Source organism: Equus asinus, chromosome X, assembly GCF_041296235.1.
Source record: "Equus asinus isolate D_3611 breed Donkey chromosome X, EquAss-T2T_v2, whole genome shotgun sequence".
Lineage (NCBI taxonomy): Eukaryota > Metazoa > Chordata > Mammalia > Perissodactyla > Equidae > Equus > Equus asinus.
Window position 1 is genome coordinate 78602654 of NC_091820.1, and position 72089 is coordinate 78674742.

At 36.2% G+C, this 72089-nt stretch overlaps 1 pseudogene; it reads left to right on the forward strand.

Moving 5' to 3' along the window:
* Nucleotides 1-30470: 30470 nt before the first annotated feature.
* On the forward strand, nucleotides 30471-31799 carry LOC139042753 (tubulin alpha-1C chain pseudogene; annotated as a pseudogene).
* The last annotated feature ends 40290 nt before the right edge of the window (nucleotides 31800-72089 follow it).

The window sequence follows — 72089 nt, forward strand, 5'->3', positions numbered from 1 at the left end:
CTGTACCATCACCATTTAGGAATTTTTTTTTTATGTAAGAAATTGTTCCAAGAAGGGATATGTTTAAGGTTTTGGATAAATTACAAAAACATTCTCCTGAAGAGTAATAATACCAATGTACAGTTCCACATTAGTCCATGATAATGTCTGATTGACCGCCTCATTGCCAAGATGAATATTATCTTGTAATTTAAGTAAAAAATGTTCATGCATATGGCTTATAGAAACAATTAACACACAAAGGACCATAATAAAAAGCAATAATCCTGTCTCAATCCTTCTCATCACCAGTGCCATTTCCGAGCAAAAAGAGCCACCTTAAATTGTTTCTGAATTTGGCTTTTCTAGTGGGTTATTCCATAACTCTAAAAAATATCTTAATACCAATAGTTCTTTATTTTAAGCATGACACATTTGATTCCTGTTATGATAGGTTAGCATTTAGTTCACATGCAAACCTCTACACTTCTTCAAAACCTACCTGCTCAAGAACATTAAATAATTAATCTTATTTCATTTATTCATAGCCTTTATGGTTTTATCTATCTATATTTCTATTTCTAGACTCGTTATTTCATAAGATAAATTTATCATCCCTACTCTTTCCCTTTTCTTTCTCACTTACCAGATTCTGCCTTCTGTACTTTTACAAATCATTAATAATGGCAAAAAAGATATTGAGTTATATTTTTTCCTGTGTACTGAAATTGTGACTAGAAATTGAGCCTAAAATGCATAAATATCTCTCACTTTAAGTTCAAAGTCCTATTAGAGAAGAATCAGCTGTAAATATGGTTTAGGACCAGCACTTCCCTACAAGGCTCACTCAGATTTCCATAACTAGCCTGCACTTCCCACTTACCACCTCTATATGAATAAGGCTCTGGTAAATTCGGTTTCCCTAGCGAAGCCTTTTTCCTTAGAAAATAGGTTTTTGTTATGGAGAACGATCTGATGCTCTTTCATAATCAATGTTTATTCTTTCCCTTTCCCTTCTCATCAATAAAGGTGTTTTTCTTGACCTTTCACCATAAGAATCTGTTGCAAATTCCTGTAAACTTTTTCATATTTTTGTACTTGTTCTTCCATCAAGTTGTTGGAGGTTTTCACGGTATATATATACACATACATATATATGTATATATACATACACACACATTTATGTTATAATTAGTCCTTTTTCTGTAATTTAAGTTGCAAATATTTTTTGGTGTTTCTTGTGTCTTTATACTTTGCTTATAGTTCTTTTATGCACATTTAAAAATGTTTTATGGTAGATCTATTCTTAATTTTCTGAGGAATCTCCATACTGCTTTCCATAGTGGTTCCACCAGTTTGCACTCCCACCAGCAGTGTACAGGGGTTCCCTTCTCTCCACATCCTCTCCAACACTTGGTGTTTCCTGTCTTGTTAATTATAGCCATTCTGACTGGAGTGAGGTGATATCTCATTGTAGTTTTGATTTGCATTTCTTTGATAGCTAATGATGTTGAGCGTATTTTCATATGCCTGTTGGACATCCATACATCTTCTTTGGAGAAACATCTGATCAGATCTTTTGCCCATTTTTTAATTGGGTTGTTAGTTTATTTGTTGTTGAGCTGTGTGAGTTCTTTGTATATCCAGCTATCCCACTGCTGGGTATTTATGCAAAGAAGTTGAAAACGCAAAGGCATAAAGATACTTGCACCCCTATGTTCATTGCAGCATTATACACAATAGCCAGGACTTGGAAGCAACCTAGGTGCCCAAGAAGGGATGAATCGATAAAGAGGATGTGGTATTTATACACAATGGAATACTACTCAGCCATAAGAAATGTTGAAATCCGGTCATTTGTGACAATATGGGTGGTCCTTGAGGGTATTATGCTCAGTCAAATTAGTCAGAGGGAAAAAGTCAAATACAGTATGATTCTCACTCATAAGTAGAAGATAAAAACAATGACAAAGAAATACATAGCAATGGAGAATGGATTGGTGGTTACCATAGGGGAAGGGGAGGAGGGCAAAAGGGGTGATTAGGCTGACATGTGAGGGGATGGACTATAACTAGTTTTCAGACGGTGAACATGATGTAATCTACACAGAATTCGAAATATATTATGATGTACATCCGAAAGCTAATATTATGGTATAACCCAATGTTACTGAAATTTAAAAAATAAAAAATAAATAAAATAAAAAAATAAAAATGTTTTAGTTGAATTTATCCATCTCTTCTCTTATTATTCTGGATTTTAAATTCAGAAAATATATTCATATTCTCGGGTTATAAAGGGATCTATATGTTTTTCCAGACTTGTGTGGTTTCAGGCATGCTGACTTTTGTTCTCTGATGTTTTGGAACTTTTTGTGATGTATGGTGTCAGGAATGGATCTAATTTTATCATATGACTACCCAATTGCCCCAACGTGACTTATTAAAAGACAATCTTTTTCTTCACTTACTTGAGATTTCACTTTTATAGTGACTAAATTTTCATGTATGCTGAGGTGTATTTCTGGCTTTTGCTATGCATTCACATTTGTATTGCAATAATACATGATATTTTACCTCTATCATTTTTATCAGTGTTTTAATATCTAGTCTTACAATCTACTTCCTCTTAGCTCTTCTTTTATAGAATTTTCCTCATTATTTCTACTTACTTATTCTTTTAAATGAACTTTACAATCATTGTCTCTAGCATTAAAAATTAGCGTTTTGCTTGGGATTGCATTATATTTATAAACTTATAAAGTTACTAGATTGATTCTTGAGAAAAACAAATATGTCTTTACAAACATTCAGTACTACTTTTGTGTTATTAAGGAACATTTCATAGTTTTACACATATAGGTTTTGTACATTTCTTCTTAAGTTTATGCCTAGTTATTTTCTGATATATTTTGCTTTGAGAAATGATGTCTAGTCCTTCATCATTTCTTTCTAGTTAGTTATTGTTTGTGTGTGTGAATGCTCTTGATTTTTGTATGCTAATTTTGTATTTACTTTTTGCATCATTCTTAAAGAAGAGTAGATAGCCAGGCACTACAAGATTTGTGAAGAAATCCTCAGATGTGAAAGAAAAATACTGTATGGTATCACTTATACGTGTTAAATAAAAAAGCCAAACTTGTAGAAACAGAGAGTAGAATTGTGATTACCAGGGGGTTGCAGAAATTGGGGAGATGTTGTTTAAGGGCAAAACTTGCAACTAGTAGATAAATAATTTCTGGAGATCTAATGCACAGCATGGTGACTATAGTCAACGATACTGTACTATAAACTTCAGAGTTGCTAAGAGACTAGATCTTAATTGTTTTCATCACAAAAAAGAAATGCTAATTATGTGATGTTAAAGAGGTGTTAGCTAAACATACAGTGGTAATCATATTGCAGTATATAAATGTACCAAATCAACACATTGCACACCTTAAACACAGACAGCGTTATATGTCAACTATATATATATATTTTAAACAAGAAGAAAACACAAAGACCAAAATAGAGAAGAGGAATTGAGGAGAAAAAGAGTTTAGCTGTGAAAAAGACTACTTGGCTCTTTCACAAATTAAAAAAACAAAACTTTTCATTCATATCCCAGAAGATGCAAGGCAAGATTGTATCCATAAAGTAAGAACAGGATGCAAAAATGAAAGGAACACTCAGAGGCCTAAAAGGAACTCTTGAGAATTTTTTAAATGTTAAAATTATAGAAATTTCTCAGGAAAGAAACAATAAAATAAAGAAATGAGAAATAAAAGAAAGGTCATAAAATTAGAGTTTCAGTCCAAGTTCCAGGAAATAACAAGAACGACAGAACAATAACAACAACAAAAGCTAAGTGGAAGAAATAATTCACAGAACGTTTCCTGAACTGAAGGCTATAAATTTGCAGGTAGAAGATGTTTATGGAGTACTCAGCTAATAGAGTATCAGTATAGCAATTATTGCAGCAATATAAATTATTGTAAAGTTTTAGAACACTAGGGAAAAGGACATCTTGTAAACTTCTGTAAAGACAAGGAAGAGGAAAAATATGGCAATGTATATTTTTAGCAGGAATCAAAATGATTTCAGATTTTTTAACACAAAACTGGAAGGTAGAAGACAGTCCAGTGATGCCTTCAAGATCTGAAAGCAAATGACTTCCAGATTTGGTTTTTGTATTCATCCAAATTAGTAGTCAAAGGTAAGAGTAAAATAAAAATGCTTTTGGATAAGCAAGTTCATAATAATTTGTCTGCCATGCAAATTAATGTTTTTCAGAAACTAATATTACCAGAACATTATTATTATTATGTCAGACAACCAAAGTTGCATCTTATAAAGGCTATGGCTCACATTTCCAAGGTACTGTAACAAATTTGGAGGGTTTCCAAGAAGATTTTTTTAAGAAATAGTTTTAGTATCAAAAAATAAAAATGATTATATATTTTGATGTGAGTCTTCACATCAGTAAGTGTTTTTCTGTGTGATCTTTTTACATTTATTCAATACATACTTTTTCCCCTACTAGTATAGTGATCCTATAGGGTATCAGCATTTCTGCAACTGTACAGAAAGAGGTCATAATTTTTTTTTTCTTAAGTTTCTGAGAATTCTTTTACCAGAAGTTAGGAAGACTTGTACTTTTAAAAACTAAACACTGAGATTTCATTATTTAGGATGAAGAGAAAACAATAGAACTTGAAAAGTCCAAAATTTACAATATATAAAGGAAATCAGAGAATAGATTTATTAAAAACAAATTAGTTAGCAATGGAAAATTAATCTTAGTATACTTTACTTACCAGCTGTTAATAACACCAATATAACTATAGGAATATAAATATATTGAGTACCTATTCAACCAAAATTACAATAGAAATATGATGGAGAAAGGAAGTATATGTATCTGTAGTTTGACAGGGTTGGGGGAGGGTGGTGTAAAAGTCAGCTGAATCTTCATCTTCTGTAATTAGTTAATAGCTAAGTCCTACATATGAAACACAAAGTGGTAGTAATATAAATATGGTGTTTAAATGTATTTTATTATATAGCCAAAGTATGACAAATAGGTGCCATGAGTAGTAGGAAATAGAGATGTGCATGTGGAAACTGTTGTTTTTCTTAAAATGCTTGGTGAACCTCTTGAATTTTAAAACTATGTGTACCTATAACTATTATTAGCAAAAAGCCCAATCATTTAAATTGTTATGCAAAAAATGATATATGGTTATAATAAAGAACTAAAACAATGCAATACATTTTCATCACTTAGAAATTACCCAAGCATCATTTTATGAATATGTTCAGCTAAAAAACACTGAGACAGCTAAATAGAAATTGTTTTAAATGCGATTATTATGAAGGTTCTTTTTTCAAAAAGTGTTTCATCTATTTTTATTAAAAAAATAGAAGCCCCATAAAATGAAGTGAAATTGAATGATTTGACTAATTTAATGTTATCATGGAATATATTATTCCTTAAGAGGCCCAGCTACAGTCGTGAAGATTATGACTAACAGTAAAATATTGGACTTATTATTTTCAATTATTTATTTTAATTTTAGGAACTGAAAATCGATTCTGAAAGGGTAGAAATACTCTCAAAAGCAGTATTTTTTCACAGCTTCTTCATTCCCAAAATCGTTTCTTGGTTGAGGCTTTTGAAACTAAGAATTTAATGTTTGGAAGCCTTATTCCTTTCCATGAAGCAAGTATAGACATTCTTTAATACGCAAAGACTTTAAACTGCATTTGATATCAGAGTAATTCATTTTAGCTATCAGTAACTAACTCTGAAATTCTTTGAATGACAATGTTGGAGGAGGAGCAAGTTACAGGGCAACTCTACTAAAGTTTCTTCAGTCTGCCTTTTCCATAAGATCTCCATTGATAAACTCTTGTGAATGAGACTTTAAAAATCCTGGATCTTTAGCACGAGCTTTGCATGGCATCTCTGTGTTGCCTATGAAATTGGCATAATTTTTCACTCACTCTCAGTTGATAGGTAGTTGTTATTGTGTGGGTCTTACTTATAGCAACCATGATCTTACAAAGAGTTACATGTAGAGCCATTCAAAGTTACTTGTGCTTATTTAGAAAAAAGTTCTTATGCTAGGTAATACCTTGATTTACAATGAATTTCCTTTTTCTTGTATATATTTTTCAGTGCATACTGAGTTCTTAAAAGAGGGTTGGAGGAAGAGGAGAGGGAATATAGCTGCTAATACCACAGCATTTGTTTTTCGAGTGTGATGAAAATTTTCTGCAATTAGATAGTAGTGATAGTGCACAATATTGTGAACATACTATCGATTATTCAATTGTGCACTTTAAGAGGATTATAAGTGAAATAAGCTAGTCACAGGAGAACAAGTAGTACATGATTCCACCGGCATGAAGTATCTAAAATAGTCAAACTCCTAAGCAGAGAGTAAAATGGTAGTTGCCAGGGGCCGGGGGGAGAGAGGAAATGAGGAGTTGCTATTCAACAGGTATAAAGTTTCAGTTATGCAAGGTGAATAAATTCTAGAGATCTGCTGTACAACATCATGCCTATGGTTAACAATATTGCAATATGCACGTAAAAATTTGTTAAAAAGGTAGATGTTTTGTTAAATTTTTTTGCTGCAATAAAAAAGGTGAATGTCATGGTATGTTATTTATTCCTCAATTTAAAAAAAATTCAAGAATTTTAGTCTAACAATAACTTTGAAGTATGATTTGCAGATATATTAATCTAGTTTCTTAAATTTAGAAAGATGGTGAGAAGTTCAAAAACTTCTTTTTAGAATTATAAATATATGTTTGAAATTTTGGATATTATTCATAAATACTAGTGATCAAAGAGAAATTGATGATTTTCATTCAGTAGAATAATTTATATATATTTTTTTCTTTTTTGTTTAACTGTTTATCAAATTTATTAGTACTAAATATTTATTTATCATATTTTAGTACTACGTATTAACTATTTATTTACCATATTTGTTAATACTACATACAGACAAAATACTCCAACTTCTAGGAGAGCTCAATGATCCCCTCCTCTCTCAAGTCATTTCAAAGGACAAAGTGTACGACATATGTCAAAGGCAAATGAAACATGAAAAGATATATTGTAATACTATGTGGAGGGTTTTACATGAGGAACAAAGGAGTCATAATTTGGTCATCTCATCTCTCTTTTCAATTACCCTCTAGTAAATCTTTTTCCATTTTAAATATTAACAAATTAAGGAAGTGAAGAAAAGAGAGCCACCACGAATATCTGAAGGCTTTACATGATCCTCTGATAGTATTTCTGCCAACAGAATAGGTTGAGTCCTTGGGCATCAAGGTTAGCTCACTAGGATAGTGGACCACATGGAATTGGGCCTGAATTTCATGCTTCATTTGTCTGGAGTATCACCTATAGATATATTACTTGAAAACCTTGTAAGGTCAGCAACAGATATCTAAGCAGCTGTTCAGGATTTATGCATCTTAGATGCATTTAATATGACACATTACTGGCTACATATAGAGTGGATTCCTTCTCTCTCATCATATATCCCAGAGAAGAGTAATACAACATTTTCTTAGAGAGCCTTAAAATATTTTATTTTCAATGAAACATAATTAATTTTACTACATTGATAAAAGCAATAGAATGTATAGAGTTATATGCTGGATATGTGCATTTGGGGGGGCAGTTAAGAGTTAGGAGATTCCTATTTTTCCACTAATCCAAAATGATCTCATGTGAAGAAATCAGAATATGAAATAGCACTTCATTTTTCTCTTTGAGTCAATTAATGCCTTACTTTTGGCACAGGTAACTTTTCTAAATTTTACAGCATAATTTTACTTTAATTTTATCAAGCACATTAGATATTCTTGATGGTATTTTATCTCTATAGAACGTCAACACCAGAGAAAAAAGGTAAGCCATGAATATGCATTAACAGTTAAGCAATCTATATTTTTATCAAAGTGATGGCAGTTTTAAATCACTTGCAAAAGGAGGGACGGAAAATACAAAAGCCTAGAGGCTAGAAATAACTATTAAACTGTTATCTCCTATTCAGATTTAGTTAAACATTTCTCCACAAAGCACAGGTCCCAGAGGAAATTGAACACAAGACTAGAAAGACTGTAAGAAGGAGAAAACTGTCCGGAAGTTCTGGCAGAAAAGCAGACAGATGCAGAACAGGGAAACCTCTGGACGTCTGACTACAAGCACCATAAAGAAATTGCACTCAAATGAAGTAAAAAAGGGAATATCAAGCATGGAAGACAGTTTTTACTAGAATTCTTTTTGGCCTACAGATTTACCAGTGTTTAATTATTGAATATTCTAAGCATAGTTCCTGAGAATGTGAAGGAGACTAACGTTTAGAATATTAGTTGCAGTTTTCAAAATCAAGATACTCACTGGTTTTATAAGGATTGGTGAATTTTAGTCCTAATTTTATCATTCTTTATATGAACGAGCTGCTCTATTGTATTTGAGATTTTTGCCTGTCAAAATTTAAGGTAATTTCTGTACTTGACAGTAAACTTTTCATTCTATTTCATTACCACATCATTAATAATGTGCAATATGTTTTATTTTATTTTTTTATTAAGGTTATAAAAGTTAACATCCTTGTGAAATTACAGTTGTACATTATTATTAGTCATGTTGTAGGTATACCACTTCACCCCTAGTGCCCTCCCCCCACACCCCTTTTCCCTGGCAACCACCGATCAGTTCTCTTTGTCCATATGTTAACTACCACATATGAGTGGAGTCATACACAGTTCGTCTTTCTCTGTCTGGCTCATTTCAATCAACATAATACTTTCAAGGTCTATCCATGTTGTTGTGAATGGGACAACTTTGTCCTTTTTTATGGCTGAGTAGTATTCCACTATATATATATACCACATCTTCTTTATCCAATCATCAGTAGCTGGGCACTTGGGTTCATTCCATGACTTGGCTATTGTGAATAATGCTGCAATGAAGATAGGGGTGCATGGAGCTTCTGAAATTGCTGATTTCAGGTTCTTAGGATATATACCCAGTAGTGGGATGGCTGGGTCACAAGGCATTTCTATTCTTAACTTTTTGAGGAATCTCCATACTGTTTTCCATAGTGGCTGCACCAGTTTGCATTCCCACCAACAGTGTATGAGGGTTCCCTTTTCTCCACAGCCTCTCCAACGTTTGTCAATCTTGGTTTTGGATATTTTTCCCATTCTAACAGGTGTAAGGTGATATCTTAGTGTAGTTTTCATTTGCATTTCTATGATGATTAGTGATGATGAGCATCTTTTCATGTGTCTATTGGTCATCCATATATCTTCTTTGGAGAAATGTCTGTTCATGTCCCCTGCCCGTTTTGTAATTGGGTTATTTGATTTTTTATTGTTGAGTTGTGTGAGTTCTTTGTATATTATGGAGATTAAGCCTTTGTCAGATAAATAACTTGTGAATATTTTTTCCCAATTAGTGGGCTGTTTTTTTGTTTCAATCCTGTTTTCCCTTGCCTTGAAGAAGCTCTTTAGTCTGATGAAATCCCATTTGTTTATTCTTTCTATTGTTTCCCTCATGTGAGGGGGTATGGTGACTGAAAACATTCTTTTGAAGCTGATGTCAAAGAGTGTGCTGCCGATATTCTCTTCTAGAAGACTTATTGTTTCAGGCCTAATCTGTAGGTCTTTGATCCATTCTGAGTTTATTTTAGTAAATGGTGAAAAAGAATGGTTGATTTTCATTCTTTGCCATGTGGCTGTCCAGTTTTCCCAGCACCATTTGTTGAAGAGACTTTCTTTCCTCCATTGTAGGCCCTCAGCTCCTTTGTCAAAGATTAGCTGTCCATAGATGTGTGGTTTTATTTCTGGGCTTTCAATTCTGTTCCATTGATCTGTGCATCTGTTTTTGTACCAGTACCATGCTGTTTTGATTACTGTGGCTTTGTAGTATGTTTTGAAGTCAGGGATTGTGATGCCTCCAGCTTTGTTCTTCTTTCTCAGGATTGCTTTAGCAATTTGGGGTCTTTTGTTGCCCCATATGAATTTTTGGATTCTTTGTTCAATTTCTGTAAAGAATGACATTGGAATTCTGATTGGGATAGCGTTGAATCTGTAGATTGCTTTAGGTAGTATGGACATTTTAACTATGTTTATTCTTCCAATCCATGTGCATGGAATGTCTTTCCATCTCTTTATGTCGTCGTCGATTTCTTTCAGAAGGTCTTGTAGTTTTTGTTGTATAGATCTTTCACCTCCTTGGTTAAATTTATCCCAAGGTATTTTATTCTTTTTGTTGTGATCGTGAATGGGATCGAGTTCTTGAGCTCTTTTTCTGTTAGCTCGTTGTTAGCATATAGAAATGCTACTGATTTATGTATGTTGATTTTATACCCTGCAACTTTGCTGTACTTGTTGATTGTTTCTACTAGTTTTTGTATGGATTCTTTGGGGTTTTCTATATATAAGATCATGTCGTCTGCAAACAGCAAGAGTTTTACTTCTTCGTTGCCTATTTGGATTCCTTTTATTTCATTTTCCTGCCGAATAGCTCTGTCAAAAGCCTCCAGTACTATGTTGAATAAGAGTGGTGAAAGTGGGCACCCTTGTCTTGTTCCTGTTCTGAGAGGGATGGGTTTCAGGTTTTGTCCATTGAGTATGATGTTGGCTGTGGGTTTGTCATATATGGCCTTTATTATGTTGAGGTACTTTCCTTCTATACCTATTTTATTGAGGGTTTTTAGCATAAATGGATGTTGGATCTTGTCGAATGGTTTCTCTGCATCTATTGAGATGATCATGTGGTTTTTGTTTCTCATTTTGTTAATGTAGTGAATCACGTTGATTGACTTTCGGATGTTGAACCATCCCTGTGTCCCTCGTGTAAGTCCCACTTGATCATGGTATATAATCTTTTTGATATATTGCTGTATTCGGTTTGCCAAAATTTTGTTGAGGATTTTTGCATCTATGTTCATCAGTGATATTGGCCTGTAGTTTTCCTTCTTTGTGTTGTCCTTGTCGGGTTTGGAGATGAGGGTGATGTTGGCTTCATAGAATGTATTAGGGAGTGCTCCATCTTCCTCTATTTTCTGGAACAGTTTGAGAAGCATAGGTATTAAATCTTCTTTGAATGTTTGGTAGAATTCTCCAGAGAAGTCATCTGGTCCTGGACTCTTATTTTTGGGGAGGTTTTTGATTACTGTTTCTATTTCTTTACTTGTGATTGGTCTATTCAGATTCTCTATTTCTTCCTGATTCAGCTTGGGGATGTTGTATGAGTCTAGGAATTTATCCATTTCGTCTAGGTTGTTCAATTTGTTGGCATATAGTTTTTCATAGTATTCTCTTATGATCCTTCGCATTTCTTCGGTATCTGTTGTGATTTCTCCTCTCTCGTTTCTAATTTTGTTTATTTGAGACTTCTCTCTTTTTTTTTTAGTGAGTCTGGCTAAGGGTTTGTCGATTTTCTTAATTTTTTCGAAGAACCAACTCTTTCTTTCATTGATCCTTTCTACTGTCTTTTTCATTTCAATATCATTTATTTCTGCTCTAATTCTTATCATTTCCCTCCTTCTACTGACTTTGGGCTTTGTTTGTTCTTCTTTTTCTAATTCTGTTAGGTGCCGTTTGAGGTTGTTTATGTAAGATTTTTCTTGCTTACTGAGGTGAGCCTGTATTGCAATGAATTTTCCTCTTAGGACTGCCTTTGCTGCATCCCAAATCATTTGGTATGGTGTGTTTTCGTTTTCATTTTTCTCCCCATAGTATTTGATTTCTTCTTTAATTTCTTTAATAATCCATTGTTTGTTCAGTAGCATGTTGTTTAGTCTCCACATTTTTGGCCCTTTCCCAGCTTTATTCTTGTAGTTGATTTCTAGTTTGATAGCATTATGATCAGAAAAGATGCTTGATATTATTTCAACCCTCTTGAGCTTATTGATGCTTGCTTTGTTTCCCAAGATATGGTCTATCCTTGAGAATGTTCCATGCGCACTTGAGAACAAGGTGTAACCTGCTCTTTTTGGATGAAGTGTCCTATATATATCCATCAGGTCCATCTGATCTAATTTTTCATTTAATTCTATAATTTCCTTGTTGATTGTCCGTCTGGATGATCTGTCACTTGGTGTTAATGGTGTGTTGAGGTCCTCTACTATTATTGTATTACTGTTGATGTCTCCTTTTAGTTTTGTTAACAGTTTCTTCACGAGTTTTGGTGCACCAGTGTTAGGTGCATATATATTTATGACTGTTATGTCATCTTGGTGGAGCGTCCCTTTTATCATTATATACTGCCCCTCTTTGTCTTTCTTTATCTGTTTTGCTTTGAAGTCTACTTTGTCTGATATAAGTATGGCAACACCTGCTTTCTTTTGTTCATTATTAGCTTGGAGTATTGTCGTCCATCCCTTCACTCTCAGTCTGTGTTTGTCTTTGGGGCTGAGGTGTGTTTCCTGGAGGCAGCATATTGTTGGATCTTGTTGTTTGATCCATCCTGCCACTCTGTGCCTTTTGATTGGAGAGTTCAATCCATTCACGTTTAGAGTGATTATTGAAACGTGGGGGCCTACTGTTGCAATTTTATCACTTGTTTTCCAGTTCTTTTTGCATTTTGTCCTGATGGAGAGCTATTACTTTGTGTTATTGTCCTTATGCTTATCTCCTTTGTTCGGGATTTTGTAACCCCTTTCCTTTTTTTGATTTTTCAGGAATGAGTTTCTTCCTGAGCAATTCTTGAAGAGGAAGTTTTGTGGTGATGAACTCCCTTAACTTTTGTTTATCTAGGAAAGCTTTTATTTCTCCATCATATTTGAAGGGTATTTTCGCTGGGTAGAGTATTCTTGGCTGCAGGTTTTTGTCCTTCAGAGTTTTGAATATTTCATTCCAGTCTCTTCTAGCCTGTAAGTTCTCTCCTGAGAAATCTGCTGATAGCCTTATGGGGTTTCCTTTGTAAGTTATTTTCTTCTGCCTGGCTGCCCTTAGTATTTTCTCTTTGTTGTTGACTTTTGCTAGTTTCACTACTATATGCCTTGGGGTTGGTGTTCTTGCGTTAATAAAGTTTGGAGATCTATTGGCTTCTGTGACATGAAGTTCCATCTCTCTTCCCAAGTTTGGAAAGTTCTCAGCTATTATTTCTTTGAACAGGCCTTCTGCCCCCTTCTCCTTCTCTTCTCCCTCTGGTATACCTGTAATCCTTATGTTGCATCTCCTAATTGACTCAGATAATTCTCGGAGAGTTTCTTCATTTCTTTTTAGTCTTAATTCTCTCTCCTCCACTGCCTGCAGCATTTCTATATTCCTATCCTCCAAATTGCTAATTCTGTCCTCCATATTATTGACCCTACTGTTCAGAGAGTCCAGATTTTTCTTCATCTCCTCCATTGTGTTCTTCATCTCCAGTATTTCTAATTGGTTCTTCTTTATGGTGTCAAGCTCTTTTGTGACATAGCTCCTGAACTCATTGAGTTGTCCATCTAAATTCTCTTTTAACTTGTTGAGTTTTTTCATAATGGCAGTTTTGAAATCATCGTCATTCAGGTTGTAGATTTCATTGTCTTTGGGATTGTTTTCTGGGTGCTTATCATTTTCCTTCTGTTCTGGAGATTTAATATATTTTTTCATACTTCTTGATGGCGTGGGTTTGTGCCTCCGCATAGAGTTAGAGTTTAGTCGCTGCTTCCACTTGTTGCAACTGGTGTGTGTCAGGGGCAGCTGTTTAGACTGCCCCAACCAGGAACCCTGTCAGATGTTACTGACTGGGTCTGGACGCCTCCTCATAGTCACAGTGGTCCTGTGGGGTCCTCGTTGGTTGTGGGGGAAATCGCACTGGGGCCTCAGGCTGCTGGTGCCTACTGATGCAGCCCACGTGGAGGCACTCCCTCCTTATGGTCTGCAGCAGTGTTGTGGGCTTTCCCATCAGCCAGGAGCAGGATCATCTATAATCTCCAATTTGTCCCTAACAGAGCCCACCAGATCACACTTGTCCACTATAGGTCCCAGCAGAGTGATGGGTATCTTCTGTAGTCTGTCATTAGCTCACTTAGCTGTGCTGCTTTTGCCCCAGAGTCTTCCTGCCTTGCTATTGCCAGTCGGGACCTCTCCACTAGTGCTGTGTAGAAGCTTTCGCTGAGGCTGCTGTAAGAAGCTGGAGTTCCCCCCTGTGCTATGTAGTCGTTTCACCGGAGCTCTACTCTGCCCCACTTTACTCTCACGGGATCTCTGGGAGCCCCTTGCCTTGTCTGGGACATGGCCAAAGTCCGTAGGCCTGGCAGTGGCTTTTAAGCTGCTGCCTTGTAGGAAATTCTGCTCTAGAGAGCTTCCTGGTGTTCTGAATGCTGTGCAGGGCTTCCCTGCCAATGGCGAGCAGAGGCCCTCCCTGCTGGGGGGGTGTGGGACCCTGGGCCAACACCCTGGTACACAGAGCCGGGTGTTGGAGCTCCACCCAGTCCCCAGACACCTCCATGGGAATTCCGGGCACCCCCTGCACCAACCCATGTGCAGGAGACCGTGAGCCCAGCAGCAGCTTACGGCCTGGAGCTACCCTGGGGGATCTGCCCACTGGGAGCTTTCTATTTTCCTGGATTCTGGGTGTGGCCTCCCTGCTAATGGCAAGCAGAGGCTTTCCCTGCCAGGGAGATGCAGAACCCCGGAGCCTTCCCCCACGCTGCAGAACCAGGCACTGGAGTTCCAACCATGTCCCCAAGCACGTCTACGGGAAGTCCAGGCATCCCCAGCACCGAGCCCTGTGCTGGGGACTGTGTGCCCAGTGGCAGCTTGCAGTCTGGAGCCGCCTCAGGGGATCCGCCCACCAGGAGCCTCCCTTTTTCCTGGATTCTGTGCATGGCCTCCCTGCTAATGGTGAGCAGAGGCTTTCCCTGCCAGGGAGGTGCAGGGCCCTGAAGCCTTCCCACACGCTGCAGAGCCTGGTGCTGGAGCTCCAAACGTGTCCCCAAGCACGTCTATGGGAAGTCAGGGTGCCCCCTGTACCGAGCCATGGCCGGAGACCATGAGCTCAGTGGCAGCTTGCAGTCTCGTGCCGTGCCGGGCCCGCCAGGAGCTTCTCTTTGTTATGGCTTCTGGGAAGGGCCTCCCTGCTAATGGTGAGCCGAGGCCTTCACTGCCCATGGGTGCAGGGCACTGGGGATTTCCCCCTGGGCTTAGGTGTGATTGCGGGGGGCTTGGGTAGCGGTGTTGTCACCTGTTTCCACTGTCGCTCCACTGGTGAGTGTACTCTCCTGCCCTTGGTGCATGGTGATGCTATGGTGGAGTCCGCTGGAAGAGAGCCTCCTGCAGGAACTAGGCTGTCCAGGGGTCGGGGGTCAGGGGTCAGAGAGTTTTCACCTATTTCCACCTCCTCCCGGGGGAAAGTCTGTCCACGTTCTGATGTGTAGTAGCACGAGACTTTTAGGCATCTTGAGATGCTATCTGGATATACTTTGTTAATCGGTGAATGTCCAATAAGTGGTAGATTCGACGGGGGAGAGACAAAGAAGAACTCTCACTCTGCCATCTTGGTCCCGCCCACCCGCAATATGTTTTATTTTTGTTGGCATAGTTTTTTCAAATGTTTCATTGCCAATCTCTCTCTATTCATAAAGAACAGGAAACAAGTAAATATGTAAATTTGTGATGGAAATAAGGGGAAAAACATTAGAATGTAACAGGGTAGAAGAGATATTTCATGTTTGCATTTGAAAAAGTATAACTCTGTAATTGAAAGCCATGGCTAAACCATCAGGGCAATTAACACAATTATAATTCTAATAGCAAGATTTTTTTCCCTAAATAAATCTTTTACTGGTGAAACAATCAAGAATGTATAATTCCATTGATTTATCACATTCTACATTATACTATGACAGCTGTCTTTTTAAATATTTATAGTTAAAAAATGTGCTATTAAAGATAGCCAAACCCTTACAAAATCTAATTCTATCTGTCTCTAAATTTACAATGAAGATTAAGGTTAATCCTATGAAGTTGAAAATGTTCCATTAAATTTCTGATGGCAGATGGCAGCATAGGAGGACAATGAACTCACCTCTTCCCATAGATACAAAAGTTTTGCAACTACCCTTGGAAAAATTAGTCCTGAGAAAAACTGGAAATTGAATTAAAAGAAACCCCACAACAAGAGACTGTGCTGACTGAGGTGGAAGAGACCACCCACATTCTAGCCACAGCACTTATTGGCCAGGAGCAATCTTAAGGCACATAGGGGAACCACCCCACCTTCCCAAACCTGAAACAATTGCTGACCCCACTCAGCCACAATCCTGAGAGAGCTGACAACAGCCTCACAGGCCAGAGACCTACAAAAATTGGGAGCCCCTGTGCCTAGCAACCAGCCATGCTGGGGGCATACTCACTTAACAGCAATATTACAGCAGGAATGTGCTATTGGACCTTGCAGCCAAATGTGCTGGGGCCTCCCTGCCCAATAAAGCCACTGACGGGATCATAGCATGTGCACTCAGCTGAGACTTACAGTCAGCCAGACAAGAGGAAGCCAATCCTCTCCATAAACCTGCAGTAAGAGCAACCAAATCACAACAGAAGGAGACATGTAGCCCACACAGGAGACAGTCCTGGAACATTTGGTACTGGTGATGAGAGGGAAGCATATTGTTGGGCTTCATAAAGCATCTCTTACATAAGGCCATTTCTTCAAGATTGGGAGACACAGCTGATCTACCTAATACATAGATATAAGCAAAAAAAAAGAGCAAAATTGAGGAGACAAGAGAATATGTGCCAAATAAAGGAACAGGACAAATCCTCAGAAAAATAAGTAAACAAAACAGAGATAAACAACTACCTGATAGAGAGTACAAACTAATAGTCATAAGGATGCTCACTGATCCTGGGAGAAGAATAGATGATCACATTGAGAACGTCAACAAAGAATTCAAAAATAGAAAAAAGAACCAAGCAGAACTGAAGAATACGATAATGGAAATGAAAAATTCACTAGAGGGAATCAATAGCAGAGTAGATGATATTGAAAAACAGATCAGCAAGCTGGATGAAAGACTAGAGGAAATCACCCAACTAAACAGCACAAAGAAAAGGAATTAAAAATACCAAGTACAGATTAAGGGACCTCTGGGGCAACATCAAGCATACTAACATCCATTTTATAAGTGTCTCAGAAGAAGAAGAAGAGGCAAAGGCACAAAGAATCTATTTGAAGAATAATAGCTGAAAATTTCCTTAACCTAAGGACGGAAACAGACATTCAGGTACAAGAAGCACAGAGAGCACCAATCAAGTTTAACCCAAAGAGGCCCATGCCAAGGCACATAATAACTAAAATGTCAGTAATTAAAGATAAAGAGATAATGATAGTAGCCACAAGAGAAAGGCAACAAGTTACATACAAAGGAAAACTCATAAGGCTATCAGCTGACTTCTCTGCAGAAACCTTAAAGCCTAGAAGGGAGTAGTATGATATATATAAAGTACTGAAAGTAAAAAATCTACAGGCAAGAATACTCTACCCAGTCAGGTTATCATTCAGAATGGAAGGAAAAATAAAGAGTTTTCCAGACAAGCAAAAACTAAAAGAGTTCATCACCAATAAACCAGCCTTACAAGAAATGTTAAAGGGACATATTTAAGTGAAAAAGAAAAGACCACAAATAAGAATGATAAAATCACCAAAATAAATAAATAAATAAAATCACTGGTAAAGGCAAATATACAGTAAAGGTAGCAGATCAACCACCTATGAAGCTAATATGAAGGTCAAAAAAAAAAGTAGTAAATTATCTATTTCCTTGATAAGAGGTTGGTGGATACATACACACACAAAAGAGGTTAAATATGATATCAAAAACATAAAATGTTGGGGGACGGGAGTAAAAGAGTACAGCTTTTAGCAAGACATCAAACTTAAGAGACCATCAACTTAATATAGATTACTATTTGCATATGTTATCATATGTGAACCCCATGGTAATCACAAACCAGACCCCTATAATAAATACACAAAAAATTAAGAGAAAGGAATCCAGAGTAGTTCCCTTCATCTCTGCCCCCTAAGTTACAACTAAACAGATATCCATTAACCAACAGAGCATTCCCTACAAAGCACAATAAGACGTCTGGGAGATCCATGCAACCGTATGTGTGAAGATGGGGAACTGGATCCCCAGGAGCAGTGGAAAGAGATGAGCAGATCCCACTTGCTCTCTGGTGACAGTGATCTACGTCTTGGGTCCTCAAACAGAAGCTTGCAGGTGATTGTAAGAAGAGACAGGGGTAGCCAGGCCTTCACATGAACACTTTCACTTTCAGAGTTGCAGCCCAGCTGTGGGAGAACCCATCAGGCCTCAGCAGTTCACCATGGGAATGCTATCCACTGAGTAGCATGGTTCAGCCCCAACAAAGAAGCCCTCACCAAGCACGGCAGCTCAGGTGAACCACCCATGTGTGTAGAGCCATCTCCTTCTTGTGAAAGAAAGCGCTCTACCTCTCCCGCCTAGCTCACCAGCTTGGCTGGTCCCCTGCCTAGGCAGCATGCATGTGCGACCCACCAAATCACTGCAGCCAGCAGGCAAAGACAGACAAGACCTACTGGCACAACTTTCAGCAGATGCAGCAGGGTCAGAAAACACAGCTCCTGCCCTCCCGAGATGTGGAAGGTGGGATGTGTAACCTGATACAACTGCAAATGCATCAGCACAGGATCAGTTCATCAAACACCATGGAAAACTACAGTAACACTTCAAAGCATAAGGAAAATGACAAGTCGTCAGAAACCAACACTCAAGTCAGAGAAATCAATCAATGTGATATACCACATTAACAAAATGAATAAAAATCACATGATCATCTCAATAAATGCAGAGAAAACATTTGACAAGATCTATCATCCATTTATGATAAAACTCTCAATAAAATGGGTATAGAAGGAAAGTGCCTCAACATAATAAAAGCCATATATGACAAACCCACAGCCAATATCATACTTAATGGTGAAAACCTGAAAGCCATCGCCCTGAGAGGAGGAAAATGATAAGGGTGCCCACTTTCACCACTCCTATTCAAAATATTCCTGGAGGTTTGGGCCAGAGGAATAAGGCAAGAAAAAATAAATAAAGGATATCTACATTGGAAAGGAAGAAGTGTCACTGTTTGCAGATGACACGATTCTATACATAGAAAACTCTAAAGAATCCAGCAGAAAGCTATTGGAAACAAACAATAGCTACAGCAATGTTGCAGGATACAAAATCTACTTACAAAAATCAGTTGTGTTTCTATACATGAACAACAAAGTAGCAGAAAGAGAAATTAAGAATACAATCTTATTTACAACCACAACAAAAAGAATAAAATACCCAGGAATAAATTTAACCTAGACGCTGAACACTATAAAACATTGTTGAAAGAAATTGAAGAAGATACAAAGGAATTGAAAGATATTCTGTGCTCTTAGATTGGAAGAATTAACACAGTTAAAATGTCCATACTTCCTAAAGCAATCTACAGGTTCAATGCAATCCAAATCTCAATGACATTTTTCACAGAAACAGAACACAAGACTCCTAAAATTTATATAGAATGATAAAGATTCTAAATAGCCAAAAGAATCCTGAGAAAATAGAACAAAGCTGGAGTTATCACACTTCCTGATTTCAAAATATACTACAAAGCCATTGTAATCAAAACAGCATGGCACTGGCACAAAAGAGACACACAGATCAATGGTACATAATTGAGAGCCCAGAAATAAACCCATATGTCTATGGACAGCTAATTTTCAATAAGGGAGCCAAGAACACACAACAGAGAAAAGAAAGTCTCTTCAGTAAACCATTTTGGAAAACCAGACAGCCAGGTGCAAAAGAATGAAAGTAGACTATTATCCTACACCACACACAAAACTTAACTCAAAATGGATTAAAGGCTTGAATGTAACACCTGAAACCATAGAACCTCTAGAAGAAAATATAGGCAGTACATTCTTTGACATTGATCATAGTAGTATATTTTCAAATACCATGTCTGACCAGGCAAGGGAAACTAAAGAAAAAATAAACTAGTGGTAATACATCAAACTAAAAATCTTGTTCCTAGCAAAGGAAACCATCTATAAAATGAAAAGACGACCTAACAATTGGGAGAAGATATTTGCAAACCGTATATCTGGTAAGGGGTTAATATACAAAATATGGAAAGAACTCATAAATCTCAACAACAACAAAAAACAACCCAACTAGAAAATGGGCAAAGAAGATATGCAGATGGCCAAGAGGCACATGAAAAGACGTTCAACATCACTAATTATTTGGGAAATGGAAATCAAAACTACAATGAGACATGACTTTACACCTGTCAGAATGGCTATAATTAACAAGACAAGTAATAACAAGTGCTGGACAGCATGTGGAGAAAAGAGAACCCCTGTATGCTGCTGCTGGGAATGCAAACTTGTGTAGCCACTATGGAAAGCAGTATGACTATTCCTCAAAAAATTAAGTATAGAGCTACCATATGATCCAGCTCTTCCACCTCTGGGTACTTATCCAAAGAACATGAAAACACAAATGTGTAAAGATATATGTACCCCTATGTTCACTGCAGCATTATTCATAATGGCTAAGACTTGGAAACAACCTAAGATCCCATCAAGGGAACAATGGATAAAGAAGACATGGTATATACACACAATGGAATACTACTCGGCTATAAAAAAAAAGGTGGAATCTTGTTATTGGCAACAACATGAATGAACCTTGAGGGTATTATGCTAAGTGAAATAAGTCAGATGGATAAAGTCAAATACTGTACGATCTCCCTCATAAATAGAAAATAAAAACAACAACAACAAGAAAACACATATATATAGAGGTTAGATTTGTGGTTACCAAAGTGGGGGAAGCGAGGGAGTAGGGCGAAAGGGGTGATGGGGTGTATGTGTATGGTGATGACGGTAGTCTTTGGGTGGTGAATATGATGCAGTCTGCACAGAGGGTGAAATATAATGATGTATGCCTGAAATTTATATAGGGTTATAAACCAATGTTATCTCAATAAAAAAAATGTAAAGGAAGAAAATTTCATTAAATTTCAAGAAAACATATATAATGAATTTTAGAAGTGGTACTGGTTATAAACTAAAAAGATTCTTAATGCAGCACCTTATGCATAATGTTACTCTTAGGCCTAAATATTATAAAACACTATAAATCTTTACACCAATCCTTATAACACTGAAGTCACTTATAGAAATCAGAAGAAAAATTTAAACAAGTAATAAAGTCATGCTTTTAATTTTATTCAGTGATGTTCTTTCATGTAGGTAAGAAAATAATAGAACTCACATATTTCCAAGAGCCCCATGCTGCCTTTCTAATGAAATGTTGCATGATTTTATGGGTAGTCTTGTCATGATGATCAAAAGGATAGACTGGGACTTTTATCAAGAATGTACCATTAGCTGCCTGAATTATGTCAATGGATTCAAAAATAAAACACTGGGGAAAAGGAGAAGAACAAAGGGAAGAGAGGAATGAACACAGATGAAGAGACTATCATAGAGCATGGCAGAATCAAGCAAGTGAAATATTGATCACACACACATTACTCCTCATCAGAGATTTTTTTTTAAGATGTTACTTTGGTAAAAATGAACAAAGAGCTTTTTCACTTACTTTTAATGCTTAAAGTCCAAACAAACAGCTTTAGACAGCCATAAGTTTCAAGTAAAATTCAAGATATCTAATCCTGTTAGAATTGCTGTTTTTATTGTTTAACTCAAGACTAAACAATAAGATTAATAAACAGATTACCTGGAAACTTCTGCTCTTTAAGAGATAAAATATTATTTGGATGTTGTGTATCTGGCTAGAGAAGTGGGAGAACACAACTCAGATATGAATGTCCTAGTCACGTCTTCCTTAAAGCCTGAGATTGTCCTTGAATAGATGGCATAATGTTCTTCATATTCTAGTATCTGGAAAGACTATAACTCTTAGAAGGCATGTAATTTTCTCAGAATGATAATTTCACTAAAAGAACATGACTATTTCCATTTTATATACAGACAACAAACAGTTCTTAAAAACAAACAAATGTTTTAAGAAAGATTTCTGTAGTTCATAGTATGCAGTGTTGGGATTTCAAATTAAGTAGTTATTAGAGACCCATAGAAAACTTCTTAAAATATTATACACACACAATTCTATATTTGCATACTTGCGTGTATGTGTATGTGTGTAATCATAAAAGTGAATACACTATAAACTCCATAGTATTGAATTTTACTACATTAGTAATTTCTAGTTATAATTATTTAGGGACTTTCACCTCTATGATTCACAAAATATGCAACTTATTACAGAATAAGTTAATAAGGCCAGGAAACAAACTAAATATTTCTGGGCTGGCCCAGTGGCGTTGCAGTTAAGTGCACACCTTCCACTTCGGTGTCCCGGGATTTGCCAGTTCGGATCCCGGGTGCGGACATGGCATGGCTTGGCAAGCCATGCTGTGGTAGGTGTCTCACGTACAAAGTAGAGGAAGATGGGCACGGATCCTGGCTCAGGGCCAGCCTTCCTCAGCAAAAAGTGGAGGATTGGCAGCAGTTAGCTCAGGGCTAATCTTCCTCAAAAAGAAAAACTAAATATTTCTCTCTGCCTCAAACTTTACCATGCAGATGTCAGTTTAACGTTTTATTATAAATGCACAATACTGATTGAATATACTAAATATACATATTTCACTTATAATATTCATTCATAAAGTTAATGATTGAAGGTAGAAAAACACAAAATTTATATTTTGTGACTAAATATAAATTTCTACCCTAATATTATCTTGCTTGAATCTGTACCTAGGAGTGGTATTGCTGAGCCATGGGGTATTTGTATGTTCAGTTTTACTGACTAATGCCAAACTACTGTATAAAATGGTCGACCATTTACACTCCCACTAGCAGTGTTCAAGAGTTCCCTTTTATCCTCATTCTTCCAATGCTTTGTATTGTCAATTTTTTTATTGTTGTGAATATAAATTATATAAAATATCATTATAATCCTGTTTGCTTCTCCTTTTTCTAATGAGCTTGAGTTTCTTATGTTCATTGGCAATTCATATTTTTTCTTCTATGGGATGCCTATTTATGCCCTTTTAATGTTAAATCAAGTGCCATTCTGATTGATTTGTGGCAGGATTTTTGTGCTGTTTTATACATATTCTGGATACTAATACTACATTTTTCCCTGTTGTATCTTCTCTCTATATGCTGGCTGTCTTTTCACCTTTTCAGGATGTCTTTTGATGCACAAAATTTCTTAATTATGTAGCACCCAAATTTTCTCATTTCTTTTCTAGTCAGTGATTTTTATTTGTTTAAGAAATTCTTCCCTCTCCTGAGAGTTTAAATAGATATCACTTTATATTTTATTTTGAGGTTTATAATTTTGTTTTTCACATTCAGGTCTTTAGTCTTTCTGGAACTGATGTGGTGGAGTAAAAATTCATACTTATTTTTTTTTCCATATAGATGACCAATTTTCTTAGCATAATCTTTTGACTAGTCCTTTCTTTCCTCTCTGTTCTTTACTGTCATTTCTGTCATATATAATGATCCATAAATGTGATTTTTTCTTTTTACTCTCTCTAGTCTTCTTGATTTTAAATGTATCCATACTTACACTAGTAATATTCTCATTTAATTACTATAGGTTTATAATAAGCCTTGACATTTGGTACAGTACATCACTTTATAGACAGCCCTGGTTGCCTAGTGGTTAAGATTCAATTCTTTCACCACCATGGCCTGGGTTTGTTTCCTGATCAGGGAACCACACTACCCATCTATTGGTTGTTGTACTGTGGTAGTGGCATGTTGCTGTGATGTTGAAAGCTATGCACCAGTAGGAGTCAGAAGTGATTCAATAGCACTCATAACAACAAAAACATCACTTTATATTATTATTGTATTTCAGTTGTTTCATAGTTGTTTTTGGCTTTTAGCACTTCCATACACATTGTATAATAATCTTAGGAGATTCCACAAAATCCCTGCAGTCATTTTCCCCCAGGTTTATTGAAGTATAATTGGTATAAAGATGCACATAGTTAATACATACAATTTTGTGAGTTTGGACATAGTATACAATCAAGTTGCCATCACCTACAATCAAGATAATAAATATACCTATCACTCACAAACTTTCTTGCATTTAGTTGTGTGTGTGGTAAGAACATTTAATATGAGATTTACTCTCAATAAATTTTCAGGTGCAGGCATACCTCATTTATTGCTGTTTGATTTATTGCACTTCTCAGATACTGTGTTTTTTACAAATTGAAGGTTCGTGGCAACCCTGCATTGAGCAAGGCTATTGGTGCCATTTTTCCAACAGCATTTGTTCACTTCATGTCTCTGTGTCACATTTTGGTAATTCTCACACTATTTTGAATTTTTTCATTATTATTATTGTTATGGTTATCTGTGATCAGTCATTTTTTATGTTAGTATTGTAATTGTTTTGGAGTGCCCTGAACTGAAATCATATAACAGCAAACTTAATTCATAAATGTTGGGAGTTTTATGACTGCTTCACTGACTGGATATTCACTGTCTTTCTCCCTCTCCTCAGGCCTCCCTATTCCCTGAGACACAATATTGAAACTAGACCAATTAATAATCTTACGATGGCCTCTAAGTGTTCAAGTGGAAGGAAGAGTTGCATGTCTCTCACTTTAAATCAAAAGCCAGAAATTATTAAGGTTAGTGAGAAAGGCATGTTGAAATCCAAGATAGGCTGAAAGCTAGACCTCTTATGCCAGTTAGCCAAGTTATGAATGCAAAAGAAAAATTCTTGAAGGAAATTAAAAGCGCTACTCCTGTGAAGACACAAATGATAAGAAAGCAAAATAGACATTGCTGATATGGAGAAAGTTTTGGTAGTTGGGACAGAAGATCAAACCAGCCACAACAGTCCCTTAAGCCAAAGTCTAATGCCCTAACTCTCTTCAATTCTATGAAGGCTGAGAGAGGTGAGGAAGCTGCAGAAGAAATGTTTGAAGCAGCTGTTGGTTCATGAGGTTTAAGGAAAGAAGCCATCTCCATAGGATAAAAGTACAAAATGAAGCAGAAAGTGCTGATGTATATAAACTGCAGCAAGTTATCCAGAAGATCTAGCTAAGATAATTAGTGAAAGTGACCATGCTAAGCCATAGATTTTCAATGTAGACAAAACAGCCTTATATAGGAAATAGATGTCACCTAGAACTTCCATAGCTAGAGAGGAGAAGTCAATGCCTGGCTTCAAAGCTATAAAGGACAGGTTAACTCTCTTGTTAGGGGCTAATATAGTTGGTGACTCTAAATTGAAGCCAATGCTTATTTACTGTTCTGAAAACCCTAGGGCCCTTAAAAATTATGCTAAATCTACTCTGCCTGTGCTCAATAAATGGAACAACAAAGCCTGGGTAATAGCAAATCGGTTTATAACATGGTTTACTGAATAGTTTATGCCCATTTTTGAGATCTACTGATAAAAAAATTAAAAGATTATTTAAAAAATATTACTTCGCATTGACAATGCACCTGGTCACCAAAGAGCTCTGATGAATATGCACAATGACATTAATATTGTTTTCATGCCTGTGAACACAACATCCATTATGCAGCCAATGGATCAAGGAGTAGTTTTGACCTTCGTCTTATTATTGAAGAAATACATTTCGTAAGGCTATAGCTGCAATAGATATTAATTCCTCTGATAGATCTTGGAAAAGTAAATGGAAAGCTTTCTGTAAAATATTCATCATTCTAGATTCCATTAAGAACATTTTTGATTCACGGAAAGAGGTCAAAATATCAATATTAACAAGAGTTTGAAAGAAGTTGATTGCAATCCTCATGGATGATTTTGAGGGGTTCAGGACATCATTCGAGGAAGTAACTGCAGATGTGATAGAAATTGCAAGATAACTAAAATGAGAAATGGAGCCTGAAGTTGTCATGAATTACTTCAATCTCATGATAGAACTTTAACAGATGAGGAGTTGCATCTTATGGATGAGAAAGAAAGTGGACTCTTAAGATGGAATGTACTCCTGTTGAAGATGGTGTGAAAATTGTTGAAATGACAGTAAAGAATTTATAATATTACATAAACTTCATTATAAAGCAGTGGCAGTGTTTAGAGGATTGACTCCAATTTTGGAAGAAGTTCTATTGTGGGTAAAATGTTCTCAAACAGCATTGCGCACTACAGAGAAATCGTCCATGGAAAGAAGAGTCTATCCATGTGGCAAAATTCATTGGTGTGTTATTCTAAGAAATTGCTACGGCCACCTTAACCTTGAGCAACCACCACTCTGATCAGTCAGCTGCTATCAACATCGAGGCAAGACCCTCTGCCAGCAAAAAGATTATGACTTGCTGAAGGCTCAAATGATGGTCAGCATTTTTTGGCAATGAAATGTTTTTAAATTAAGGTATGTACATTATTGTTTTAGACATAATGCTGTTGCACACTTCATAGACTACAGTATAATGTAAACATAACTTTTATACACACTGGGAAACCAACAGATTTGTATAAGTCACTTCATTGCAATATTCATCTTATTTGGTGGTCTGGAACCAAACCCACAGTATCTCCAAGGTATGTCTGTATTTTGTAGTTATCCATTGTATCAGTAAATATCTCATTAATGTATACTTACATAGTGTTGTATTTCATAAATATATTATAATTTATTTTCAAACAAGTGATTTGTTTCATATTTTTGCTATTCTAAAATGGTGATTTTGGAGGATAATGTTTTTTGCCAATATTCTTGATTATCCACCTTAAGAAAAACTTTTGTCACATTGACAAATCAAGAGGCATGCAATTATTTTGAGTTTTGTATAGGTAGCATGATAAAGAGTAGGATAGAGAAATAAGAAGTTCCAAGCACTTGTTCCCTAATAGAAACATTAAAAATAAACAATGACAACTAGAGATGAGCTAAAATAACTTTACAGACACTCTGACAAACAGTCAAAGTTCTCAAGAAACCAATTACACGCCCAATCAAGAAAAAGCCACATTAAAGCAGTAGGAAATCTAATGATGTATTTATTCACCCTTGCCCCAGCCCTTCCCTACCATGATGCAATGTGGTCAGGAGGAGGCAATGGCCCAATTTCCAATGGATTCCCTGAGAGACTGGTTTTTTTTTTTTTTTTTTGGCCTAACTCAGAGCTTAGATGGAAACAGCAGGATAGCTCAGTTCTTAGGTTGTGAAAAGCTGCTAGAAAGAGTAGAAATTGCCCACAAAAGTTAAGAGGGACTACAGACCTTCAGATGCCTGCAACAAGAGCTTACATACAGAGGAATACAGTAGAATATCTAAGTTACTGATAAGTAGCTAAGGTGAGACTATTCAGGTAATTAAGACATTCAAAAACAGCCATACATAAGGAAAAGAGAAAACACACATGCACGCACACACAGAGTACAGAAAAGATGCATGACCAGAAAAAACCTGAGAATATCTTTTTATACCTTAAGCCTTTATCCTGGGCTGATCTCAAGGCTCATGACATTCCCTGATGATTAATGAAGATCTTTTATGGCAAGGAACCAGAATGCAAAGACTGGGAGAGGTGGCTGTTTTTTTCAAATGCCCAATTTTCAACAAAATAGCACAAGGCGTTCAAAAAGAAAGGAAAATATGGCCCATTCAAAGGAAAATATAAAGTGGCAGAAAGCATCCATGGGGAAACAAAGGTGACAGACATACTAGACAAAGACTTAAAAAGAAACTGTCTCAAATATGCTCAAAGAGCTGGAGGAAAACATAGACAAAGAACTAAAGTAAGGAAATAAGGGAAATTATATGAACAAAATGAGAATATTGACAAAGAGATGAGAATGATAAAAATTAACTAAACAAATTCTGGAGATGAAAATTTAAATAACTGAATTGAAAAAAATCACTAGAAGTTTCAAAATCTGATGTAAGCAGGCAGGAAAAGATTCAGTGAACTAGAAGATCTGACATTTGAAATTGTCAAGTCTGAGGAAAAGAAAAAAATGAATAAAGGTAAACAGAGCCTATGGGTTTACGGGAAACCATCAAGTTGATTGATATACACACCATGAGGGTCCCAAAGAGAAAAAGGAGAGAATGGGGAAGAGAGACTATTTGAAGAAATTATGGCTAAAAAACTTACAAAATTTGAGGAAAGACATGGATACACAAGTTCAAGCTGCTCAACAGACTCCAGGTAAGATACACTCAAAAGACCCACAACAAGATACATTGTAATCATTGTGTCAAATGTCAAAGCCCACAACAGAATCTTGAAAATAGCAAGAGATTCATCATGTACAAGGGATGCCTAATAAGATTATCAAGGGATTCTTCAGCAGAAACCTTGGAAGTGAGAAGCAGTGGGATGGTATATTAAAGTGCTGAAAGAAAAAAAAGACTGTTAAGCAAGAATTTTATATCTGGCAAAAAATGTTCCTCAAAAATGAGAGAGAAATCAAGACATCCCCAGGTAAATGAAAGCTGAGGGCATACATTACCACCAGACTTGCTCTACAAGAAATGTTAAATGGAGTCCTTCAAGTTGAAATGAAACGATGCTAGGTAATAACTCATAGTCATAGAAAATATGAGTATCTCCAGTAAAGGTAAAACAATGGGCAAATATAAAAAACAATATTATTGGTTACCAGCTATACTTTTTTATTTTCTGCATGAATTAAAAAACACTTATAAAGAATAATTATAAATCTATGTTAACATGTATAATATATATAAAGATGTTATTTGTGACATAATATCTTAAAGTGGTGGTGGTAAGCTGTGAAGGAGGAGAACTTTGTGTGCTATTGAAGTTAAGATGTTATCAATTTAAAATAGATTGTTATAACTTTTGTATGTCATATGCAATTCACATGGTAATCACAAAGAGAATATAAATTATACACAAAAGGAAATGGGAAGGAAATTAAAAGATGTCACAACAGAAAAATAGCTGAATAAAAAGGAAGGCAGTGATGGAGTAAATGAGGGGGAAATGCTGCAAGATGTGCAGAAAATAAATAACAAAAAATAATAAAAATAACAAAAAAAATACAAAAGTACGTCCTTCCCTTTCAATACTTACTTTAAATGTTAATGGATTAAACTGCCTTATTAAAACATATAAATTGTCAGAATGGCTAAAAAAGAGGATCTAACAACAGGCTACAAGAGATCTACTTTAGATCTAAGAACACACATAGGTTGAAAGCGAAAGTACGGAAAAAGGAGATCCCATGCAAATATTAACCAAAAGAGCGCTGGAATGGTTACGCTAATATTAGACAAATTAGACTTTAAGTCAAAAATTTATATAAATGGCAAAAAGAACATTATATATTGACACAAGGGTCAATTCTCCTAGAAGGCAAAGTGATTATAAACATATATCCTTGAAAGGTCAGAGCTCTAAGAAAAAGGTAGTGCTAAGAGGGAAATTTATAGCTATAAATGTCAACACTAAGAACGAAGAAAGATCTCAAAGCAACAACCTAACATTTCACCTTAAGAACATAGAAAAAGGACATTCTTCAGATAGAGGATGCAGAGAGCCCTGGGAGACAGGCTTGCAGGAAATGCTTCATTAGCTGTAGCGCGCTGGTGCTGCTTAAATAGGACGTGCACTGGCTGTCATTAGGAAGTGTGGTATGGTTGCCATCACCCAACACAGAGAAAGGGCGATGGATTTTACTATGAGTATGCCAAGGACACCTCTAAACTTCCGTCATGCCAGGCAGATGAAGTTACTACTTTATTTCACCACTCTGCAGGTAACTGAAACTCAATTACCCCTGCGGCTCACTCTCACTCGCTTACATCCTCTTGAGTTCAGATAGCTCTGGTGCTTCTCAGATCTCCCCAGTCTGTTCTATTTGCTCTACCTCAAGGGTGAGCCTGTCATAGCCAGCCAACTACCCCCTCTTTCCAGAACTCACTTGAACATTTCAGCTCTACCTAGTAGACCATCTGCTTTGGTCTCTGGAGCCCTCATGCTGAGGCTTCTAATGAGGAACTGGCCTGAAGCATTTCTACACCTTCGTGTTTATTTTAATACTTTGGCTCTCTTGTTTTAGGGCTCTGTAAAAGATACATAATGAAATTTCTCCTGAAATGAATTACTGTGGTAGAAAAATTACACACATATATATTTTAAAATGAAATACCTCTATCTATATAAGCCTGCTTGAACAATTGGGTAAATATTTGCCTTTTTTAAAGCAATAATAAACTGGAATTTTTTCTTACTAAAACAAACAAAAAGAGACAAAAAGGAGACCAAGCCTGTCCGATGCCTGCCCTCCATAAACATGGCCCAGAAAGGGTTATATAGGGTGCCTCATGGCCAATAGGCCTCTCACTGCTTCTCTTCCAGACTCCGGCAGTGAGAGATCCTTGTTGTTCCTCACTTCCTCCAGCCTTGCAGAGTCCTACAATTCCAAGTTATGCATGAATGCACCTCCATTCACCTTGGGCAGGCTGGTGTCCAGATTGGCAATGCCTGCTTGGAGTTCTGCTGCCTGGAAAATGACATCCAGCCCAATGGTCAGATGCCAAATGACAAGATCATTGAGGCAGGAGATGACTCCTTCAACAGCTTCCTCAGTGGGACAGCTGCTGGCAAGCATGTGCCCAGGGTTGTGTTTGTAGACCTGAAATCCACAGTCATTGATGAAATTCACACTGCAACTTACCACCAGCTCTTCCACGCTGAGCAGCTCATCACAGACAAGGAAGATGCTAACAATAACTATGCCTTCAGGCACAACCATTAGTAAGATCAGTGACCTCCTCATGTACTGAATTCATAAGCTCATGACCAGTGCAAAAGTTTTCAGGGCTTCTAGGTTTTCCACAGCTTTGCAGGGCAACTGGTTCTTAGTCCACCTCCCTACAGATGGCACTTTTCTCTGTAGGTGATGCCAAGATGTCCAAACTGCAGTTCTCCATTTACCCAGCACCCCCAGGTTTCCACAGCTGTTGTTGAAGCCCATGACTCCATCCTCACCATCCATACCACCCTGGAGCACTCCGATTGTGCCTCTGTGGTAGAAAATGAGGCCATCTATGACCTCTATTATAGAAACCTCAATATTGAGCACCCAACCTATACTAACCTTAACCACCTTATTAGTCAGACTGTGTCCTCCGTCACTAACTGCTTCTTTCAGATTTGATGGAGCCCTGAATATTCATCTGACAGAATTCCAGGCCATCCTGGTGCCCTATTCCTGCATCCACCTCCCTCTGGTCACATATGCCCTTGTCATCTCTTCTAAGAAAGCTTACCATGAACAGCTTACTGTAGCAGAGATCAACAAGGTATACTTTGAGCCAGTCAACAAGACTGAGGCCCTCACCATGGTAAACACATGGCCTGCTTCTTCTTGTACCATAGTCACATGGTTCCCAAAGATGTCAGTGCTGCCATTGCCACCATCAAGACCATGCACACCATACAGTTTGTGAATTTATGTCCCACTAGCTTCTAATTTGGCACTCATTACTAGCCTCCTGCTGTGGTACCTGGTGGACACCTGGTCAAATATTTCAAATTGAGTAACAGCACAGCCATCGCTGAGGCCTGGGCTTTCCTGGGCCATAAGTTTGATCCAAGGTATACCAATTATGTCTTTGCTCACTGGGATGTGGATGAGGGCATGGAGGAAGGAGAGTTTTCTTAGCCCCCTGAGAAATGGCTGAAATTGAGAAGGATTATGAGGCAGTTGGAGTGGATAGTGCTAGAAGGAGAAGATGAGGCTGAAGAGCATTAACCTGTCTGCTGCAAATTTACACTCTGTTTTCTTGGGACTGTCTTATTTCTGTTTTTCTGTAAAGCTATCCATTATGGCCCTAACTTGTCAACATGTGATGTTTCCATTAAAAAAAGAAGAACAAACTAAACCTAAGGCTTGAAGAAGGAAAGAACTAGTAAATGTCAGAGTGGATATAAATAAAATATCAAGTAGAAAAACAATAGAGAATAATCAATGAAACTAAGATTGGTTCTTCAAAAAGATCAACAAAATTCAGAAATATTTAACTAGATCTACAAAGAAGAAAGAAAGAAGCCACAAATAACTAAAAGCAGAAATGAAAGTGGGAATATAACTACTGATTTTGCAAAAATGTATAGAATTATGAGAGAGTTCTATGAACAACTGCATGCCAACAAATTATATAATCTAGATGAATGGACAAATTCCTAGAAAAACAGAAGATTGAGTCATGAAAAAGTAGAAAATTGGAATAGCCTTTTACTAGTAAAGAGAGTGAATTGTCAAAAAAGAAACAAAGACAGACATTTTTCAAAGGTAGCATGACACATTTTATTCTGGATACTGTAGGAGAGCAAAGAGACTTCATTATTAATTGGGCTCAACTTTACTGAAACAAAAAGTAAGGAAGCTTTTTAATTGCTGAGATGTGCCAAAGGAAAAATACTGAAATACATTGATGGAGTGGTGGGGGCAAGTGAGGGTGGAGGGTTTGGCTCATGTGATTAGGCCTTCTGTGTTTGCTAATGGTACTTACTGAAATCAGGATCCTACTCTCCCACACAGACTGAGAGAGAAGGGCCCTGTTTTTTTTAATGATTACATTTTAAAGGGATGGCTCAGATCCCTGAAAAGAGCATTCCTGGGTTGTAGTAGATTTAGATCTTAAAAGGGCAGAGAAAGAATTTACAATTGCAAGTTTTCTAAAGTAAATATTCTACAAAATGGAAGTCAGGGCCTATAGTCAGGTTTTTGGCTGGAAAAATAGTAAATTATTTTAGCAGCATTGAACTTTGTCAGGCAGACTTTTTAAGAGGTCTGGGGTCATCCTAGGGACAAGGATTTGGGCTGATGGAAGCCATTTTTTATTTTGGTCAAGTCTTTGTGTGTGTGTGTGCGCATGTGTGTGTGTCTAGCGGGGACTAGATGGAGCCATTTGTGTGAAGTTATGCAGTACAAATAGGCAAAGATTGAGCCTAGTCAGGAAAAGGGCACATAGGAGCCTGACAAAAGCTTTGTCAATCAGAGAGAATTTTTGTGAATCAGTAATCAAAAATCTCTCAACAAACAAAGCCCAGGAACAAACAGCTTCACTAGTAAATTCTAGGAACATTTAAAGAAGAATTAACATTAATTCTTCTCAAACTCATCCAAAAACTAAAGAAGAAGAGGGGCCGGCCCTGTGGCCAAGTGGTTAATTTCACATGCTCTGCTTCTGCGGCCCAGGGTTTCACCAGTTGAGATCATGGGCATGGACATGGCATCGCTCATCAGGCCACACTGAGGTGGCATCACACATAGCAGAGCCAGAAGGACATACAACTACAAGATACAGCTATGTCCTGGGGGGCTTCGGGGAGAAGAAGGAAAAAAAAAACAGATTGGCAACAGATGTTAGCTCAGTTGCCAATCTTTAAAAAAAAAAAAATTAAAGAAAAAGAAAGAATACTTCCTAACTCACTCTATTAGGTCAGCATTACCCTCATACCAAATCTAGACAAATACTCAAAAGAAAAAAAATGTCAGTACCCCTTATAAACATTTATGCAAAAATCCTTAAGAAAATACTAGCCAAGCAAAATACAAAGCATGTTAAAAAGACTGTGCACCATAACCAATTGGAATTTATTCCCAGAGCGCAAGAATCTTTCAACGTATTAAAATCAAAGTAATACATCACATTAACAGAATGAAGGAAAATAACCACATGATCATCTCAATTGAAGCAGAAAATTCATTTTTACAAAATTCAACACTCTTTCATGATGAAAACATTCAACAAACTAGAAATACAAAGAAACTACATCAAAATAATAAACATTTGATATGTGAATGAGCTAACATAATACTCAATGGTGAAAGAATGAAAGCTTTCCCTCTGAGATCAAAAACAAGGATAGCCAATTTTACCACTTCTATTGAACGTGGTATTGGAATTTCTAGCTAGAGAAATTGGGCAAGGAAAAGATATAAAACACATCCAAATTGAAAAGAAAGAAATAAAATTATTCATTCAAGGATGACATGCATTAATACGTACAAAACAGTAAAGATTTCATAAATAAAATGTTTAGAGATAATGAAGGAACTCAGCAAGGTTGCTGGATACAAAATCAGCACACAAAGATAATTGCATTTTTATACACTAACAGTGAACGATCCAAAATGAAATGAAGAAAGCAATTTCACTTACAATACCTTCAAAAAGACTAACATACTTGAGAATAAACTTTATCAAGGAGGTGAAACTTGTATAATGAAAACTAAAACATATTGCTGAAAGAATTTAAAGAAGATACAAATAAATGGAAAGACATCCCGTGTTCTTGGATGGAAGACTTAATATCTACGGATATTAATCCACAGGGATCTACAAATTCAACGCAATCCGTATCAAAATGCCAATGACATGATTTGCAGAAATAGGAAAATTCATCCTAAAATTCATATGGAAGCGCAAGGAATTCTGAATATGTTAAACATGCTTGAAAATGAGGAATAAAGTTGAAGGTCTCACACTTCCCGATATCAAAATTTGCCACAACGCCACAGTAATCAACATAGTGTGGTACTGGCATACATAACATGCTTATAGACCAAAGAAATAGAATAGAAAGCCCAGAAATAAACACTCATATATATGGTCAAATGATATTTGACAATGGTGACAAGAAAATTCAATGGGTAAATGACAGTCTTTTCAAGAAATGGTGTTGGGAAAAATGAACATCTACATACAAAAGAATGAAGTTGAACCTCTGCCTTATACCATATAAAAAGACTAACTCAAATGGGTCAAGGACCTAAACGTGACCAAAACTACAACACGCAAAGGAAAACAAGAGGGAAATTTTCTTGACATTGCTTTGTCAATGATTTCTTGGAAATGACACCAAAAGTACAGGCATAAAAGAAAACATAGATCAGTTGGACTTCATGAAAAATAAAAACTTTTATGCTTTAAGGAACACTATCAATAGAGTGAAAGGGCAGTCCATTGACTGAGAGAAAATATTTACAAATTATATATCTGATAACAGTTTAATAACCAATATATATAAAGCACTCTTACAACTCAATAACAACAAAATAACCTTATTAAAAAATGAGCAAAGGACTTGAATAGACATTTCTCCACAGAAGATACACAAATGATCAGTAAGCGCAGGAAGAGATTCTCAACATCACTAATCATCAGGAAAATACAAATCAAAACCATGATATAACACTTTATGCCAGCTAGAATGGCTACTAATAAAAAAAGATTCTCAGAAAATAACAAGTGTTGGTGAGGATGTGGAGAAACTGGAATTCTTGCACACTGCTAGTGCTAAGCTAAGATAGTACAGCAGCTGTGGAAAACATTAATGGCAGTTCCTCAAATAATTAAGCATAGAATTACCATATGATCCAATATTTTCACTTCTGGTTATATATCGCCCAAAATTGAAAGCAGAGACCCAAACAGATTTGTGTACAGTCATGTTCATGGCAACATTATTCACGATAGCACAAAACTGGAAGCAACCCAAAAGTCCAATGATGGATAAATAGATAAATAAAATGTGGTGTATACATGCAATGGAATATTATTCAGCCTTAAAATGGAAATAAATTCTGACGTATGCTACAATATGGATGAAACTTGAAGGCATTAGGCAAGGTTAAATAAGGCAGACACAAAAAGACAAGTATTTTATGAATCCACTTATATGAGGCCCCTAGAGTAGTCAAATTCATGGAGACAGAAAGTAGAGTAGTGGTTGCGAAAGCCTGGTGAGAGGAGAGAATTGAGAGTTATTGTTTAATAAGTACAGAGTTTCAGTTTGGGAAGATGAAAAACTTCTTGAGATGGATGATCATTTTTGTACAAAAACTGCTAATATACTAGTGACACTGCAATAAGCACATAACATGGCTAAAATGGTAAATTTTATGTTATGTATATTTTACCTCACTCACACAAAAAAAGAATGAGAAAAAAATACACCCAGAGATTTCTCCATATCAAAGATGTACCAGAGCTGTATTCTGGCTGAGAGAAGGATATTAAGAAAATAGAAAAGGCTAATCTAATTAACAGTCCTACAGCTTGTATTGGAAGCATGCTATTTCTTGCATTCTCAACAATAGTAATATTGTTTGCAACAAAAAACGCTGAAAAAAACTTCCTACAAATTAAAGAGCAAAAATGATATTGTCTTAGATTTTTGTTTTTGAGTCATATAGTTAAATGTGTATTTTCAGAATGATATGGGCATGTTTATGAGTCATTGGTTTTTTTTTCTTTCATGAATTATCTAGTAACATAATTTAACAATTTATTTTTGGCTACATTCAGATTTCTGTTTGATTTTTAAGATATATCGTGAATAGTTTCTCTTTCAAATGTTATTAATTTTCTCTACATTATTATTTCCATTTAACTCTCTCTATGGTTTGTCTTTCCATTATGATTTTGCCTATAGTGTAGTGATCAAAATATCCTTCCTTTCCACTAGTATTATAGATCTGTATTCCTCATTGGTCATTTAGATGTTTTACAAGACCAATTAATTTTTAAATTGACATCACTAAACATTCCAGAAATTAATCTAGTTAATGCAAAAGTGATATTAAAAACACTTAAACATTAACGCATGGGAACTAATCAATAGAACTTCCCCTGACTGCTGTGTTTGAGCTGAATGTAAATCCTGGGTGTACAGGGTGAAGTAGAAACTAATTTTGTATTTTACTCCATGATTAAGCCAGGTATCTTAACACTGTGTATTGAAAACCTTCTTTGTCTATTAGTTAAGAGTGCCAGGTCTTCATATATTAAATTAGCAGGCGTACTTTAGTCTGTTTCAAGTTTATATTATTGATTATTATATTTTAATATTGGCTGGGGTTACTCTTCTTATTTATCGTCTGTCTTCTCTTTTTCCTGGTTTTTTGGTCCTCAGAAATTTTTCTTGCAGATTGACTTCAGAGTCTTTTTCTTGAGTTCTAAAATCCCATCGTGGTCCTTACTGGACTTACACTGAATTTATAGACTTACTTTAGGAGAGTTTGTCATCTTTTCAATATCAGATCTTCCCATCTAAAAATGTGGTATACCGCTCCAATTATTAAACCCTTATTTGATGTTCCTCAGCGAAAGGTATTGCTGTTATCATGTGAAAGATATACTCATTCTTTCTTAATATACTCATGAAACAATTCATATTGTATTAGTTTTATGAACTGCGTCTTTTATAATTAAAGTGTAAAATTAATTATTGCTGAAAAGTAGTTTTCATTAATTTGTTCATTCACTCATTTATGTTTTCATCCTCCTCACCTAAATTTAAGGCATCCTTATTATATAACAAGAGAAGAATTCATTTATATATATTTATGTATCTGTTTGTCTATTTAAATTTGTTCTATCTGCAGTCTTAATAACCTAATACCTTTAACATGATCTATTTAGTTGTCTTTTCCAATGGTACAATTTTTGTCCCTTAATTATAAAACTTGTACAAGATAGACCTACTGATAGATCTCTTTATTATTTGCACCAAGTATATGCTAAGCTGTTATAATCTGCAGTCCTATGTCTTTAACTCATGAAAATTTTCTTCTGTTGTAACTTCAGTTATTATTTCTGATTTGTTCTCCCCAATTCTGTGTATGTTTCATTTATGTTCTTCCAGAATATCTATTATCTTCTCTTTGGATATTTTTGTTTCCATTTTTCAACTGAATTTAGAAATGCTTCTCAGATTTATTCTCCAAATTAATATTTCCTGTCTTGGCAGTTTAATTCTGCTCTTTTCTTCTTCTAATGTTTCTTTTATTTTTGTCACAATTTTGTTTCCCTTATAATCTTTCTTCAATCTCACCAATTGTCCTTTTTTTACCTATTTGGCTAGCTCACTGTTTATCAAATATCTTTTATTTTACCATTTATATCCTACAGTGCATATTTCTCTATTTTCTTGGATTTCATAACGAATGCAAGCTAGATGTATTACAGCTTCAGAAAATAGGTCATAAATTCTATTTATTTCAATATGTTTCAATAGTATATTCTCCCTCTGTAATATGAATGCAATAGTCTCCTCTTTATAAAATTTGGGTCTCAATCTATGTACATACCTTATACAGATATTTTTTTCTGTTTAATTCTCTTTGCATGAGACAAACTTAACTTTCAAATCTTAGGTTAGAGGCATAGATTATATATAAATCAAACCTTGTATTGTTTTCACTCTTTTCTTTAGTATGATTGGGCTCTGCTATGAGAAAAATCTCATAGTCTTTTCTCCTAATTAAGAATTTATGAAGAATAGAATTATTCAGAAACAACATCAAGGCTTTTGTAGTTCTTACCCTATCAAAAGACATAAATCAACAAATACAACTGTGAGAGTGCATCTTTACTAGACTTGTTAAAGATTCAGTTATTTACTACTGTCAAAATCACATCTCCAGGGATAAATTGTAACCTACTTTTCTCCTTTCCTTAAGGAAACTAAAGTCAAGGGTGCATGATGATAGCCTTGAATATCCTTGTACATTTGATCCTTGTCAGTAGGAGAGTGCCTTCCTTCCTATTACCAAGAAAGTTTCTCCATCTCTGAGATAGTTATCCAGTTGGAATGTATTCACGGGCATGCATTACTTTTCCCTCATATGATCCTTTCACTGACTCTACTTTGTGATTCCTTTCTCCACTTTAGGATTTTATTAAACTTTAATAGAAGATATATTCTCCCCTTTATTATCATAACATTTTTCAATGTTTTTAATTTCTAGTGCTATCGTAACGTTGTTTCTTTTCCTTTTTGTATGTATTCTTAGATTAGACAATGCTAGTCTCCCCCAATTACCATCCACAAGTTCCGATTTTCCCATTTTTAAACAATTTTGATACAGTTTTAGACCACAGAGGGTTACAAGAATAGTACAAAGAACTGTCATGAGCTCTGTATCTGGATTCATGATTTTTAGAAATATTTCACCCCATTTGCTTTATCATTATCATTCCTCTCTTTTCTTTCTCTCTCTCTCTCTTAGTATCATTTGAGAGTACTTTGTAATCACCATGCCTCTTTACCCCTACGTAAATCAGCATGCATGGCTCAAAAAAAAAAAAAGACTTAGATAAGCACAGTTAAGTTATACAATTCATAGAATTTAATATTGATATAATATTATTATCTATTCACATCCCATATTCAAATGCTATCACTTTTTGCAATAATGTTCTTTATGTCTGTTTTTCTTCCATTCCAAGATCCAGGCCGAAATCCTACATCATGTTTGATTGTAATGTCTGCTTCACATTCTATAATCTGGAATAGTTCTCCAGCCTTTCTTAGAGTTTCTTGACCTCAAAATTAAATACATAGACTAGTCATTTTGTAGAATATTTCTCCATTTGGGGTTGTTAGATGTTTTTTCGTTATAGCATTCAGATTATTTCTTTTAGGGCAGGAATAACCCAGAAGTGATGTTTTTTTCTCCGTACATTTTATCAAGATGCATGTAGATGTTGGTGATGTCAATTTTGATCACCTAGCTAAGCAGTCCTGTCAGATTTCTCCATTGTAAAAATATGCGCTGGCCTGGTGGCACAGCAGTTAAGTTCGCACATTCTGCTTCTCAGCAGCCCGGGGTTTGCCGGTTTGGATCCTGGATGTGGACATGGCACCGCTTGGCACACCATGCTGTGGTAGGCTTCCCACATATAAAGTAGAGGAAGATGGGCACAGATGTTAGCTGAGGGCCAGGCTTCCTCAGCAAAAAAGAGGAGGATTGGCAGTAGTTAGCTCAGGGCTAATCTTCCTCAAAAAGAAAAAATACTATTTTTCTGTTTGTCAGTAATAAGTAAAGACTAAGGGGATACTTAGAGACTATGTAAATGTCTTTTCCACATGAATATCTCCACCCACTAGTGTTAACATTTATTTATAATTTTCCAATTCTGTCATTCCTTTAATATTCATTCGTTGGCATTCAAGTGAAAGGAAAGGATTTCTATTTTCCCCACATATTTAATTATTTATTTATTTATATCAGTATGAACTCCGCTTCTATAGTATTCAGATGATTATAATCCACTATTATAACTATTTGATTTAATCTTATTTTGCTTCAATTTTGGCCAGTGGGATTTCATTAAAACTACTTTCTGCGTCCCTTATACATGTCCTTATCATTCAATGAGTATTTCCTATCTTTCTGGCACAAAAAGCTGTTCCATGATCATCTTGTATTCTTCCTGCTCCAGACATAGAATTGAGTGTTTCTCCAAGGATCTCTGAAGTCTTGTACTGAGGAATGGTACTCATAAGTGAAAATCTGATTGTGAGATTTGCTCCTACTGAGGAGTCATTGATTCTAGGTCCCCTCAGTAGATGATTTATACTGACATGTGCAATACCAATCTGATACTACAGAATTAAATGATGCATTCTAGTTTTCACTTTTAATATTTGTCACTCTCTTCTCTAAAAGAGAGAAAAGGTGATTTTCAACTCTACACCATAATGAGCAGCTCGTGATAATAAGCAGGGGTGTTACTAATGGGCATATCTTAGGCACATAAGTGATAAAAAAAGATGGAAAAATATGTGTGTTTCTCTTTGCTTTTATGTTTCTTGATGTTGCACAGAGATATGAAGTCAGTTCAATTTTATTTCATGTGTTTAGCTTATATATTTTACCTGCTATATTTTTTAAAAATTTAAATTTTCATTTGTAATCTGAAAACGTTTTCACTGTGTGTCCAGATGTGATCTCACTTTATTAATATGGAGCCTGTCGATGTGCATACACACGGTTTTCAACTTAAGGGAAAAATTTTCAGTTTAAATTTGAGTATTTATTTCCAATTGTTATGATTTGTTGTTCAGTAATACCTTAAACTGAATATCCACCTTCTGATCTCCATATAAATTGCTCATTCTTTTCATATTCATTTCTTTGCAGCTTAAGAACTTTAATCTTACCTTGATGGCTTTCTATTCTAGTTTCATGGAGAACATGTTTTTCAACATCTCATTGGTAATGCCAATCAGATTTATTTTTATTCACTTTCCTTCTGTGTATTAAAAAATTTCTGGAGGATATGTTTTCTGAGACTTCAGGCGTAGGTCCTATTTCTCTTGATCTATAATACATTTCAAATAGTCTTTGTAAGACGTTTTTTATTCTTGTAAAATCATCTTGGGATAGTAAGAGAGATGTAAGCATGATATTTGCCAAAAGACAGAGATTGTGGTTCGGATCAATCCCAGGGCAAGTATTTCTAGTAGATTAAAAGTAAACCATATTTCTTATATCAATTTAATTTGAAAATTTTAAATTGAAATAGAAATATTCAAAGAGTTGTTTTTCTTTCTTCTTTTTCAAGCTTTGCTTTCTTTTTCAGCTATCAAGTTGTGTGCATTTTCTTTTCCTTTTCCTGTGACTTTTGCATTATAAATAGAGTACTAAAGGAACCAATCAGAAATCTCCAGAAAGATAAAATCTCATCCACTCATTTTTCAATGCTCAAGTCCATTCAAAAACTGTGTTATGGTATGCTTTGAGGAAGAACAGTTATCGGACTAAATGATCAGAGCAGAGATATTGTTGTTCCAAGTGTGTATTGTATTAAATGGTCTATCATACAGCAGTGAGAATGAAAGTAGTGGAGGATAAGAAAATATCCTAAAGTAAAAATCAGTGTAATATGTGGGAAGTCATAAGATAATGTCTTGAAAAATTGGTGAAGCATAAATGATGAAATACAGATTAGGACGTTATTTCACATTTATAGTGAAATTTAGAATATACTTCATGGGCTACTGTCTTTTATATATAGCATTTTTTACATTAAAGCAATAGAAAACATCAGCCCATATCCATTCAACAATTATTTAATGTAAACACTAACCATTTTTAAAATTTCCAGGTTTTAAAATAATTGTCTGATATTTTGAAAATTTCAAATTATTTGTCGCATACACAGACCCACAAGAGCATATGTATGTATGCATGCATGTATTCATGTGTTTGTGTAAATATGTGTATATGTGTATATGTGTGTGTGTATAACTGTATTTTATTTTTAGTTCCAAAAACTACTTTAAAAAATAAAGTTCATGAATTAATAAAAAGTGTCAAAGCCTATCATCCCAAAAAGCTCTTTCATCTTTACAGATGAAAGCAGAATATCTCAAGAGAAGAATCGCTGAAATTTGGAATAAGTAAGCCATTTATTAAACAATTAAGATTATTTCTACCTAGAAATTCCACTAATAGCACTTATTAGTATTTTCTCAGTTATATCATACCACAACTTGTACAAGAGCTAAGATCTGGTCACCTGCCTCCAAGTTTTCCTAAGGCTCCCGCTAGAATAGAGAGAAGTGGATATTAAGTCACTTCATAAATCCTTTCTCATGCCTAAATTCAGAATAGAATTTTAGGCAGCTAATGTAAAACTGTCTCTCTAGACCTTATCACTCACAATTTGAGGCTAAAACATTACGAATACTCAGTAGTACACAGAAATTCAGCTACCTTGCGCTGTAAGAGAACAAATAGTGATCTAACAACTAATGGGTAGGAAAATTAATAACTCTTCATAACCTTTGTCCCTTTATTTCTATTGTGTTGTGCCTTCTTGTCTCCTCATGAGGGCTTTGTGTATATTCTAGATATTTTGCCTCTCTTTTTTTTTCCTGTACAGCAAACATTTCTTACAAATGTATTCTGGGTCTGCTTACTTTTTCTTAATTGATAAACTTCATTTCTTAAAGAAGTTTTAAGTCAGAAAAATTCAGTGGAAAATTTTCTTGTAAGACATTTGGTCCTGTACAAGACATCTATAGGACATGTGGTCCATGTCAAAATGTCCTTGATAGTTGGTCCTGTCCAAAGCGTCCATAAGACGTTTGGTCTATGAGACGTTTTGGTCATGCCAAAATGTCCTTGATTTTTTATCATAATTGGTTCTGTCCAAAACATCCACGGAAACATTTGGTCCAAGCCTGGAGGTCCTTGATATTTGGTCCTGTCCAAAACTGTTTGGCATGGACCGTGTATACTCCTGGGTGTTTTGGACAGGACCAAATATCAAGGACATTTTGGTGTGGACCAAATGTCTTATGGATCAAGTGTTTTATGGATGTTTTGGCCAGGACAAAATATATTCTCACTGAAAATTCAAAGAGTTGTCATATAATCCCTGTCACCAAACATGCAAAACCTCCCTCACTATTGACATCTCCCATCATAGTGGTACATTTGTTACAGTCAATGAACCTACAATGACACATCATTACCATCCAAAGTCCATAGTTTACATTGGTGTTCAATCTTCGTGTACGTTCAATGTTTTTTGACAAAGGTATAATGACATGAATCTACCATTGCAGTATCTTACAGAACAATTTCACTGCCCCCCAAATTTCTTGTGCTCTGCCTATTCATCCCTCCCTCCCCCTAACACCTGGAAACCACTGATCTTTTTATTTGCTCCATAGTTTTGCCTCTTCCAGAATGTCATGTAGTTAGAATCAACCAGTATGTAACCTTTCCAGATTGGCTTCTTTCACTTAGTAATGGGTATTTAAGTTTCCTCTGTATCTTTTCATGGCTTGACAACTCATTTCTATTTTAGCATTGAATAATATTCTATTGTTTGGATAGACCATGGTTTATTTATCCATTCACCTACTGAAGGACATCTTGGTTGATTCCAAGTTTTGGCAAATATGAATAAAGCTGCTATAAATATAGTGTGTAGGTTATTATGTGGACATAAGTTTTCAACTCCTTTGGGTAAATACTAAAGACTGTGATAACTGAATCATAAGAGTATGTTTGGTTTTGTAACAAACTGTCTTCAAAGTGGCTGTACCATTTTACATTTCCAGCAGGAATGAATGAGAGTTGCTGCTGCTCCACATCCTCACTAGCACTTACTGTTGTCAGTGTTTTGGACTTTAGCCATTTAAATGGGTGTGTAGTGGTATCCCATTGTTTTAATTTGAAAATCCCTAATGATAAATGATGTTGAGTATGTTTTCCTATGCTATTTATGTATTTCTGTTGATGAAGTGTATGTTCAGACTTTTTACCTGTTTTTGTTCAATTAGGTTATCTTTTTATTTATTGATGAGTTTTAAGAGTTCTTTGTATACTTTGGATATCAGTCCTTTATCAGATATATGTTTTTTGAAGATTGTCTCCAAGTCTGTGTTTTGTCTTTTGGTTCTATGAATGGCATGTGATATGATAGAGCAGAAGTTTTAAATTTTAATGAACTCCAAATTCTCATTTTTTTTTAATTTCATGGATTGTGCTTTGTTGTCGTATCTAAAATGTCGTAGTTAAATTCAAGGCCACCTACATTTTCTCCTGTGTTATCTTCTAGGAGCTGCTTTTGTTTCTTTTTTGTACGTTTAGATCTGTGATCCTTTCTGAGCTAATAATTGTGAATATGTAAAGTCTGTGTCAAGATTTCTTTTTTTGGCACATGGATTTTCAATTTTTCCAGCACCGTTTATTGAGAAGTGTATCTTCGTTCCATTGTATTGCCTTTGGTCCTTTGTCAAAGATTACTTAACTATATTTACGTCAGTCTATTTCTGGGTTCTCTCTTCTGTTCCATTGATATATTTGCCTATTCTTTCAACAATACCACACTGTTTTGACACTGTAGCTTTATAGTGAGTTTTGAAGATGGATGGTGTCGGTCTTCCAACTTGATTCTTCTCCTTTATATTATGTTGGCTTTTTGGGGTCTTTTGCCTCTCCATATAAAATTTAGAATGTATTTGTTTGTATCTACAAAATAACTTTCTGGGATTTTGATTAAGATTACATTGAATCTATGGATCAAGTTGGGAAGAGCTAACATTTTAAGAATATTGAATCTTCTAATCCACGTGCATGGAATACTTCTCTGTTTATTCAGAACTACTTTGATTCTTTCCATTAGAGTTTTATAGTTTCCTCATTTTGATCTTGTACATATTTTGTTAGATTTACACTTACGTCTTTCATTTTTTTCTTCGGTGCTAATGTAAATGATATGGTGTTTCTAATGTCAAAGTGTTCATTGCTGTATACAAGGTAGCAATTAGCATGTGTATATTGACCTTTTATCCTGCTGTCTTGCTACAGTTCCAGAAGTTTTGTTTTTGTTGATTCCTTAAGATTTTCTACATAGACAATCATGTCATCGCTGAATAAAGACAGCCTTATTTCTTCTTTCCCTATCTGTATACCTTTTATTTTCTTAGCTCATTTTATTGCATAAGCCAGGACTCTCGTACAATGTTGAATATAAGAATACTAAAAGACATCCTTGTTTACTTCTTGACCTTAGCAAGAAAGCATCTAATGTCTCACCTCTAAGTATAATGTTTACTTTAAGTTTTAGTAAATATTATTTTCCAAGATGAGGACCTAACCTTTTATTCCAAGTTTGCTGAGGTTTTTTTTTTTTTTAATCATGATTGGGTATTGGATACTGTCAAATATTTTTACGCATCTATTGATATCATCATATGATTTTTTTCTTTAGCCTGTTGATGTGGTGGATTACATTAATTGAGTTTCAAATGTTCAACCAGGCTTTCATATCTGGAATAAATCTTATTTGGTCATGAGATATAATTCTTTTTATATATATGTTCTAATATTTCAAAATCACATATAGAAGAATATTTCACAGCAAGATATAACCTCATATTCATAAATGTTAAAAATACATTTCCTAGGAAAGTTGTTTACTGTTTATGTTGCCTGGTAACACAATTTAAATTTTAATATAATTACCTTATTACTGCCTTATTTAAATATTTGAAATGTATCTGTAATCGTCTATGCGTGTGTGTGTTTGTATGTGCATATTTCAATTTATACTGAAAGAAATCTAAAAAAACCTTTATTTTTATTGATAATCATGTTTTAATATTTTTTCTTTTAAAAAAAGACATTTTGAAATGACATGGAGCACATAACAGTCCTGCAGTGTTTCACTCTATATAATATTTTAGATGTTTTAAATATTTTTATCACCAAGACAGGAGATCCTCAAGAACTAATTATTATCCTTCATATTATATGTTGTAAGCAATATATTATGAACTGCTCCACAAAACCTCTGTAAATATGGAAATATTTCTATTTTATCCACTTATCCATAACCTAATGATTCCCTCTTTGTCTTCTACATTATCTTTGAATTACTCAACAACACTGGGAGCTCAACAGTTCAAAAGTGAGGTAAGACGTAGTAGGAAGAGTCTAGAATCCCCTCATTCCTATCTTGACATTAAAAGTCATGGCCATTTTTTTTTTCCTATTCAACGACTGAAATATTTTGAGTACTCTCCCCTTTGTAGAGAATATTAATACATGTTCACTTTCATGAAAAAATAAACCTGACTGCTTACAACTGTGCTCAACATCAGTCCATGTCCCTCAATGTTTCCCATGTAAATAAACCTCCTAATAATTACTAAAAGAACTTTTTGTGACCTCTCTTATTAGAATACATAAAGGAAAACAAGCATACTCATATTGAAACTGCCAAATTAATTCAAGAATAATATTTATCAAACTAGTTTTTGACTGAGTGATTTTTATTGTTTTTATCATACAGATATTAAAAAATGCTTAATATAATGTCCAAATAGCAAATGTCATATTCTAATTCTTTTGTATTTTTATTTTATGTATTATTTTCCTGTACACCCTTTGTATAACTTTGCACACTCTTTTTATAACTCTTTCTATATCTATCAAACTAATTAAAAAGAATTTTGAAAAAAGGAAATTTTCCTGAAGTGAATGTTTATAAATGTCAATTTTATTCCTGTTGATGACATTACTTTCAGAATTTTCCACATATTTGTCCTTTGCTTATGCACCTCTTTCTAGGAGAGGCATAAATACTTTGGTTTAGTCTAAAAGACAGATAAGGCATTATACATGTCAATTTGAATAATGAGTATGAATGCATAATAAATTCACTGTAGATGTAAATACTAGGTTAAAAACGCAAACATTAATTATTAGTACTAAAATATTAAAAATATGATGAAATAGATATTTTGGAACATGAATTTATTTGTTATTATGCAACTAGCTGTCATGCTAATATGGGGGCAAGCCCTGAGCAGATGTGCTTGAGCTTTGCTTAACATCTGATTGTCTAATTCATGCTGTAGAAGTACAGTTGCCCATACCATTTTGCATTAGAAACACACATAGCTCTGAACTGTAAAATGGAATAGGGAAGAGCTAAAATATTGGGTTTAAGACACTTGACAAAAGTAAAAGAAAATACAGAAGGATAGTAGGAAGTCCTTACTTTGGAGTCTGCATGAAAGCAAGTTATCTATACAGTATACAGTAATGTGACAGTGGTCTCCAAGATATTAAAATTTGACATTTAAAGCATGAGAATAAAGGTTGTGTATAATATAGTTAAGAATATATTTAAAAATGATTTCCCAATAAAATTCTAATAATTGTTTTTGTGGAAATTCTGAAGCACCACCAAGGAACTTGTAGAATGTAATATGAAAAAACAATTTATACATACCATACTTATAATCTATATTTCTTTAGTACTTTATAATTTGGAAAGGGCTTTGTATAGATTCTTATAGCTAAGCTTTACAGTGAATTATCAATTATTTCCTATTATAGACATTTTTCATATGAGGAAACTTGACACCCTGATTTTGTATCAGTGGAGCTATTTGTGAGCTGGACTACAGATCTTAAGAAACCATCCACGTGGCATGGTGGATAAATGAGACATTGTAACATCTTCAGTTGATTATCGTTATTCATAGTAGATGTGTTTTATAAAGTCTCTGCACATACTGAGCTAGCAAATACTTAATTACTCCTGGGAACCGCAGTAAGTTTATGCAAGCCTCTGCTAACATTTTCATTAACCAGCCAATACATAATGTTATTTTATGTGTGTTTCAATTTAAAGACACTTCATTTAACAAATATTTTTGATTCATTACCGTTGAAATCATGGTTAAAAGCTGACAGATCATCAGCTTTTTCAACTTCAGCTTGAAACATGCACCTCAAATATTTCACTGTTCTGAGCATGTCTGTGAAAGACCATTAAAGAGCCAGATATTGACTTGGGAATTAGAAATAAATCTTAGCTAGTAGGTGAATTGGTGCAAATATGGACTCTATAAATCATGATCAACTGTATCTTTTAGGAATTATGGAGGAGAGAATAAATAGGAAGAGATAGTATTAAAAAATAACTGGTGATGTCAGCAACATGGTGGAGTAAGCTGTTCCCTTTATCTGTCCCCCTTAGAGTTACAATTAAATGGGCATTCATTGACAAATGGAGGATACGCACACAACACAACAGGATGCCTGAGAGGCCCACAGAGCTATACATCTGAAGGTGGATGGACTGGGTTCCTGGGAAGTAGTGGAGCTAGATGAGAACTCGCTTAACCTTCCCCAGAAGCCCTACACATGCATGAATGCCTCCCCAGCTGGCAGGAGTGCCCATAGAGCTGCTGCAGCCCCTCAAGTGGGAATGTGCCTAGGCACGCCTGTAAGAAGAAGTGGCCGAAGCCCTGATCCAGAATGCAAATGATTTCCCATCAAAGCAGGAGCACCCATTGTGCCACTGTGACCCCAAAGAGTGGCCCCAGCTCCGAGCCCATGTAGTAGCCTCGCCCACCAAACACAGCAGTCAGTATGACTGTAAGAAGAGGTGGTGGCAGATCTGCATGCACATGCAAGTGCATTCTGGGCTAGGGTGAGCACTCATAGTGCCTCCGTGGTCCTGCAAGTGGGAATGAGCTTTGGAACAACTGTAAGAAGAGGGAACAGCAGCCCTGCATCCCTGCATGAACACTTTCCTGGCCTGCAGGGGCACCTGCTGTACCTGCACAACTTCCAGCAGATGCAGTGTGATCAGAAACACAGCACCTTCTTTCCCCCAATGGTAACAGGTCGAATCTGTGACCTGATATTACCACAAAAGTGCCAGCAAAGGATTAGTTCATCAAGCACCATGAGAAACTACAGTAACAATTCAGAGCATCAGGCAAATGACAACTCTCCAGAAACCAAGCCTGAAGTCACAGAAATTTACAATCTAAATGACAGATAATTCAAAACAGCTGTCATAAAGAAACTCAATGAGCTACAAGAAAACGGAAAACCACAATTCAATGAGCTCAGGAGTAAAATTAAGGAGCAAAAGGAATGCTTCACTGAAGAGACTGAACCTTTAAAAAAAAACCCAGAAATTCTAGATATGAAGAATACAATGAATGAGATAATAAATAATCTAGAATCCTTAAAGAATAGAGCTGACATTATGGAGGAAAGAATTATGATTTAGAGAATCTAAATATAGGCATGTTTCAGGTGGAGGAGGAGAGAGAACCAAAATTTTTAAAAAATGAATGAATTCTTTGAGAAAATCCAACTCAAATAGGAAAAGCAACCTAAGCATTATAGGTATTCCAGAGGGAGAAGAGAGGGAAAAAGGAGCATAGAGCTTGATCAAAGAAATAATAGCTGAGAACTTTGAAAAACTGTGTAAGAAACTGGACTTACAAATACATGAAAACGCTAGAATTCCTAATTACATCAGTGCTAAATGACCCTTCCTTTCCAAGGCATATAATAGTAAAACTGGCAAAAGTCAACTACAAACAAAAAATATTAAGGATAGACAGCCAGAAGAAAATAACCTAAAAGGAACCCCTAACAGGCTTTCAGCAGATTTCTTGGCAGAAAGCTTATAGGCTAGGAGAGAATAGATTGATATATTCAAAATACTGAAAGACAAAAACTTTCAGCTAAGACTACTCTATCTAGTGAAACTATCCTTCAGAAAAGATGGAGAAATAAAATATTTCCCAGATAAACAAAAGTTGAAGGAGTTCATCACCACTAGACATCCCTTATAAGAAATGATCAAGGATGCCCGTAGACCTTAGACAAAAAGGCTAAAGCCTATAAAGCTTTGAGCAAAGAGATAAATAGACAGACAAAATCGGAAAAATGCAGCACTCCTTCAAAACAGGACAGCAAATAAGTATAACTTAAAAGATAAAAGGAAGGAAAACATCAAAAGTATCTATAAACACTTTCACTTAGTCACAAACTCACAACACAGAACAGAATAATTTGTTACAACAATAACTCAGAAGAGGAAGAGGAAAGGGCTGGAACCTGCTTAGGCTAATGGAGATAAGAGGCTATCAGAAAATTGATTATCTCATCTCTAAGATCTTTATATAAACCTCATGGTAACCACCAAACAAAAAAATCAGAGCAGAGAAACAATTTATAAATAGAGAGGAAACTGAGAAAATCATCACAGAAAGCCACCAAACTGAAATCGCACTCAGAAATACAAAGGAAAAGAAACAATGGACATATGGAGCAAGCAGAACACAAGAGATAAAATGACAGTGATAACCCCTCATATATCCATAATCACTCTAAATGTAAACAGATTGAATTCTCCAATCAAAAATCACAGAGTAGCTTCATGGATAAAAAGGCAATACCCAACAATATACTGCCTCCAGGAAATAAATCTCAGCTCTAAAGACAAACACAAACTCAAAGTGAAGACATGGAAGATGATACTGCAAGCAAGTGGCAAACAAAAGAAGGCAGATGTTGCCAAAATATATCAGACAAAGCAGACTTCAAGATAAAAAATGCAATGAGAGACAAAAGGGGGCGTTATATAATGACAACAGGGATATTCCACCAAGAGGACATAACACTTATGAATATATAAGCACCTAACACAAGACTACCAAAGTATAGAAAGCAACTATTAATAGACCTAAAGGGAGAAATTAACAGCAACACACTAATACTTGGGGACATCAACACCCCATTTTCATCAATGGATAGGTCATCCAGACAGAAAGTCAGCAAGGAAATAGTGGATTCAAATGAAACATTTGATCAGATGGACATGATAGATACATAGAGTAATCCATCTGAAAACAGCAGTACATGTGGAACATTTTCAAAGATGGACCATATGTTGGGAAACAGGGCAAGCTTCAATAAATTTACAAACACTGAGATAATATCAAGCATCTTTTCTGAACACAATGCTATGAAATTAGAAATCAACTACAAGAAAAAAACTGAGAAAGTCACAAATATGTGGAGACTAAACAACATGCTCCTGGACAACCATTTGATGAATTAAGAAATCAAAGGAGAAATTAAAGCACTCCTGGAGACAAATGAAAATGAAAATACAACTTACCAACTCTTATGGGATGCAGGAAAAATTGTTATAAGAGGGAAATTCAAAGCAATACTGGCCCACCTCAGCACACATGAAAAATCTCAAGTGAGTAATCTCAAACTACACCGAACAGAACTAGAAAAAAAAGAACAAGCAAAGGCCAAAGTCAGCAGGAGAGACATAATAAAACTTAAAGGAGAAGTAAATGACATAGAGACTGAAAAAAAAAAAAACAGTAGAAAGGATCGGTGAAACTAAAAGCTAATTTTTTGAGAATTTAAACAAAATTGACAAACCTTTAGCCAGACTCACTAAGAAAAAATAGAGAAGGTTCAAATAAATAAAATTAGAACCAAAAGAGGATAAATTAACATGGATACCAGACAAATATAAAGAATTAAAAGAGAACACTATGAAAAACAATGTGCCCACTAATAGGATAATCTAGGATAAATGGATAGATTCTTCAATTCATATAACATCCCAAATAGAGAATCTGAAAAGACCAATCACAAGTAAAGAGGTTGAAACTGTAATCAAAAACCTCCCAAAAACAAAAGTCCAGGCTTCTCTGGAAAATTCTGCCACACATTCAAAGAAGATTTAATACCTATCCTTCTCAAACTATTCCTAAAAATTGAAGAAGACAGAGGATTTTCTAACTCATTCTATGAGACCGACATTACTGTGATACCAAAACCAGGCAAGGAGAGCACAACAAAGGAAAATTACAGGCCAATATTGCTGATGAACATAGATGCAAAAATTCCTCAAAACATATTGTCAGACTGGATAGAGCAATACATTAAAAGGATCATACACCATGATCAAGTAGGATTTATATCAGAAACACTAGGATATTTCAACATCTGCAAATCAATGTGATACACCACATTAACAAAATGAGGAATAAAAATCACATGATCATTTCAATAGATGTAGAGAAAGCATTTGACAAGATCCAACACCGATTTATGATAAAAAAAAACTCTCAATAAAATGAAATAGATGGAAAGTACCTCAATATAATAAAGGCCATATATGACAAACTCACATCCAACACCATACTTAATGGGAAAAAACTAAAAGCCATTCCTCTGAGAGCAGGAAAAGGACAAAGGAGCTAAATCTTGCCACTCCTGTTTAACATAGTATTGGAGGTTTTGGACAAATAAATTAGGCAATAAAAATATAATAAAATAAATAAAAGGAGTCCAAGTTGGAAATGAAGAAATGAAACTCTTGCTGTGTGCAGGTGACATCATTCTACATATAGAAAACCCTAAAGAATCTATCAGAATACTAGTAGAAATAAACAATAAATGCAGCAAAGTTTCAGGGTCCAAATCAACATAAAAAAATCAATTTCATATCTATACACTAATAACGAACTAGCAGAAAGGGAAGTCAAGAATATAATCACATTTAAAATCACAACACTAAAAATAAAATATCCAGGAATAAATTTAACCAAAGAGCTGAAAGACCTATATACTGAAAACAATAAGACATTACTGAAAGAAACTAAAGAAGATAGTTAAAATATCCGTATTATGTAAAGCAATCTACAGATTCAATGCAATCGCAGTAAGAATCCAATGACATTCTTCATGGAAATAGAATAAAGAATCTTAAACAAGGCTGGAGCCATCACAATCCTTGATTTCAAAATATAATATAAAGCCATAGTAATCAAAACAACATGGTGCTGGCACAAAAACAGACACACGGATCAGTGGAACAGAATTGAAACCACACATCTATGGACAGTTAATCGTTGATAAAGGAGTCAAGAACATACAGTGTTGATTGGAAAGTCTCTTCAATAAATGGCCTGGGAAAACTGGACAGCCACATGCAAAAGAATGAAAGTAGACCAATATGTTGCACCATACACAAAAATTGACTAAAAAATGGATTAAAGACTTGAATGTAAGACCTGAAACCATAAAACTACCAGAAGAAAATATAGGAAGTACCCTCTTTGACACTGCTCTTAGCAGCATATTTTTGAGTGCCCTTTCTACTCAGGCAAAGGAAACAGAAGAAAAAAGAAACAAATGGGACTATATAAGACTAAAAAGCTTATGCAAGGCAAAGGAAACCATCAGCAAAATGGAAAGACAGCCAATCAAGTGGGAGAAAATATTTGCAAATCACATAGCCAACAAGGGGTTAATTTCTAAAATATGTAAAGAACTCATACAACTCAACAAGGACACAAGTAACCTGATCGAAAAATGGGCAGAGTATATGAGCAGACATTTTTCCAAAGAAGATAGACAGATGGCCAAGAGGCACATGAAAAGATGTTCAACATCACTAATTATTAGGGAAATACAAATCAAAACTACAATGAGTTTTCACCTTACGCCTGTCAGAATGGCTGTAATCACCAAGACAAAAAATAACCCACCAAATTTTGGAGAGGATCTGGAGAAAAGAGAACCCTCATACAGTGCTGGTGGGAATTCAAACTGGTGCAGCCACTATGGAAAACAGAATGGGGATTCCTCAAAAGGTTAAAAATAGAAATACCATATGATCCAGCTATCCCACTACTGTGTATTTTCCCAAAGAATTTGAAATCAACAATTCAAAGAGATTTATTCACTCCTGTCTTCATTGAGCCATTATTCACAATAGCCAATATGAAGAAGCAACTCGTGTACCCTGCTATCAAGGAATGGATGAAGATGTGGTATGCATATACAATGTAATACTACTCAACCATAAAACAAGAGAAAATCATCCCATTTGTAACAACATGGATGGACTTTAAGGGTATGATGTTAAGCAAAATAAGCCAGATAGAGAAAGACAAACACTGCATGATTTCACTCATTATATGGAAGATAAGCAAACACATGGATAAAATGTACAGATTAGTGGTTACCAGAGGGTAAGGTGGTTGGGGGTGGGCAAAAGATTTAAAGGGGTACATATGTAGGGTGATGGACAAAAATTAAACTACTGGCAGATTCTCGTCAAGATGGCACTGTGAGCAGTCATTGAACTCGCCTCCTCCCACAAACACAACCAAGTTACAACAATTTTAGGAAGAATCACCCTGGATTGAAAACTGAAAACTGGATAAAAAGAACCCCCACAACAAGGGACAGTCCTGATGAAAGCAGAAGGGGCAGTAACTCTGGCCAGAGAGGAAAAAAGCCACCTTTGGGAACAGCAGAGTTTCTCAGCTGGCCAGGTGGGAGCCAACCTAAGGATATCCAGATAGCATCTCAAGACGCCTGAGAGTCTCCTGCTACTATACATCGGAAGGCGGACGAACTTCCCCTGGCAGGAGGTGGAAATAGTTGAAAACTCTCTGACCCCCAACCCCTAACCCACAGACAGCCTAGTTCCTACAGGTGGCTCTCTTCCAGCGGACTCCCCCATAGCATCGACACACACCAAGGGCGGGAGTGTGCACTCATCAGCAGAGCGATGGTGGAAATAGGTGACAACAGCCCTACTCAAGCCCCTCGCGACTACACCTAAGCCCAGGGGGAATCCCCAGGGTCCCGCACACACCGGCAGGGAAGACCTCTGCTCGCCATTAGCAGGGATGCCCCACCCAGAATCCAGAACAAAGGGAAGCTCCTGGTGGGCGGATTCCCCGGCACGGCACCAGAGCGCAAGCTGCTGCTGGGCCAACGGTCTCCGGTGCATGGATCAGTGCAGAGGGTGCCTGGAATTCCCGTAGATGTGCTTGGGGACACGGTTGGAGCTCCAGCACCCGGCTCTGTGGCCCGGGGGGAGGCTCTGGGGTCCCGCACCTCCCCGGCAGGGAAAGCCTCTGCTCACCATTTGCAGGGAGGCACCGCCCAGAATCCAGAACAAAGGGAAGCTCCCGGAGGGCAGATTCCCTGGCACTGCACCAGACTGCCAGCTGCTGCATGGTCCACCGTCTCCAGCGCAAGGGACTGTGCGGGGGGTACCCAGACTTCCCGTGGATGTGCTTGGGGACTGGGTGGAGCTCCAACACCAGGCTCTGCGGCCAGGGGGGAGGCTCCAGGGTCCCACACAGCCCCAGCAGGGAGGGCCGATGCTCGACATTGGCAGGGAGGCCCCGCCTAGCATTTGGAACACCAGGAAGCTCCCTAGAGCAGAATTCCCCACAAGGCAGCAGCTTAAAAGCCACTGCCAGGCCCACGGACTCTGGCCGTGTCCCAGACGAGGGAAGGGGCTCCCAGAGATCTCATGAGAGTGGAGTGGGGCAGAGTGGAGCTCCAGAGAAACAGCTACATAGCCCAGGGGGAACTCCAGGTTCCTACAGCAGCCTCAGTGAAAGCCTCTGCACAGCACTAGTGGAGAGGTCCCGACTGGCAATCGCAAGGCGTGAAGGCCCTGGGGCAAAAGTAGCACAGCTAGGTGAGCTAAGGAGAGACTGCAGAAGATACCCATAGCTCTGCTGGGACCTATAGTGGACAGGTGTGATTTTGTGGGCTCTGTTAGGGACAAAGCGGCGATTATAGGTGATCCTGCTCCTGGCTGCTGGGAAAGCCCACATACCACTGCAGACCATGAGGAGGGAGTGCGTCTAAGTGGGCTGCAACAGTAGGCACCAGCAGCCTGCGGCCCCCTTGTGATTGCCCCACAACCGATGAGGGACCCCACAGGACCACTATGACTACCAGGAGGGGTCCAGGTCCAGTCAGTAACTGCTGACAGGTAACTGCACTGGTTGGTGCAGTCTAAACAGCTGCCCCCCGCCCCACACCAGTCACAACAAGTGGAAGCAGCGACTAAATTCTTTCTCTATGCAGAGGCACAAATCCACGCCATCAAGCAGTATGAAAAAATATATTAAATCTGTAGAAAAGAAGGAAAATGATAAGCATCCAGAAAACAATCCCAAAGACAATGAAATCTATAACCTAAATGACGATTTCAAAACTGCAATTATTAAAAACCTCAACGAGTTAGAAGAGAATTCAGATAGACAACTCAATGAGTTCAGGAGCTATGTCACAAAAGAGCTTGACACCATAAAGAAGAACCAATTAGAAATACTGGAGATGAAGAACACAATGGAGGAGATGAAGAAAAATCTGGACTCTCTGAACAGTAGGGTGGATAATGTGGAGGACAGAATTAGCAATTTGGAGGATAGGAATATAGAAATGCTGCAGACAGAGGAGGAGAAAGAACTAAGACTAAAAAGAAATGAAGAAACTCTCCGAGAATTATCTGAGTCAATTAGGAGATGCAACATAAGGATTATAGGTATACCAGAGGGAGAAGAGAAGGAGAAGGGGGCAGAAGGCCTTTTCAAAGAAATAATAGCTGAGAACTTTCCAAACTTGGGAAGAGAGATGGAACTTCATGTCACAGAAGCCAATAGATCTCCAAACTTTATTAACGCAAGAACACCAACCCCAAGGCATATAGTAGTGAAACTAGCAAAAGTCAACAACAAAGAGAAAATACTAAGGGCAGCCAGGCAGAAGAAAATAACTTACAAAGGAAACCCCATAAGGCTATCAGCAGATTTCTCAGGAGAGAACTTACAGGCTAGAAGAGACTGGAATGAAATATTCAAAACTCTGAAGGACAAAAACCTGCAGCCAAGAATACTCTACCCAGCGAAAATATCCTTCAAATACGATGGAGAAATAAAAGCTTTCCCAGATAAACAAAAGTTAAGGGAGTTCATCACCACAAAATCTCCTCTTCAAGAATAGCTGAGGAAGAAACTCATTCCTGAAAAATCAAAAAAAGGAAAGGGGTTACAAAATCCAGAACAAAGGAGATAAACATAAGGACAATAACACAAAGTAATAGCTCTCAATCAGGACAAAATGCAAAAAGAACTGGGAAACAAGTGATAAAATTGCAACAGTAGGCCCCCACGTTTCAATAATCACTCTAAACGTGAATGGATTGAACTCTCCAATCAAAAGGCACAGAGTGGCAGGATGGATCAAACAACAAGATCCAACAATATGCTGCCTCCAGGAAACACACCTCAGCCCCAAAGACAAACACAGACTCAGAGTGAAGGGATGGAAGACAATACTCCAAGCTAATAATGAACAAAAGAAAGCAGGTGTTGCCATACTTATATCAGACAAAGTAGACTTCAAAGCAAAACAGATAAAGAAAGACAAAGAGGGGCAGTATATAATGATAAAGCCATGGAGCTTCATGGGACGCTCCATGAAGATGACATAACACTCATAAATATATACGCATCTAACACAGGATCACCGAAATTCGTAAAGAAACTATTAACAAAACTAAAAGGAGACATCAACAGCAATACAATAATAGTAGGGGACCTCAACACCCCATTAACACCAGTGGACAGATCATCCAGACAGAAAATCAACAAGGAAATTATAGAATTAAATGAAAAATTAGATCAGATGGACCTAATAGATATATATAGGACACTTCTTCCAAAAACAGCAGGTGACACATTCTTCTAAGCTCGCATGGAACATTTTCAAGGATAGACCATATCTTGGGAAACAAAGCAAGCATCAATAAGTTCAAGAGGGTTGACATAATGTCAAGCATCTTTTCTGATCATAATGTTATGAAACTAGAAATCAACTACAAGAATAAAGCTGGGAAAGGGCCAAAAATGTAGAGACTAACAACATGCTACTGAACAAACAATGGATTATTGAAGAAATTAAGAAGAAATCAAATATTATCTGGAGACAAATGAAAATGAAAACACACCATACCAAATGATTTGGGATGCAGAAAAGTCAGTCCTAAGAGGGAAATTCATTGCAATACAGGCTCACCTCAATAAGCAGGAAAAATCTTACATAAACAACCTCAAATGACACCTAACGGAATTAGAAAAAGAAGAACAAACAAACCCCAAAGTCAGTAGAAGGAGGGAAATAATGAAAATTAGAGCAGAAATAAATTATATTGAGACGAAAAAGACAGTAGAAAGGATCAATGAAACAAAGAGTTGGTTCTTCAAAAAAATTAACAAAATCGACAAACCCTCAGCCAGACTCACTAAAAAAAAAGAGAGAAGTCTGAAATAAATAGAATTAGAAACGAGAGAGGAGAAATCACAACAGATACCAAAGAAATACAAAGGATCATAAGAGAATACTATGAAAAACTATATGCCAACAAATTGAACAACCTAGACGAAATGGATAAATTCCTAGACTGATACAATCTCCCCAAACTGAATCAGGAAGAAATAGAGAATCTGAATAGACCAATCACAAGTAAAGAAATAGAAACAGTAATCAAAAATCTCCCCAAAAATAAGAGTCCAGGGCCAGATGGCTTCTCTGGAGAATTCTACCAAACATTCAAAGAAGATTTAATATCTATCCTTCTCAAAATATTCCAGAAAATAGAGGAAGATGGAGCACTCCCTAATACATTCTATGAAGCCAACATCACCCTGATCCCCAAACCTGACAAGGACAACACAAAGAAGGAAAACTACAGGCCAATATCACTGATGAACATAGATGCAAAAATCCTCAACAAAATTTTGGCAAACCGAATACAGCAATATATCAAAAAGATTATACACCATGATCAAGTGGGATTTATACGAGGGACACAGGGATGGTTCAACATCCGCAAGTCAATCAACGTGATACACTACATTAACAAAATGAGAAACAAAAACCACATGATCATCTCAATAAATGCAGAGAAAGCATTCGACAAGATCCAACATCATTTATGATACAGAACCTCCATAAAATAGGTATAGAAGGAAAGTGTCTCAACATAATAAAGGCCATATATGACAAACCCACAGCCAACGTCATACTCAACGGACAAAAACTGAAACCCATCCCTCTCAGAACAGGAACAAGACAAGTGTGCCCACTTTCACCACTCTTATTCAACATAGTACTGGAGGCTTTGGACAGAGCTATTCGGCAGGAAAATGAAATAAAAGGAATCCAAATAGGCAACGAAGAAGTAAAACTCTTGCTGTTTGCAGACGACATGATCTTATATATAGAAAACCCCAAAGAATCCATACAAAAACTATTAGAAACAATCAACAAGTACAGCAAAGTTGCAGGGTATAAAATCAACATGCATAAATCAGTAGCATTTCTATATGCTAACAATGAACTAACAGAAAATGATCTCAAGAACTCAATCCCATTCACGATTGCAACAAAAAGAATAAAATACCTTGGGATAAATTTAACCAAGGAAGTGAAAGATCTATACAACGAAAACTACAAGACCTTCTTGAAAGAAATCGACGACGACATAAAGAGATGGAAAGACATTCCATGCACATGGATTGGAAGAATAAACATAGTTAAAATGTCCATACTACCTAAAGCAATCTACAGATTCAACGCTATCCCAATCAGAATTCCAATGTTATTCTTTACAGAAATTGAACAAAGAATCCTAAAATTCATACGGGGCAGCAAAAGACCCTGAATTGCTAAAGCAATCCTGAGAAAGAAGAACAAAGCTGGAGGCATCACAATCCCTGACTTCAAAACATACTACAAAGCCACAGTAATCAAAACAGCATGGTACTGGTACAAAAACAGTTGCACAGGTCAATGGAACAGAATTGAAAGCCCAGAAATAAAACCACACATCTGTGGACAGCTAATCTTTGACAAAGAAGCTGAGGGCTTACAATGGAGGAAAGAACGTCTCTTCAACAAATGGTGCTGGGATAAATGGACAGCCATATGTAAAAGAATGAAAATCAACCATTCTTTTTCACCATTTACTAAAATAAACTCAGAATGGATCAAAGACCTACAGATTAGGCCTGAAACAATAAGTCTTCTAGAAGAGAATATCAGCAGCACACTCTTTGACATCAGCTTCAAAAGAATCTTTTCAGACACCATAACGCCTCACATGAGGGGAACAATAGAAAAAATAAACAAATGGGACTTCATCAGACTAAAGAGCTTCTTCAAGGCAAGGGAAAACAGGATTGAAACAAAAAAACGACCCACTAATTGGGAAAAAATATTCACAAGTTATTTATCTGACAAAGGCTTAATCTCCATAATATACAAAGAACTCACACAACTCAACAACAAAAAATCAAACAACCCAATTACAAAATGGGCAGGGGACATGAACAGACATTTCTCCAAACAAGATATATGGATGGCCAATAGACACATTAAAAGATGCTCATCATCACTAATTATCAGGGAAATGCAAATGAAAACTACACTAAGATATCACCTTACACCTGTTAGAATGGCAAAAATATCCAAAACCAAGATTGACAAACGTTGGAGAGGCTGTGGAGAAAAGGGAACCCTCATACACTGTTGGTGGGAATGCAAACCGGTGCAGCCACTATGGAAAACAGTATGGAGATTCCTCAAAAAGTTAAGAATGGAAATACCTTATGACCCAGACATCCCACTACTGGGTATCTACCCTAAGAACCTGAAATCAGCAATTCCAAAAGTTCCATGCACCCCTATGTTCATCGCAGCATTATTCATAATAGCCAAGTCATGGAATGAACCCAAGTGCCCAGCCGCTGATTAATGCATAAAGAAGACGTGGTATATATATACAATGGAATACTCCTCAGCCATGAAAAAGGACAAAGTCGTCCCATTCACAACAACATGGATACACCTTGAGAGTATTATGTTGAGTGAAATAAGCCAGACAGAGAAAGACGAACTGTGTATGACTCCACTCATAGGTGGTAGTTAACATATGGACAAAGAGAACTGATCGGTGGCTGCCAGGGGAAAGGGGTGTGGGGGGAGGGCACTAGGGGTGAAGTGGTGTACCTGCAACATGACTAATAATGATGTACAACTGTAATTTCACAAGGATGTTAACTTTCATAACCTTAATAAAAAAAAGGCCAAAACGAAGAGTCCTTATTTCTTAGTAATACATATTCAGTTTTTAAAGGTAAATTATATGATGTCTAGAATTTGCATTAAAATAATCTGGAGAAGGACAGGCAATATAGATGAAACAAAATGTGCTATATGTTAACAATTGTCGAAGCTGAGCGATGGATGCATAGAGGTGAATTACACAATTCTCCTTAGGTTTTTGTGTGCTTAAAACTTTTCATAACACAATGTTTACATTTAAAAAAATTAGGAGTCTGTCTAAGCTCCCCAAATCCAACGAAGGCGAGGCTGCAAACTCAGGCAGGAATGACAGTCTAGAGACTAAGTATAAAACCTCCTCAAGTGTTTTGCTTTCTCTTTCAAGAACATGCAACACGAAAGCAGGTAACTATATAAGTTAGAAGAGGAGATTTATGAGAGGTGGTTAGGCAGTGCCTCTAGCATTCTCTGGGGAGGGGGCCCTGACCTTTAGGAGTGGCAGGTGGAGACTGATGCATGAGACTATCATAGCACCAGACATCCAATCAACTACCCTTCCTCATCAAGCAACCTTCTGATTGCAACCTGGCTTCCACTGTGGCGTTTTCTTCTATGGGTGAGAATGTATTTTCAATGACTTATTAATAAATTGCCATTCCAGTTTATAAAAAAAATTAAACTACTGGTGGTAAGCCCGATGCAGACTATACAGAAACTGCTAAGTAATGATGTACCCCTGAAATTACACAATGTTATAAACCATTATGACCTCAGTAAAATAATTGAAGAAACAAAAAGTTAACTGAATATTTTCTGTATTTCATGAGGCATTTCAAACATTAGATTCCAAGTGAAATAAATAGTTACATGTGAAAAGCAACCTCCTTGATATGGCAGTTTTCCACCAGCAATGGCGAGCTGCAGTGACGGCACCTTGGACAGGACATTGAGCTGTTTGTCAGTGAGAGGAGGCATGCAGTCAAAAACCAGGCTTTCTGACCCACCAGTACCCCAACATCACTGTGACGCAGGAACCAGAGCTGGCAGCTCCCACTATGGGGGGTTTCTAGCTTCATCAATCCTGCTGACAGATCACTGTCCGCCAGTTTAGTAACTAATAACAGTAAGCTGGAAGTATTTCAGTTTCAGTTCTTCCATGAAGACTGGGGCCATCTCCTACATCTCCCACCTGAGAGGAAGCTGCCTGTAGTCAGCACCTGGACACCTGGTCCCAGAGAGAGTTCAAGGAAATGAGATATTATGGCAGAATAAACCTGAAATATGCAGAGACTCAAGATGATCAAATTCCCTGGCAAGTTCAGTCCTAAGTAGCAGCAGCCAGCAGGAACTGGTGATTTCAGGAAAATGTGTGTTTGTAGAAGGGAGGGGATTGAGGGTCCTGGGGTTTGAGGAGGTTTGGTTGGGCCATAAACCCCAAAGCTCTATTGGAGCTTCTGCAATCTACCTCCACCTCTCCCAGGAGACCTCTCAGGCAAGGGGTAGGACTGCATGTCTGAGATCTGTCTCAGGACCCCATGTAATCAGTATGCTCTGATATCAACTCATCTCCACAGAAATGCATTGGTTAGCAAGACTTTTGAGTGCACTCAGCCTGCACAACTGTGATGAAAAAATAAGGAATTTCAGTTCTAACTTTTGAAGGCCACATAGCATATGAGTCTTGTGAGACTGAGTGTCCCAGGATTAGATATTCTCCCCCACTGAGGCACTCACAGAATGCCTATTATTCCCAGGTAGAAGTTACTAAATCTGAGACTGTTAATTTTGATATAAATATCTTCTGCCTTGTTACTTTTTATTTAATCTCTCAGGCATAGAGAGACCTGAGGTAAAGTCTCTCTATTTATTTACTATCATTTTTTCTTCGTGAATTATACTTCTCTATTATTAGAGACAATAGACACAAAAAACTATTACATCTTCATTGTGAATCATAGTGTCGATCATTATGAAGTTCCTTTTCCTTCCTTTTAATACATTTTTCCTTCATTAAAAAAAATGTTTTTCTTGGATCTGCTGAAAAGATCATTTTTTTTTCTCCTGGGTCCTGTTAATGTGGTGAATTGCATTGAGTGATTTTCCTGTAATGAACAAATGTTGCATTCCTGGAATAGTCCTTCCTGTGCATGATATATTTTCCTTTTTATGTAATCTTGGAATTAAATTACAAATACCCTTTTGAGGACTTTTGAATTATTGTTTTTTTTTTTTCAGTAGCCCTGTCAGGTTTTTTTCTATGTTGTAAAATATATAAAACTTAAAACTTACATTCTAACCATTTTTAAGAGCACAGTTCAGTGACATTAACCCTACTCACATTGTTGTGCAACCATCACCACCATCCATCTCCAGAACTTTTTCATCATCCCAAAGTCATATCTGTACCCATTCAACAGTAAATCCCCATCCTCCCCTCCCTGCAGCCCCTGGCAACCACAATTCTGCTTTCTGTCTCTATGAGTTTGCCATCTCTAGCTATTTCTTATAAATGGAATCATACGGTATTTGTCATTTTGTAACTGGTTTAGTACACTTGGCATGATGTCTTTAAAGATCATTTATTTGTACCACATTTCAAAATTCTGTTCCTGTATAAGGATAAATTATATTCCATTATAAGTATTTAGCATGATTCTATTTGTCCATTCATCTGTCAGTAAACGCAGGTTGCTTCCACGTTTTGGATTTTATATGTAATACTGATATGGACATGGGTGTACAAATATCTGTTTGAGTTCCTCCTTTTAATTATTTTGGCTATATACCCAGCAGTGGAATTGCTGGATCATATGGTAATTCTATTTTTAATTATTTGAGGAGCCAGCATGCTATTTTCTATAGCAGAGGCAGCTTTTTGTATTCCTATCAGCAATGCACCACCAGCATTTGTTATTTTTGCTTTTTCTTGCAGGGGGCGGGGGATGGGCGGATAATCATGCTAATAGGTGTGAAGCAGTATCTCATTGTAGTTTGATTTTTATTTCTCTAATGGTTAGTGATGTTGCACTTTTTTATGTGCTTATTGGGCATTTGTATATCTTCTTTGGAGAAATGTCTATTCAAGTCCTTTTTCCACTTTTAATTGGGTTATTCATGTTTTTTAAATTGTTGAGTTACAGGAATTTTTATATATTTGGATATCAACCCTTTAACAAAGATAATTTACAAACATTTTATCCAATTCAGTGGATTGCCTTTTCATTCAGTTTGTAGTGTCCTTTGAAGTATACACATTTTTAATTTTGATGGAGCCCAATTTATCTATTTTTAATTTTCTTGTCTGTGCTTTTTATGTTATATCCACGAAGTCATTGCCAAATCCAATGTCAGGAAGTTCTTGTTCTATTTTTTAATAGGCTTTATTTTTTAGAGCAATTTTAGGTTCATAGCAAAATTGAATGGAAAGTATGGAGCGTCCCCGTCTACCGCCTGCCTCCCCCAATGCACGCACAACCTCCCCCACTCTCAACATCCCACATCAGAGTGTTTTTTTGTTACCATCAATGAACCTGTGTTGACACATCGTTATCACTCAAAGTCCCTGGTTTACATTAGGGTTCATTCTTGGAGTTGTACATTCTATGAATTTTGACAAATGTATTTGCCATTATAGTATCATATGGAATAGTTTCACTTCCCTAAAAATCCTCTATGATTTCCATATACATCCCTCCCTCCCCATCAACCACGGAAATCACTGTTCTTTTTATTGTCTCCATAGTTTTGCCTCAGTCATGACATCATATAGTTGGAATTGAACAATGTGCAGTCTTTTCAGATTGGCTTCTTTCACTTAGTAATATGTATTTAGGGTTTCTCCATGTCTTTTTCTGCCACGATCGCTTTCTTTTTAGTGGTGAATAATGTTCCATTTTCTGTATGTATTACAGTTTATCCATTTGACTACTGAAGGACATCTTAGTTGATTTCAACTTTTGGCAATTATGAATAAAAGTGTTAGGAACTTCTGTGTGCAAGTTTTTGTGTTGTCATAGGTTTTCAACTCCTGTGCATAAATAACAAAGAACATGATTGATGATTCATATAATTCTGTAAAAGTATGTTTAATTTTGTAAAAAACTGCCAAACTGTCTTACAAAGTAGCTATACCATTTTGCATTCCCACAAGCAGTGAATAAGAGATCTTCTTGCTTCAAATCCTTGCTAGCATTTAGTGTCAGAGTTTTGGATTGTGGCTGTTGTAATAGGTGTGCAGTGATATTTCATTGTTGTTCTAATTTACAATTCCCTAGTGACATATGATGTTGAACATCTTTTCATATGCTTATTTGTCATCTGTATATCATGTTTGGTGAGATGACTGTTCAGTTCATTCACAATATTTTAGTCAAATTGTTTGTTTCTGGAATTGTTCAGTTTTAAGAGATCTTTGTATATTTTGGGTAACAGTCCTCTATAAGATACATCTTTTGCAAATATTTCCTCCCTGTGTGTGGCTTGCCTTCTCAATCTCTTGCGAGTATCTTTAACTGAGCTGTTTTTAACTTTAATCAAGTCCAACTTATTAATTGCCCTATGCTTTCTTCTAAGAGTTTTATAATTTTAATGCTTATGTTTAGGTCTTCAATCCATTTAAGGCCATTTTTATATATAATGTAAGGTCATAGTGCAACTTCATTATTTTACATGTGAAAATCTCATTTTCTCAATTCCATTTACTGAAAAGACTATCTTGTCCCCATTGAATGGTTTTGGTACCCTTATCAAAAATTATATGACCATGTATGTGAAGATTTATTTCTGGGCCCTCAGTCTATTCCGTTCATCTATATGTCTGTTTTCACGCCAGTACCACACTGTTTTGATTAGTGTAGTTTTGTAGTAAATTTTGAAAACTGGAAGTATTGTAAATTGAACTTTGTTTTTTGTTTTTTTAAAGACTGTTTTGGCTATTTGAGGTCCATTGAAATTTGGGTGGAATTTTCTATTCCCGAAAAGAGTCATTGAGATTTTGATAGGCATCACATTCAATTGGAATTTTAGGATAGAATTTTCTATTTCTGGAAAAAAGCAATTGAGATTTTGATAGGGATTCCATTGACTCTGTAGCTCACTTTTTTTTTTTTTTTTGAGGAAGATTAGCGCTGAGCTAACTATGGCCAATCCTCTTCTTTTTGCTGAGAAAGACTGGCCCTGAGCTAAAATCTGTGCCCATCTTCCTCTACTTTATACATGGGACACCTACCACAGCATGGTGTGCCAGGCGGTGCCATGTCCGCACCCGGCATCCGAACCAGTGAAACCCAGGCTGCCGAGAAGTGGAACATGTGAACTTATCCACTGCGCCACCGGGCTGACCCCTGTAGATCACTTTAAGTAGCATTGATATCTTAACAATATTACACCTTCCAATCCACTAATTGAGGATGACTTTCCATTTGTTTATGTCTTCCTTAATAGCTTCAACAGTGTTTTGTAGTTTTCAGTATACAGGTTTTTCTCCTCCTTGGTTAAGTTTATTTCTAAGTAGTTTATTCCATTTTATACTACCATAAATGGACTTGTATTCTCTGTTTCATTTTTGGGTTGTTCATTGTTCATGCATAGAAAAAACCCTGATTTGGGGGTGTTAATTTTGCATCCAGTAAATTTACTGAATTCACTAATTACTTCTAACAATTTTTCTGTGTGTGGAATCGTTAAGGTTTTTCTATATAAAAGATCATATTCCCTGAAGAGATATAATTTTGCATCTTCCTTTTCAATTTTGATGACACTTTTTTTATTTTGGCTACAACTTCCAGAGGTATGCTGAATACAAGTGATGAAAGTGGATATCTTTGTCTTGTTCCAGACCTTAGAAAAAAAGCTTTCACTCCTTCACCATTAAGTATGATGGTAGCTGTGAATATTTCATATATGACCTTTATTACGATGAGGGTGTTTTTCTTCTATTCCTACTTTATTGAGTGTTTTCCTCATAAAAGGCTGTTGAATTATGTCAGATAATATTTTTGTCTTACTTAACTGAGATGATAGTATATGCATTTTTTTCTATTCATTCTGTTAACTTGGTGTATTAGAGTGATTTATTTTTGTATGTTGGAACATTTTTGCATTCCAGAAAGGAATCCCACTTGGTCTTGTTGTGCAATTCCTTTAATATGATCTTGAATTCAGTGTCTTTGTGTTTTCTCAGGATTTTTGGATCAATATTCAAAAGGTATATTGGTCTGTAGTTTTTCTTTCTTCTAGTGTCTTTGTCTGGGTTTGTAGTCAGGGTAATGCTGTCCTCATAGAATGATTTAGGAAGTGTTTCCTCCTGTTAATTTTTTGGGAAGAATTGGAGAGGGATTACTATGAGTTTATTTCTAAATGTTGGTTAGAATTCATCAGTGAAGCCATCTGGTCCTTAGCTTTTCTTTGTAGGGCGTGTTTATTACTGGTTCAATCTCCTTATTAGTTATAGTTCTATTCAAACTTTCCTTTTTTATGATTTGGTCCTGATAAGTTGTGTATTTCTAGGAATTTCTCTAATTTATCTAGGATATCAAATTTGTTGGTGTACAATTAGTTATTCATACTACTCTCATAATGCTTTTTATTTTCGTAAATAAGGTAGTAATGTCCTCTCTTTCATTTCTGATTTTAGATAATTAAGCAATTCTTTTTTTCATAGTTGATACTGCTAAAACTTTGTAAACTTTGTTCATCTGTCACAGAACCAACTTTTTGTGTTGCTGATTTTTTTTTTTTTTGGTGAGGAAAATCTCCTGAGCTAACATGTGTGCCAATTTTTCTTTATTTTACACGTGGGATATCACCACAACATGGCTTGACGAGTGGTGTGTGGGTCTGCACTCTGTATCTGAACCCATGAACTCTGGGCTACTGACGTAGAGCATGCAAATTTAGCCACTATACAACTGGGACAGCCCTGTGATTTTTTTTTTTTACTGTTTTTCTATTTTATTACTTATCTTTATTCTAATCTATTATCTCCTTCCATATGCCATCTTTAAGTTTACTGTGTACTTCCTTTTCTGCTTCCTGAAGGTGAAAAGTTAGGTTTCGGATTTGAGTGTTTTTCTTTTATTTAATATGTGTTTAGAGCTTTATTTTCCCTTTCGTAGCATTCTGCTTTACCCCATTAATTTCAGTATGTTGTATTTTCATTTTCTTTTGTCTAAACATATTTCCTAATTTTCCTGATGAGTTTTTCTTTGACCCACTGGTTGTTTATGAGTGTGTTGATTAATTTTCACACGTTAGTGAATTTTCCTGTCTTCCATCTGTTATTGATTTGTAGTTTCATTCTATTGTGATCAGAAATGATAGTTTGCATGATTTCAACTTTTTAACTTTAAGAAGACTGCTTTTGTGTCCTGACTTTTGTTCTATCCTGGAGAATGTTTCATGTGCACTTGAGAAGAATGTCTATTGCGCCACTGTTGTGTGAAGTGTTTTGTTAGGTCAAATTAGTTTGTAATGTTGTTCAAGTTCTCCTCTTTCTTACAGACTTCCTCTATGGTTCTTTTGTCCATTATTGAAAGGAAAGCATTGAAGCCTCTTATTATTATTGTACCGCTGTCTATTTCTTGCTCTAATTCTGTAAATGTTTGCTTCATATGTTTAGAGTCTCAGATATTGTTGCATATATTTTTATAATTGTTACAATCATGCACCACACAATGAGTTCTGGTCAGTGATAGACCACATATATGACAGTGGTCCCATAAGAGTAAAGTGGGTCTGAAAAATTCTTAATTGCCTAATGATATTGTAGCTGTAATAATGTCATAGAGCAACACATGACTTGTCAGTTTGTGGTGATGCTGCTGTATAAAACTATAACACATACAACTATGCACAGTGCATAACACTTGGTAATGATAATAAGTAACTACATTACTGATTTACATATTTACTATAATATACATTTTGTTATTTTAGAGTGTACTTTTTCTACTTATATATAAAAACGTTTACTTTAAGCAATAAAACTTCATTCATGGTAAGTGTCCTCTACAAGTGTATAATTTTTAATCTTTTATACCATAAATTTATCGTACCATTTCTATGTTTAGATGCACAAATACTTACCATTCTGTTACAGTTCCGTACAGTAGTACAGTAATATGCTGTACAGGTTTATAGTTTGTGTCAATAGGCTACACCATATAGCCTAGATGTGTAGTAGGCTATACCATCCAGGTTTATGCAAGTACATTCTATGATGTTCACACAATGACAAAATGGCCTAACAACTCATTTATCAGAAAGTATCTCCATTGTTAAGCAACACATGACATCTATTTTCTTGGTGAACTGCCCATTTTATTATGATATAATGTGCTTCTTTATTTCTTGTAACACTTTTTGACTTAAAGTCTATTTTGTCTGATACTAATATAGCTAACTCTGCTCTCTTTTGACTATTGTTTTCATGTAATAGATTTTTTATGTTTTCACTTTTGAATTATGTGTTTAATTATGTCTAAAGTGAGTCTCTAGTAAACAGTATATATTTTACCTTTTTCTAATTCATTCTGCCAATCTACATCTTCTGATTGAGGAGTTCATCCATTTGCGTTTTTTATTTGCTGATTGGAGAGCACTTACTTTTGCCATTTTGTTAATTATTGTCTGTATGTCTTCTAGTTTTTTTGTTTCCCTTTTCTTCTATTACTGCCTTACTTTGTGTTTAGTTGATTCTTTATAATGACACATTTGGATTGTCTTCTCATCTCCTTTTGTTATATTCTGGAGACATTTTCTGTGTGTTTACCATGGGTATTACTTATAACACTTTAAGGCTGTGACAATTTATTTTAAGTTGATATCACATTAATTTCAATTGTATACAAAAAGTTTGTACGTAGCTCTCTCTGCTCACTTTATGCTATTGATGTCAGAAATTACATTTGTATATACTATATACTCATTAACATAGATTTATAATTATTTCTATGTTTTATCTTTTAAACCCTGCAGAATAAAAAGCGTAATTACAAAGCAAAATTACAATAGTATTTTATATATTTGTCCATGTATTTACCTTTACTGGAAAACTTTGTGTTTTTGTATAGCTTTGAGATACTCTCTAGTGTCCTTCATTTCAATGTGAAGGTGTCCTGTTTGTGTTCCTTGAAGAATCACCCTACTGGTAATAAAATCCCTCAACTCTTGCTTATCTGGGATTGTTATAACTTTTCCTTAATTTTTGGCGACATTTTCATGAGATATAGAATTCTTGGTTGACAGAGGGTTTTTTTCCTTTCAGCACTTTAAATATATCATCCCACTGCTTTCTGGCCTGCCTAATTTCTGCTGAAACCCCCCGATAGTCTTATTTAGGGTCATTTGTATGTGATGAGTCATTTCTCTCATTTTGCTTTCAAGAATTTCTTTGTCTTTGTCTCTTGACAGTTTGATTATAATGTTTCTCCATGTAGGTCTCTCTGAGTTTTTTCTACTTGGAATCTTTTGAGCTTCTTGTATTTGTAAATTGATGTCTTTCATCAAATTTGGAAGATTTTTTTGCCATTATTTTTTCAAATAGGTCCTCTGCCTCTTTCTTGCTGTCTTCTCCCTCTGGAACTCCATAATGCATATATTGGTCTGTTTATGGGATACCAGAAGTTCCTTAAGTCTGTTCACTTTTCTTCTTCCCTTTTTCTTTTTGTTCCTAAGACTCTGTTATATCAAATGGCCTCTCTTCAAGTTTACTCAGTTTTTTTTCTGTCTATTTGAGTCTGCTGTTAAACCCCTTTAAGTGATGTTTTCATTTCAGTCATTCTGTATTTCAGCTACAGAATTTTTGTTTGGTTCTTTCTTGTAATTTCTGTATCATTCTTCATATATTATTTTTCTGATTTCTTTTGATTACTTTCTGTGTTTTTCTTTAGCCCTTTGAGCATATTTAAGACAGTATTCTAACATCTTTGTCTTATAAGTTTGATGCCTGTGTTTCTTCAAGAATGGCCTAGAGATTCATTTGGTTCCTTTAAAATCACTATATTTTCATGTTTCTTTACGTTTCTTGATGTTTCATGAAAATGGGACATTTAAAAATTAGTTACCTATCCTAGTCTTTGTAGACGGTAAGAATGGGAATACCTTAGGGCCAGCCCCATGGTCTAGCAATTAAGTTCGCATGTTCTGCTTCAGCGGCCCAGAGTTCGCTGGTTCAGATCCCGACTGCAGACCTATGCACCACTTGTCAAGCCATGCCATGGCAAGTGTCCCACATATAAAGTGGAGGAAGATGGGCATGGATGTTAGTTCAGGGCCAGTCTTCTTCAGGAAAAAAAAAGGAGGAGGATTGGTAGCAGATGTTAGCACAGGGTTAATCTTCCTCAAAAAGAAAAAGAATGAGAATACATTTATTATTCAGCATTATATGAAGATGAAGGTCTGAGACCATCTCAAGCCTTTACTGGGCATCTATATTCCCTAAGCCTTTGGGTGTGCTTTTCCCTAAATCCCCCCATGCACAACTGCTTTTAAATAATGCAATTTCCCAAGAATCTCACTTCTACTTCCTCTTGGGGCCTTAGCTGTTCTCTTATATTCCTTAATAAGTAATCGCTTGTCCAGGCCTCTGCAGATCTATGATACTCTTGCAGTTCTTACAAGCCACACTTGCCGCTTCGCCTAGCATCCTCTAACCTGAGAACTGAACTGTGCCTCTCTCGCCTGTCTGAACTCCTTGTTAAGTGACACAGACCAATCAGGCATCCCCAGGCAGGTTGGAATGTTAAAACTCTGCTATCTTCAGTTTGCAGAGGGAAATGGGTACTGGTTTTCCCCAAATTGTATCATACCACTCTGGGAAGTAAGTGGTTCAAGGGCAAGTAAAAATGCTACTCTTTTGGACTGAATGTTTGTGTCCTCTCAAAATTCATATGTTAAAGTATTAACTCCTAGTGCTACTGTATTTGGAGATGGAAGCTCTAAGAAAGAAATTAAGGTTAAATAAGGTCGTAAGGGTTGGACCTTGATCCT